The 60,948-nt window shown below is 39.6% G+C and overlaps 5 protein-coding genes across 9 annotated transcripts in view; 3 read left to right on the top strand and 2 right to left on the bottom strand.

Moving 5' to 3' along the window:
* Positions 1–4,378: 4,378 nt before the first annotated feature.
* On the top strand, positions 4,379–7,923 carry LOC115682073 (eukaryotic translation initiation factor 4E-2-like). The gene is made up of 5 exons (XM_030606218.2): positions 4,379–4,803; positions 6,981–7,146; positions 7,238–7,363; positions 7,484–7,549; positions 7,659–7,923. The coding sequence occupies exons 1-5, from the start codon at positions 4,478–4,480 to the stop codon at positions 7,707–7,709; spliced, it is 735 nt and encodes a 244-aa protein (XP_030462078.2). The 5' UTR covers positions 4,379–4,477; the 3' UTR covers positions 7,710–7,923.
* Positions 7,924–8,201: 278 nt separating this feature from the next.
* On the bottom strand, positions 8,202–13,736 carry LOC115682070 (transcription factor GTE12-like). 2 transcript variants are annotated; one of them, XM_030606212.2, is made up of 10 exons: positions 12,960–13,736; positions 12,752–12,812; positions 12,574–12,678; positions 12,430–12,473; positions 12,274–12,325; positions 12,105–12,188; positions 11,898–12,019; positions 11,746–11,812; positions 8,862–8,983; positions 8,202–8,774 (listed from the first exon to the last, which is right to left on the bottom strand). In XM_030606212.2, exons 1-10 carry the CDS (start codon positions 13,734–13,736, stop codon positions 8,523–8,525), a joined length of 1,686 nt encoding a protein of 561 aa, XP_030462072.1. In that variant the 3' UTR covers positions 8,202–8,522. The 2 variants fall into 2 exon arrangements, with proteins under 2 accessions (XP_030462072.1, XP_056175495.1); XM_056319520.1 differs by having other exon boundaries at positions 12,752–12,826; positions 12,977–13,736.
* A 4,945-nt stretch (positions 13,737–18,681) lies between these two features.
* Positions 18,682–20,596, bottom strand: LOC115682054 (bidirectional sugar transporter SWEET2a-like). The gene is made up of 6 exons (XM_030606191.2): positions 20,458–20,596; positions 19,957–19,993; positions 19,651–19,867; positions 19,261–19,419; positions 19,060–19,179; positions 18,682–18,947 (listed from the first exon to the last, which is right to left on the bottom strand). Exons 1-6 carry the CDS (start codon positions 20,516–20,518, stop codon positions 18,834–18,836), a joined length of 708 nt encoding a protein of 235 aa, XP_030462051.1. The 5' UTR covers positions 20,519–20,596; the 3' UTR covers positions 18,682–18,833.
* A 2,328-nt stretch (positions 20,597–22,924) lies between these two features.
* On the top strand, positions 22,925–30,461 carry LOC115682126 (exonuclease 1). Of its 3 annotated transcripts, none has more exons than XM_056319555.1 (14): positions 22,925–23,100; positions 23,687–23,806; positions 24,190–24,313; positions 24,399–24,536; positions 24,660–24,869; positions 24,940–25,117; positions 25,213–25,283; positions 26,308–26,428; positions 27,369–27,526; positions 27,670–27,724; positions 27,828–28,591; positions 28,679–28,730; positions 29,424–29,643; positions 29,722–30,461. In XM_056319555.1, exons 1-14 carry the CDS (start codon positions 22,940–22,942, stop codon positions 29,804–29,806), a joined length of 2,457 nt encoding a protein of 818 aa, XP_056175530.1. In that variant the 5' UTR covers positions 22,925–22,939; the 3' UTR covers positions 29,807–30,461. The 3 variants fall into 3 exon arrangements, with proteins under 3 accessions (XP_056175530.1, XP_056175529.1, XP_056175528.1); XM_056319554.1 differs by having other exon boundaries at positions 27,670–27,769; positions 29,725–30,461; XM_056319553.1 differs by having other exon boundaries at positions 27,670–27,769.
* A 29,620-nt stretch (positions 30,462–60,081) lies between these two features.
* Positions 60,082–60,948, top strand: part of LOC115663161 (uncharacterized) — a 4,993-nt gene continuing 4,126 nt past the window's right edge. The window contains exon 1 of one of the 2 annotated variants that reach the window (XM_030585192.2): positions 60,082–60,407. The gene's annotated coding sequence lies outside the window, so the exon portion shown is untranslated. Of the gene's footprint in view, positions 60,529–60,948 lie in introns of both variants that reach the window. The other variant, XM_056319521.1, reaches the window with a different exon arrangement.

The raw sequence follows: 60,948 nt of genomic DNA, 5'->3' as shown, positions 1-60,948 counted from the left end.
CGAATAAACGCCCTCGAAAAAATTAAGTCAACTCTCTCAATTTCTTGTGTGGTGCTAAGTTCAATTTAAGGTCTTAAATTGACTTTCAAAACATCAAATATTGCTAAAAATGACGATTAATGCAAGGTCCACAATACTCGGTATAATTTGATATCATCTCGTCCAGCTCCTTCCTTACATTTTTCGAGCCTTGATTGGTCGGGCTGCAGTTTGATCAAGGGGCAAGGGATCGGTCTCGATCACTCATCGAAAACCTTTGAAATTAGCAAGTAACACGCGCAACATGCCTGTGCAGGATGTACAATAAAGTGTGTAACGGTAGCAGTCCACAGCTTCAAGAACTCAAATGGTTTTATTGGTATGCATTAAATTGTCATACTTTTGCCATTCAATTTCCAACGGTAAAGATGCCGAGAATTATCAGCCAAGCAATTCGAGGAATCGACCATTTTACGGAAATGCTTTGTTGATTTAAACCCTTAGGAGCACGGAAGGACTTTTTCACAGAACAACTAAGAACATGCAGGCCAGATCCAAAGCTCCACATAATCATTTTTTACGGGCCATGGATGTTCGTCCGGCCAAACGGCAACATTTCCAGGTACCCGGCGGATATAGGAAATCACAACCTACAAAGCTCAAGAAGTCCTTGCCAAGATTTATAGGACGCTGTCATGCGATACCGTATAATACCCTTTGCATTGAGCTGACATCTGCTAAGGTCATTCTTCAATCCAATGAATCTCCATTCTGGAACCGCACACGAGATTTTCATCTCAACCCCTCCCCCCCCTCTTATGTGCATAATAACAAGAATAATTCATGAAATCAATAAAGATCGAAACATTCTCATTAATGACTACGCGGGGGCAAGTGTCTCTAGAAGAAATTTCCTAGGTCAATCTTCGTGCCAAAAGATCATTGTCGACATCAAATGATTCGTACGGTGCGGATCGGTACCTCGACAGACCGTAAAATCTCATCGGTCAAGCATCAAAAGAAGACAAAGCTGGGGAACAAACGAAAGGCTCATCTTATCTTCTCCCCTAAAGCCGAGTTGTCGGCGTCGTCGTCTCCCATCGATAGCACTAGCAGCAGCGTGGCCCACGAAACCACGTCCTTCATCAGCACGTTGAGAATTCGGTGGCAAAACGCCATGTCGTTTCCTCTCCTCCCCTCGCGAAGGACCAACCCCCCACTCGAGAAATCGCGTACGGAAACCCCGGCGACGTCACGGTGTGCGTCACTCTCGCTCCCTCCCTCCCCTGCGGCGATTAATGCGACGAGTGAATCGGGAGGACCGCGTGGGGGTCGCCGATCAGGAGAAAAGCTGGAAGGGACAGCGAAGGATGATGATGTTGAACTCGAACGTCATCGATGACCTCTTTACGTTAAGGTTTCTTCGATCTGAAGGATGGATGGATGGATGTTGGTAGGTTTGTTGCACTCTCTTAATGATGCTTTTTAACTTGCTACAAAGCACACCCACGTGAACGTGTTTAAAATTAAATTGGGATGATAGATTGAGCTAGATGAAAAATTACAAAAAAAATCATCTTGAAATTTGCAGTCATATATAAAACATCATTCTCGCTTTTCTAATTAACTTTCAATTTGCATCTCCTCAAAATTGAGAAGACCCATTATTGGGATGCGTAGAGAGAGAGATATTTCGACGCTGTCGTCGATGCCCCTCACCGTCGACATCACCCCCGCTTCCTTCACAGAGCTTGCGGCTCTAGGTCATGAGAGCTCGAGCCCCGTGACAAGGCTCACAGACAAGATCTGGTCCTGATTGGGTCGGGCGGCGATCATCTAAGGTTGGCAACAACTGCGGATGGCGGGGGTCTAGGCTCAGGGGTAGCGGCTGGACAACGATGGGATAAGAGAGAGATAGTGGATGAAACTAAAATGGAATAATGACACAAACAGTCCCTAAACTTTGGCATAATGTGTAATTTATCCCCTGAACTTTTAATTTGTTCAATGTAGTCCTTGAACTTTAACCCAATGTGCAATTTGGTCCCTGAACTTTTAATTTGTTCAATGTAGTCCCTAAACTTTAGCCTAATGTTTAACGTGGTCCGTGAACTTTTAATTTGTTCAATGTGGTCCCGAACTATTAGTACATGTTCAATTTAGTCCCTGAAATATATGAAAATGTACAATATAGTCCCTGAACTTGAATTAATGGAATGACCACATTGAACATTTTTATAAAGTTCAGGGACCATATTGAACATATACTAAAAGTCTATAGACCACATTGAACAAATTAAAAGTTCATGGACCATATTGAATATCGGGCTAAAGTTCATGATGAACTACATTAAGCAAATTAAAAGTTTAGAGATTAAATTGCACATTAAGTCAAAGTTAAATGACCCTTTGTGTCATTTCCTTAGTTAAGGTATCGGGGATTGTGCTCGGGGCAAGGTAATTCGAGAACGAAGAAGTCACGATTTCTGCAAATAAGTGGGAATGTCATGATGCAAAGTTAATATGAAAAGACCCAAAACATAAGATGCGCGGTGCAGCATTAAAAGCGACGGATAGTATTCGAAATGTAGATCTAAATACCGTGACCAATCCATCCTCCGCCACAACTTTACCACCGATCGAACACGTAGACTGCTGGCTGGCTTCACTCAAAAAGTCGTGTTGAGGTGTGAATGTGAAGGATGCTGTGGTGCGAACGAGCAATCTTTGATGACCCCAAAAAACGTCATCCGTGACCCTTTTGCGTAGGGTTGGCCCCCCCGATCTAGGTCGATGTCAGCTGGTCGGCATTCTCTTAAATTCTACTTTTGGCTAGCAGAAGAACGCCAAAAATGAAGGTGGTACGAGGGAAAATGTTTGCAGATACGAGGGAAAATGCTGGTCGGATTATTATTGTTGGATATTTGATATGTGAACGAATGCAATTGCACGGCTATCTTTGAGTAGATATATTTTATGTACTATGAGGGAAGGTCAACGGGAGCTATGTAAGCACTTTATTCACCTATTCATTCTTTATTTATTCATTCTTTAATCAATAAAGGAATCGAGATATCAAATAATTAAGTCTCAGCCATGCATCGAAGGCCTTGAACTTAGAGCTTAGGATGATGGATCGAGCATAATAAAAGCCATATTCTCCCTGTTCTTGTTTGAAAATTAGGGTAAGTTGCAAAAACCATCTTGAGATTTGTACCTAATTATTCAAAAACCATTTTTAACTTTAAAAGCTTCCGATTTGAATCTCTTCAAAACTGAATAGATCGATTGTTTATGATGTGTCGCGGCTCCCGACCGTGAGAGCTCGAGCTCCGTGACAAAGCTCGCGGACACGACCCGGTGCGAATGGGGTCGCTTGACCTCAATCTGGACCAGATTCTGAGGTCGGCAATGGTTGGGGACGCCGGGGGGGCTAGGCTTGGGGACGATGGTGGGTCGTTCTCGGGGCAAGGGTAATTTGGGAAGGGAAAAGTGACGATTTTTGTGAACAAGTGGGGATGTTCCTACGTAAGTTGATAAAAAATTGCGAAAACTTGGGATGCAAATCGTAAGTTTCAAAAGCGATGATGGCATTGATTGATATGTGGATGCAATTCTCAAGTGGCTTCTTTTAGCAATTACACTCTTTTACCACCTACCGAATAGTAGTATACTATAGAATTCGAAGGCTCACTCGAAAATTGAAGTAGCCATAAGTGATGAAATAGCTTATTAATAAGTAATAACATTTACATATCTCTACTCCTCAAGATACAGATTTTGTACTTCAACTCCACTAGCCAACCCCCCCACATAAGAAAAACTATAGTCTAAAACCACCCGCCGCCCTTGCCCGCCGCACCCATCGGCTCAAACCCCGCCGTGAACGCCGACTATAGCGCGTGGTCCCCCCGTGCCTCGGCCCCTCCAGCCCAACTCTCTTCTTCCCCGAGTCGAGCCTTCACCGACTGCGCGCCTCGAGGTCGATAAGCCATCGGCTCGAGCCCACGTTGCGCCGTATAGCTCAACCTAGTCGAGCAGCCATGGTCACGAGGAGCCCAAGGGCCAAAGCTAGGGCGGTTGTGGCGGCAAGCATGAGAGAGTTGGCGGCCATCACCGCCAGCTCGATGTCCGACGGCCATGGCTAAGAACTCGACGCTTGAGGCCACAACCGTAAGTATGCATTTTTCAAAAATATAAGTATATAAGTGGTATCAAGATAAAAACTCAAATATATCTTTTTTTAATAATTTTCCCTCATCATCAAACTTATTATATTATCCAAAATAAACAACAAAATAAGTATAAAATCCAAAAAAGAAAAAAGAAAATTAGTCAAACCCCTCTTTGCTCTCTCTCTTCGTAACGGAAAGTTTGACCCAGTACAAAAGTCGTTACTTGCCACTTCAACCGTTTGGCAAAAGAGCGCGAGAAACCGGAGGAAAAAAACTGTTCTTCTGCAGAGGAAAGCGAGAAACGGCGCGAGGGGAGTGGAAGAATGCCGATCGGAGAGGCCGCGACGACTCTGCCGGCGCACGAGGACTGCCCTCCTCCGAAGAGCGGCGCCGACCCCGGTCCTCGGCGGTTCTCGCGCGGCGGCCGCTCGGGACGAGCCAGGCGGGAGATGGCGCACGGAGGGAGGAACCCGTCACCGAAGCGAGGAGCGCTGCCGCCGGGTGAGGGGGCAGTGGCGAGCCGGCCCCATCCGCTCGAGCACTCGTGGACGTTCTGGTTCGATAGCCCCGGCACGAAGTCGAGTCAAGCTGCCTGGGGAAGCTCGATACGCCCGGTCTACACTTTCTCCACCATTGAAGAGTTCTGGAGGTAGAGCAGACTGGCTGTCTTTGATTTTCGCTTTCACCGGTCTCGTTTCGGGCTTATCTTGCTCGATGTTCTGTTTCAATCTGGTGAAATTCTGAGTTACGATATGATTTTGAAGTAGCTTTTGTCTTTCTTGGTTCGATTCTTCTGTGTTTTTCTTGGTTCTTTCTGTTCCGATCTCGTGCTGGTTTGTGTTTATGGATTTGAAGTAGCTTTTCGTCTTTCCAATCTGTGATCATACGCAGTAGGATGAACAGGAGGGTGTGAAATTTGGGTATATTTCTCTTGGGTTGAATTGAATCTTGAGAAGTAACCATGAAATTGAGAAATCCATGTGGTGGTGCCTTTTTGCTTTGCTAGCAACTGATGGTGTGTCATTTAACTTGGCTTTGTCGATTGTCGAAAGGGCAGCCGAGTTAAAGACTTAAGAGCGTCGTCCTGCACGGCTGAACTTGAACATCGAGTGTTTGTTCGGGGATTGGAACTTTTCGAGTTTAGTATTTGGTGTCAAGAAACTGACAATAGAGGACTGGATGATCTTGGATTCTGCATTTGCCATTTGGTGTTTCTACTCTGTTCTCTTGCAACATTGTGATCAATCAGCTATCGATATCGACATTTTTCCCCTCAATTTTATGTGAACGTAATGTAATATGTGATTGACTTTTTTAAGCCATATTTTCTTCTGAAGTCAATTAATGCTAAATTGTCAGGTACTGCATATACTTCATCAATATATTGTAATAGCTGATTCCCTCTTTGAATTGCATGCTCTGGTCTTGACAGTGTTGATATTGTCAGAGTCTAATAGAGGTTGTGACAATCAGATGGAAAACTGCAATTTGGCTGAGTCCATAATGGTGTTTCTAATTAGACCAACAGTATAGAGACTGCTGAACTGTATACGATGGAAAGTTATTTTGATTGCTATGGCACTCAGGCATATGACTTCTAGTGGATTCCTTAGGAAATGAAAGTTATTGCCAGATGCAGATCCTGCTTAGTGAGGTCAGATCTCTTCTGGGTAATATCTGTTGTTGTTTGTAGCATTGTACTCTGGCATCTGCTAAACTGGATGGAGTCACTTGCTAACTTCTATATACAGAATGGGGTTCTTTCTATGAAGAATCGCTCACACATTGGTCGATTCAATAAAATCTGCTCTTTTAGGTATGCATTGATACGAAAGAAGATTTGAATGGAAGACACTCAATCCACCATATTTTCGCTATTTGAAATTCCATAGAAAACAGCATTACAGCGACACACAAGAAGCTGATAATTTCACTGAGTGATTCGCAAATGAATAGTTAAGATCAGCAGTGAGGACGAAAGAAGTAGAAAAGAAGAAAGGGTGTTCAGTGCAATACCCTCAATATACTGATCAGAGAGCTGGGAGAATAGTTCCATTGCACATTGTGTTGCTTCTCAAGATGCCATGCCGATGCCATCTTGGGTGGATAAATGAAGGAGAGAACGAATTTTTTTTTTCCTTGTGATCCTGTTCTTTAGATTTTTTTTTCTGTCGTTACTTTTCTTCTTTTCCATAGTTGCTTCCTTGTGAAGCTCTTCGAGAGATTGTCGCAATCCTAATATTCCTTTTGTCAAGAACAAGTGTACAATAGCATTGAATGTGCACCTTTATTTCTCAAATGAGAAGCTTCAGTAGTGTCTTCCATCACTATGCTATCTCTGATTTTAGAAGAGAGATCTATCTCTTCCTCCATAAAATTGTAAAAGATTTTGAGCCTCCTGCTTTTTGCAGTTAACTCATCCTTTGCCCTCCCTCCTTTTTCTTTATTCTAGCTGAAGCCATTCACTTATTCCAGGTGCTGTTAATGGCAATTTCCGCTTTAGTTGTGTAAGAAAGGTACCATATTATCTATATAAGCACCTATATTGCCATGCTACTCGGAGGTCTTGCTATCATCCCTCCAGTGCAGTGCCAACTGCCAGCACCAAGGATATATCTAAAGGGGAATGCAGTGATGGATGTATGACCTGCAATCCTGATGCTTTGAATTCCTCAGTAGCCTAGCATGATGCTTGCATTCGGATTCTATGCCGAGTAATAGCTTGATGCCATGATGATAGAGTGAATTTCTTAATGTTCTATGAGAATTAAGGCTTGCTGTCCAGTTTTCCGAGATCTTTTGAATTCGTGATGTTTGGGATTTCAGCGTTTACAACAACCTGCATCAGCCAAGTAAGTTGGTGGTGGGAGCTGACCTCCACTGTTTCAAGAATAAAGTGGAGCCAAAGTGGGAGGACCCCGTCTGTGCAAACGGGGGGAAGTGGACTGTAACTTTCTCCAGAGGGAGGTCAGATACGTCCTGGCTGTACACGGTATGCCTTCTGCCCCCAGATGACTGAAGCTGTTTGAATTTTCTATAGGCGTGGGCTCGGCTTGACACATGCTTATGTTCCTGTGTAATAGTTACTAGCAATGGTTGGTGAACAGTTTGACCATGGAGAAGAGATTTGTGGAGCAGTCGTCAGTGTCAGAGCTAAGCAAGATAAGATAGCTTTATGGACTAGAAATGCTTCAGATGAGGCTGCCCAGGTAGTTTCTTCTTCAAGCCAGCTCTAGTTCCAGTCATTTAGTGGCAAGCAGCAAACTGGCGTGCGAATATCTTCGCCCCCTCCGCTCGGACATTACTTGCATTAGCCTGGCCTTTTGCAGATGAGCATTGGGAAGCAGTGGAAGGAGTTCCTCGACTGCAGCCAGAACGCGGGGTTCATCTTTCACGTGAGTTTCGACCGATTGGAGCAACTCGTGTCTTTTTTGCCTTTTAGAAGTCTTTAGTCCGGTCATGTCGTGCAATCTGTGCGACTGAATCTCCTGGATACTATCACAGGAGGATGCCAAGAAGCTTGACAGAGCCGCCAAGAATCGCTACACGGCATGAATAAAATGTCCGTATTGGATGCAGCTACAGGAAGTAAATGCCTTCGCTCCGTCGCCTTACCAATCATTTGTACAGTGCTGGTGATATGGGTTAGGTTGTTCCCAAGTTTATAACAATCTAGGCTGACTAACAAGTACATCTCTTAAAGGGACAATCCTGTTAATACGCTGGGGTATTACTGCAAAATTTCTCGGAAAATTTTCGATCCGCGAAAGATGTCAACACATCTCAAATCGAACACAAAGTAGAACAAACCCCCACTAGCAATTGAATCAGTAAGCGCTTTGACTCAAAATCCATCTCATCTACTTTTCAGCTCGTTCCATGTTCTCATCAGACTGCGTGATCTTAGCCTTCTAGAGGACAAATCTTCTTGCTTGGTCATAGTTCTAGGACTGAATCACCACAGCTCTTATATGCTCTGCAGGTAGATTACTACCTCTTTTCTATGGTTATACAAAAAAAAAATAGAGGACAGTCAGATGCTGATACTTATGAATGAAAATTATGAGTCACTTCATCGAAGGGCCAATACATCATTCGCGTTACCGTACGCCAAAGTTTCAATTTATACACCGCACGACACGCTTTTCTCAAATCAGTCACAACACAAGACATCCAACAAACAAGCTGTCCCTAACATGTAGCATTTTGCTAAATAAATAATCACCAAACCACTACTACCTCTGTATTTCCACCAGAAAAGGAATTGATTTACAGCAACATTTTAGCTCTATTGTTGCTCAAAGAGGTTATAGCAATTGAGAAAAAACACAAGATCAGCTGCAACCCCATTGGAACTACGAATGTCGGCTACGAAAGAATCTCACCCTCCTCCCCAATCAAAATTTTGTCATCGTCGTCGTCTTCCAAAAACTCGTCCTTTATAAACAAGCCTAAGCGCTCCAGCGGATTCCTATAGTGAGCCCCATCAAACACTCCTGATACCACTTCAGATCCATCATCAACATCAGCAAGACGAGGTGATGAACCGGAACACCCACTCAACATCTCCAGTTCCTTCAGAATCTTGAGATTTTCCTCAAAGTCGACAGTCTTTTCCATCTGGACGCAGTTCACACCCGTCAGCGTCGAACACAAATACTTTCTGAGTTTTGACCACACATGAAGAAACAAGTCGAAGAGTAAAACCTTTTGAAGTGCAATTCGAGCAGCTTCCCTGTCTCTCTCCCTTTGCTTTCTGGCTTCAGCCTCTGCTCTCATTCGCTCAGCAGCTTCTGCTGCTCTGATCTGAGCTTCAATCCTTGCTTTTTCTGCATTGAAAGATCACAAAAATGTTAATCACCACAATACGAGTTTTGGAACAGCAATTAAATTCCAATTAACTGTTCTAATTCCAATATCCGTAATGAACAAAAATAACTACGACATTAAATGCCAAAACCAAAAGCAACATATTTGGGGATTACATTATCTGAAGTCCATGGAAAATAGACTGACAAAGGTTTGCATGTTCTCTCTACGAAAATAAAGTTCAGACCTATCGTGGCAGCAGAATAGTCTTGTGGAAAGAATGTCTGTCAAGGAAAGAAGAGTTTTCTCAAGACCAGGGTATCATGGGAAATTGAGTTGTCCAGCTACCCACCGAGTTAGCTTAATCAACAAGAGGTCTCACATCATTATTTGACAGCCAAAAATTGATGACTCATTTGATCATTTGATCGATCAGGATTTCGCATCAGTATTATTACGCCAACAATTACTTGACCAACAAAAATTACCAATCATTGTATAAGAATGAAGTGATTGATGGAAGTGCCTAATGCTGCACTCATGAAGTATAAGCAGTCCCAACAATAGTTCTCATCGCTGCTTCTTCGTAAACTTCCCATTGTTCGTAATTTTTTACTTCCGTTGACACCTGTGCTGTGTCCCAATGCTATATCTTTTTTAACATCTTTTCATCTACTGACTGGCACATTAATCATAATAAATTGTTGGTAGTAATGAACTAAATTAGTACAGTATTATTGCTGTGAAAGCAATCCCATTGAAACACGTCACTAAATTTGTGTTAACTTTACATTACATTTCACCATTCATGATCACAGGCAAAACTAATGCCGAATACATTGTCTCAGGCCAACCAATGGCAGCAGAACATTCATTTTCTTTTTTTGCCCCAAGCGACACCGCAGTTATTGAGAAACAAATCTACAAGAGCCTTATCATGATTCTCCAACAAAACTTGTTCGCACAGCCAGAGGATCAGCATCCTTAAATCAACGAGCTATTATACATGCAACTGAGTTAGAAGAATCGTCTGATTCTCTAAACCTCCCCTGCAGGATGGTGATATGGAGGAGAGAGAAGACACACCTTATTCGATACAAGGTGAAAAGGAATAATTTGCTAAAATCTTGCTTTTCTTTCTGGTTAACAGGTCGATTTGTAGTAGTGATTGTACATAGCACATTAACAATCAAAATAAGGTCAGAAGAAACAAAATCTAAACCAGAACAGGGATATGCTGACAGTAAACACTAAAGAGAACCATTTGATCGACCTCATTCCTACAAAACTAAGCTCTCCAACAACAGTGTCCACAGATGAGGTCAATTTTCATGGAAAACGGGGAGACCTCAGCAAACGATGTGATCTGCCACTACAGAAGATGATGAGGAAATCAGCTCATCGTTTGCACTTCGCTATTGACTTCTTGAAAAAGAGACTGTCTATGAAAAGTACTGCCTTTGGTAAAATGGGTTTGCAGAGGAACCTAAATCTTTGGGTAATTGCAGCAAGCCAGCAGAAACCTAAACAACTTCAACTTTTCATTTCGAAGTTGGATAGATATTAAAGAGCTTAGAGGTCGAAATTTCTTTTGAAGGATAGATGGTTTCAAACTTTGAACTTTGAGTCTTCATTAGTAAACTACTTTTGTTTTCCTAGAACAATTATCTCGCCAGCGATTAATCACATATTCCTTATTTCCCCACAAAGAAGATTCTTTACCTCTCAAAGAAAGATTTGTATGATCATTAAGCTGAAACTATCCTCCATCTAGTGAAAGAAAAATACACTAACAAGAATTCGTCCATTTGACCTTGACAAAGAAAAATCCATGACTTCTAGTAGGACTAATGGAAAGCACCCCAGTAAAGTAGCTCCCTATCATTGGATAACTCTACCAACGCTCATGGAACCCATAATGACAATAGCCATAAAGCCTAATCTCAATTCAAGTGCATTAGAAGGTCCGTGAAGCCTTCAAGGTGCAAACCAGAGCAGTAGTAGACAGAGATATTGCCAATGATTTAGCCAAAAGTTAAGAGTGGAAATTTCATATTGATTAGAAAAATCTCTTCTTGAAGGAATTTCAGCATTGGACCAGACCTCCCTGGCTCAGTCACCAACTGCCAGACCCCACACAGGTTACTGATATCACTCAAGATCTAGCCAGCATTAATTCATCAATCCCATCATAATCCAAGGAGCAAGGCGAGAGATGCAATTACAAATTTAATACAGTATGCAGTCAGCTCCCTTGGGTCAAAACTTGATCAATACAAGGCTCCTACAATGCTTGCCAAATTGACTTCCATGGTAATGGCCACAAAGACAGACTTAACTGAATCCTTTTAAGGATCTATATATCCAGTTTTGAGTCTGAAGTTACCACACTCAATCTGAAAGGGGTAACATCGACCCAACTTCTATAAGCTCTTCAGCTGAAATTACTAAACCAACAACCACAGGCATGAACGATGCAAACAATAACCCAAGCTCTGCTGCTCGATAGAGAAAAGTGTTCACAAAACACAATAAAAAAACACAATGCTGCTCAAGAATTCAAATCGAACTAGCCAATTGCTTTTCTACTTTGTGACCTTACCATATATATCAAAATTAACTTGCTTGAACACAACAGAAATCATGAGAGAGGAATTCGGAGCAAATAGAGAGAAAAGTTTAAAGAGTAAATCTAGTTCCCCGCTCATGTGAGAGTATTTGCAAAAGATTTGCACATATGTCTTAGGGAAGAAATATAACAATAGGTTAACTTTTTTATCACCTTCGCGCTGCCTTCTCTCTAATCTTTCCTTCTCCTGTTGCATCTTCACAGGATCTGCCTTATCGCACTGTAATTACAAAAGGCATGTATGAAACAACTGTTATGATACACTTCATATAACATCATCTACTACCAACAAACAAAACACATACCTGATCCAGTAGTGTTTTCTGTTGCGCCTTTAAGATGGTGTCAGCAAAGCGACTCTTTAACATTGCAGCACGCAGGGCCTTTTTAGGTGACAGCGGTATGTCAAGGAGAGAAGCACTCCACCCTGATATAATGTCATTATGGATCATTCTCCTGCTTTCTTGAATGGTCAAAATATATCTCAACCGAACGATTCACGACATACTAACCTTCCCCACATGTGGCATCCGTAGATGGAATTGCAAGGTGGGAACTAGGACAGACATTTCCATCGTCCACAGTACTTACAGCTCCTTTTGAGTATTTCCAGAAGCAAATTGAATGAACGTTGTAACATCGAACAACTTCAAACATCACAAATCCGAAAGATGCACTTACCATCAGAATCTGGATCAGATTTACTGGCCTGCACCACAGACGAGCTCCTAGCCTAAAATTGCAAGTTCAGGTAGCAACTTTCAGCACTAAATCAAAAGGCATACGAACGGAACTGTTCAACTTATAAAAAAGAAATACTCTAAAATCTAGATATACCGATCTTGGAGCATCAATAGTAAATTCGTGATCTCGGTCCTTCTCTGAAGGTAAATCCAAAAGGCCAACAAACATAAAATCAGTACTCCGTAGATACCAAAATAAAAGTTCCTAAAATGGAGACAGCAAAAGAAGATTATTTACCCATTGAAGATGCAGAAGCTGGTCCAGCAACGCTGCATCGGCACGTTGTATTGCCACATGCATTACACTTGGAGCGGCAAGCATGTCCACTAGCACCATCAGTGCCTATATGACACACTGGCAATTAGCTCTAGAAGAGAGCTACAAAAGCAGAAATTATACTCTGCCACTTCATTACCTTTGTCGTTATTTCCTAATGACTTGGTTGTGCAACTCTGTGCAACTTTAGAAACCTTAATCTGCTCAAGAACCAGTTAACCACACATTAATATATTTATGGTAGAATAGATGCAAACCACAGTCGACAAATCTAAACAACAAATACAATCTGCCGGTACTGACTAATGTTTCCCAGTTGACTCAAATTTTGGAAAATAATGTCTCACCTTTAATAAAGTAGTAGCATCACAGTTCTTCTTTACCATATCTCCCGTTTGCATCCTATTTTGAGGCACACTGGTGCACTGAGGAGGTGTATTGGGACCGTTTTGTCCCACGGCACTGCTTTCTCTACTTTGTCTACTCAATGCGGATCCCTTCACTATTCTAGTTTCTCCATTGCTCCACTTTGCCTCAAGAGCTTTCCATCCCGTCTCAAAGATCTTATTCAACATATCTGCCATTATATGTACCTGATTGCCGGGTGGATTGTAGCACATGGCATTAGAAAAGGTCAACCTAATATCAGCCGCAAATTCTTCTGTTCCACGATACATATTTTTCTCGAGCTTAGATTTTATTGTCCCTAAATCCATTGGCTCTGATATGATTGAGAAATAATCCGGTATGTTTAGCTTTACTGGATCGACCGGTTGCTTGAAAGGCCAACCACATTGATGATTCATTAGTCTCCTTAAAATGGCAGAACATTGTTGCGTAACAGCCCGATCCATCCTTTGTCTCTTCTTTGCAACTTCAAACTCTACTTGAGGTCCACGCTTATTAGCACCAGAGACGGAACTTCCAAACTTCGCATCAGCCTCGCTTTCAGAAGGCAAATCGCCATTCTTCTCCTTACCATTCACAGCGCCAGAAGTCCAATCATCAATAAGCAGATTCTGCTGCCCATACCCACATGATCTGGATTGGGGTTCTGCTTCGACTCTTCTTCCGGAAAACTTAATCTTCACCTTCTTGACAACTACACTTTCCGTCGCAATCATCGTGAGGCACTAGAAAACCCCTTTAGAACGAATGATTGGCTCTTCTTCTTCTTCGGGACTACGACAATCAGCCTCCTCCTCAACAAGAAATCATGCTGTTCGACATACCGGGACCGGGACTGAGAGAATTGGAAAGCCAAACAAGGAAAGAGAAGAAGAAGTAAAATTAATGGCCCGCGAAAACAATTTCGAAACCCTAACCTAACACAAAAACAGAAATAGCAATCACCGAGTCAAAAAAAAAACGCTAAACTGAAGAACAAGAGGCCAAAACTGATTGATCCCGGAAAGAAAAAAATCGGCGGGCACGACACCCAAGAGTCCAACCACCAAAAAGAAGGGCCCGAACCCACGAGTAAGAGCATCGAAGTCGAGTTCACTCGCACCCACCACAAGAACTTCGCCCTAATTTCCTTCACCAGTAGGACGAAAACGCAGCCGAGAGACCAAAAAAAAAACAACACAACACCCACCCATCAAAATCCGCCCGCCGCGCTCGCTACGAACAACAACAGAAACTCCAGCGGTTACCAAATTCCAAAACCCACCATCCCCCTTTCCCCGCCAAAATTTCTCGCCGCCCTCCCTCCGTTAACCAAAAACCGGGACCGAGCGCCACTCAACAAAAAAGGGCGAAAGCAAGAAGCCGCAAAGGACCGAAAAGCGCGAGATCTAGGGAGGGGGGGGCTTTCGCGCGACGGGACGAAACTCACCGAATCGGCAACGAATCCGCGGGCCGCCGGGAGGGGGGGACCGGATCCGGTCACGGCATCGGGGGCTCCACCCACCCCCGCACCACCCAAGAGAGAGGGGGGGCGGCCGGCCGGCGAGCCTCCTCCGCCGGGGAGCCTCGTCGCGATGGGGGGGCCGGAGGGGGGGTTTAGGGCAGCGAGGGGTTTCAGTGGGAGAAGGAAGGGGGGGGGAGGGAGGAGAGAGAGAGAGAGCCAAGACAAAAAAACCGAGGTTTTGCCCCTCCTCTTTTTAGGGTTTCTTGGTCGCCCCCCGCTCTGTCCCTCTCTCTCTCTACATGCCCGTGACGATATTTCTGGCCGACGGCGCTGACGTCATATATTTTGCTCTCCCTCTCGCTCTCCTCCTTTTTCTCAATATATAATTTTGTTTTTCGCTCCCCCTTTTTTGTTGTTTTTGTTTCCCCGATTTGTTTTTTTTTGTTATTATCTATCGGGAGCTCCGCAAACGCGGAGTGGTCCGGCATGTGAAGTTACGCAAACGCCCCTCCGCGCCCGCGGTTCCTCCAGGGGCGGATGCGTAAATTCGGCTAGGCGGCGCCCCGGGTTGGGCGGCGGTGAGGAGTTTCACTCCAACACTCAAAGCTTCCGAGCTTATAAACAGGAGCTAAAGGAATAAAGAAGATATGTGCGTCGGTATTTGTTTTATAATTCATTGACTACTTTCAAGAGAATTTGAAATATGAATAAATATATATTGAATAAGATATAACTATAAAAAAAAATTTCAAAATATCGATTGTACAACAAATCACGATGCATGGACAATCGTGAAACTTTCCCTAGTGTTGATCTGCTTTGAAAGGAAAACCCGTTTAAGTGGAAAGACCGAGTTCGCATAACCGTAACGTAACGAGGGAAACGGGTTTCTGAAAAGGTCCGTATAATAAGATAACTGACGGGAAACTAGGAACTATAATAGGAAAAACGATATCTTTGCTGATCTGATAAACAAGGTGCTTCGTCGATGAGCATCGGCGGCGCGTTGATTCCCCTCGGGGAAGTAAAGCGCGAGAGCTCGGTCTCTCCCAAATCAAGTTCAGTAGTGACCTGCATTTGTTGATCGATTTTAGAATAATCCTCTCTTTTTTTTCCCCAAAAAAACCAATTTTTATAACTCATTATCTGTTAAAACTATATTGTGCTATTTTTTCCGGACAAAGATAGCATATAAAAATATATCGTACCTAGAGATCATACCTGTGTATTTTTCTAAAATATGATTTACCATTGAAATTGGAAGATTGGCGATTCTATATATATTTATAATATATTTGTACAGTGCATGTCGTGCAGTCCCTACTCTCACACTCTATTTTATTTTTTATTGTCTTTCCCCTTTTTTTTAAACTTTTTTGCTCCGCCAACTCTGACTTTTCATTCTCGTTTTCCAGTCCATCCCCCTTTTTGTTTTTTGGAAAAATGATGCCATAAACATTGGTCTAGTGTACATTGTGACATGAACTTTTAATTTATTCAATATAATTCATGAATTTCAGTCCAACATGTAATATGATCCATGAACTATTAATTTTTTTAATACAGTTCATGAAATTTTTGTACATATTCAATTTAGTCCACAAACTATATGAAAATATTTTCATATGGTTCGGGGACTCCACTGAATGGGCACAAGAGTTCGAGAGCACATTAAAAAATTAAAAGTTCAGAGACGACATTCAACATTAGACTAAAGTTCATGGACCACGTTGCACATTGGGCCAAAGTTTAAAGACCATTTTGTGTCGTTATCCCTTGTTTTTACGCTTATTTTTCCTGTATTTTTACCTTTTTCGCTATTCTATGTAATTATTTAGTCCATTCACTAATGCATAATTTATGTAGTTTTTAGATTCTTTTTTCTGTTTCTTTTCTTAATAATTATTTCTGATCGAACCTTCCTTATTAATTTGTTCATTCCAAAATGTTACATTTTTCCAATACATGTTGAGAACTCTTTTACGTGAATCCTATATAAGACTTGCACTTCATGTACCATACATCTTACACGATTAATCGAACCATGTCCATGTTTTGTTTGAATTTCTACTTTTACGAATCTTTCCTATTCCTGCTCTAACTTTATTTTTTTCTATTTTCTTTTATTTCCTCCTCTTCTTCTTTAATTGACTATTAGTAAATACCCTATGTACTATGTAGTATTTCTGCGAATACGTATATGTCTATTTTAATTAATATCCTACATAGCGTGTCCACGATTAGCATCTCCATGATTACATATGAATACCTAGTGTAATGCATCCGCTATGCGAAAAACATGGCTCGAACCCAATGCCGAATTTTCACATTTTGAATTTATCTTAATTATGTTCAAATTATAATTATGTAGAGCTCATCGCAATGTGGATTTGAATTATATCATTGGAAGTCAATCTTAATGAAATATAAAAATTAATAATATTTAAATTGGCTATTTATATCAATGGCTAATTCCAAAAAAAAAAAACACCAACTTTATCTTGAATTACAATTCTGGGATGAACTTTATTTTGTCTCGATAAAAAGCACCAATTTATACTCGAGTCCCAGACCTGGCTCCCATGATGTGAAATTTTCAAATTATTCGGACCAAATTTGAGATTTAAGTGAAAGTTAGTGATGTTTAATGAGGCAATAAAAATTCGAGCCATAATTATCACTCAAAGTCAAATTTGTGCCTTTAATTGAATATAAAATTGTGCTGGTTAGTTGGACATCATTAACAAAGATATCATCTTCAATTTTACATGCTTAACTCGAGTTTAGTATATTCACACAATGTAATTGTTGTAGCGCCGTACTAAAAGGAAATAATTACCAAAAAAGTGTCATAATTTATTGTACTGATGCCAATTCAATTTTAAATTTTTTAGTTTGATCAGTTTAGTACTAAATCGCTTAACGATTTGCCAATGTAGATTTTCCAGCCAATTTTGGCATGATATCTTTGGCGTGGACAATTTTTGCACTTTTTAAAAAGATTATGATTTTTTTATTTTTTTATTTTTAGAAAAAAGGAAAATTGCAAAAAATTATAAAAATTGTCCACGTTAGCGCCGATCGTGCCACGTAAGACTGCCAACATCCACTCTAGCGATTTCGAGCCAAAATTAGCCAAAATAATTACATTGGCAAATCACCAAAAAATTTAAGACTAATTTGGTCAAATTAAAAAGTTTAGGACTGAATCGTCAAAAGATTTAAGATCAAATTGGTCAAAATTGACCAGAAGAATTTCCGCGAGTACGTATATGCCTTTTTTTTTTTTGTAATCATCCCTACTAAAAGTCGATATTTTTTTAACAAAAAAAAGTTTTGCAGAAGAATTAAAAAAAAGTCAAATTAGAAAACTGGAACAACAAAGAAAGAGACTCCGGAGAAAAGGAGAGAGAGAGAGAGAGAGAGCACAACGTGGGTGGGGAATCCCACATCCTCGGAGCGGGTGAAGGCTGTCTGGGGAGTGTCGGCCACCGTATCCAGGTGTTATGGAAATTGACCAAAATTCATTAAAAGAATAATAATCATGACTTGATTGCACAAATTTAAATATTTAGGATTCGATTGCACGTTATGCCACGCGTTTATAAGTTTTGTTATTCGGTTTACCAAATCATCGATGTGGCAAAACTTCGAGAGGGTGATTGCCAAAATCTACGCCTATAATCAATCTAGGTCTCTTAATCAATCGAGCACATAATAGCAGTGAGGATATGAAAGTTGAGCTAGAGAAAGGTGTCGGGTTCATGTTGTGCGCGCTCTCGAGAGAGAGAGAGAGGATGCGCTCGCTCTCAGTTTCATTCATTGATTGAAGATTCTACGCAACTTGCAGCTGCAATATGCACGGGCCTTTCTGCTTAGTATACATGAGGAATTGGCTCTGCTACGTTAGTCCGTCTTTCATCTATGTATTTTTTTTTTTTTTGGTAACCCGGGAACCCCCCGCACGGCCGACAGCCGAGGAGGTAATTAAACCCGGGGTGACGCTAGCGCAGGACCCACCACCACGGCGTCACGCTTAAGAATCCCTAACGCCAGCGCTGGGATTCGAACTCCTACCCTTTGTGGGGGGAGGGGAGCCCGAAGCCAGCGCAGCCGCTGAGGGCGGTGGTCTTTCATCTATGTATTATTCATCAGCTTCTCCCGAAAATCCGGTTTTTAAGGCGTTGGTTCTATGCTTGGATCGGACCAAAAACGTCTCAAAATGCTTCCCGAAAATACTATCGAGCATCGACAGAACGTCGAACACCACGAGATAGATCGATACAGATTTCGAATTTGGACAACTTCAGCCACACAAGAGAACCGAAACCGATACAAAGATCGGTCCCTGGCTGCGCATGTGATCTTCTCAGGCGCTCGAGTTCATCAGGGGCTCTCTCAGCTGCTCTGTGGATGCACTCTTGTAGGAGAAGTACAATGCCAGCTGACTTATTCCCAGGATCGTCCCGATTCCGTTCGGAAACTGTACATAATACCGGAAATGTCAGATCCTTTCCCCGATCGCAGCGGCTGAATATGCAGGATATCGCGAAAACAGCAGGAAGTGAATTGGTATGACGGAGATGGGAACTCACGTAAATGAATGGATCGGCTTTGAGCAATCCGTAAGCGAGGAAAGAGAGGCTCGTCAGAGAGGTCGAGAAAGAGAGATAGAAAGGCATGTACTCGACGCTCCTCGTCCTGATCACCAACTTCTGCAAAAGAAAAGCCGATCGTGGGGAATTAGGAATCGTGCCGTTTGATGTCGGTTCGCACGACTACTTCGATGGACTTACGATGATGAAGAGGGGCGACACGAACATGGAAATAATGGAAGCGACACTTAGGTACCCGACGAAAATCTGCCGCGAGCGCAAATCGGGGAACTGCAAGCTTACGAACACCACGGCTAGGAAGAGCATAAGTACTGATATGCTTAGTCCCAACATCTTCAGCTGTAGCAGTCACCAAGAAATCGGTAAGAGTCACGCAGAAGCAGCAGAACATATATCGACCGAGCAATGCCCAGACGAAAATCTTTTCGATAGATCAGCACGTAACGGATGCAACAGGCTCGATCGATCATAAACCCGACAACATTTAAACAGGTTTTTCCGAGGTGTGATTGGTCGGATCTATTAGACTTAATTTGGGGGATTAATCTCTCGTGGGGGCGAGCAATTTACCTTCTTGGCTTTACTGGCATACGCGATGAAGACGATTAAGTAGGACGCCTGGAAAACAACCCCGATCGCATTGACGGTCGCGATCATTATAACGCCGGGCGACACGAGTGGCAAGCCGTACCACAGACATATCAAGCAATTCAAGAGCGTGTATAGGTAAGGCGATCCCGAGAACTGCTCGGTGGACCGGTTACGAACAATCCTTCGAAATGTCGGTCTGCAGGTCATCACAACCAATGTTTGCAGTGAATCGAAATTATCGGAATCATATCCATAACTGAAGTGCTTATTATGTTAACAGCTTACATTGGGGACATGAACAGTACGAGGGCGAAGACGTTTCCTGCGATTCACGCCGAGAGAAATTAGAGACAACGAATTCACAATTCATATTAGTCTCGATCGAAATGGCATCTCGGAGGGGGGCAATTGTTTCCAGTACAAATGATTCGGTTGCAGATGCACGGAGTGCCCACAAATTAGCAGAAGAGCAATTTGCTTTCCAATTCAAACTACTTAAAACAAGTAGGAACCCGAGATTTCTCTAGTGTTCATCATGGAAGCAGAATGAACCAACAGATCTAATCTAGGATGACCCGCCAGAACTCTCGGAGATCACATTCGCATCGATCGATTCATGAAGAGAGGAACAATCTAAAGCCGAAACCCTCTTTGTAATTCAATTTTACACAATGCGATTTCCCCACATCATTTCAGTTCTATCAGCCTTTTGATCAACTCCCTACCAGTAGTAGCAAAAGAAGGTTTTATAGAGTAATAGATGAAGTGAACCTCGTGCATATGTACCTGCAACTCCTGCTGCATCGCTGCATATGGAATTTGCAGAGAGACCCGAATTGGACAGCATCTACGCAAATATCCACCTCTCTCTCTCTCTCTCTCTCTCTCTCTCTCTCTCTCTCTCTCTCTCTCTCGTGTGTGTGTTTGTACATAAATTGCACAAGGAAAAAGCATTTATACACAAAAGTTCTCATGTTTCCTCAGGCGACAAGAGTGACGAGAACGTTTCTCTTGGATGTTTGTGGGCACTTCTTATTATTATGGCTGTGGATGAGCAATCGCTCAGTGCGGACGTGGGACAACTGCTCCGTGACATATGCACCACAAATTAAAAGCTACACTACCAGAAAAAAAGCATCTTTAACATGAATCCTGAAGCCAATAATTCCTTTTTCTCGTGTGTGTTGCACGTTGTTGGACTATAAGTAGTGCTTTAAATGAGTGGATCAGACTCGACAACCAGGAGCAAGTTGCTTAGAAACCATTCGATATAATCGTGGCCGAACTAAGATTGCGATGCACAGTAATTGTGATGCGAAGTCTCGGGACTTATATGTTTGGTAATATATGTTTGGTAAGCTGCAATACCTTCGAACTAGATGAAGTAGCTTCTTAAGAATCGTTATAAACCATCGCTGTTTTGGCAAACACCCGGTAAAAGCCGCAATACCCATTTTCACGGCAAGAACTGGTTTGGGTTGGTTGTACCGAATTACATCTTAGTAAGCCATCTTAGTAAATTCATTCTTCTATGGAAGATTATGTCATTTTTGGTGAAAGCCATTGAGGGGATAACTTCAAATTGAGCCACTTCGGATTGGCACAAGCTCAAGGGGCAAGTCACCCACCACAAAACTAGTGCTTCAATAGCCATTAATATCCATGATTCCCACATCAATTAAGCCATTTATTTCACGTGCTTCTCCGTAAATGGCTTCCTCATTTCTCAACCACTTGAATGATTGGCCCCATGCATCATGGATATTAATGGCTAATTGAAGCACGATGCGACAACACAGTAAGTTTTGAAGATGATGAAGAGGAGGAGGACCGACGACGGGCATTGTCGACCTAAGGACCACATAAGCAAACATTGTTTTTTTTTTTTCCGAATAATTATTCATTAAACAGAAAATATAGTATAGGTATTATAATTGCCAACCAATTGAATGAACGTTGAACTTTACATCCTGCGTATTTGATAACTATATTCATCTGTGGATGATAAGTAGTGCAATTATAATAATTACATCCGTTCCGTTTCGAGTTCTCAAAGTATAATTTTTCTTCCTTTCTTAATCACGAATATATCAATCCCCTATGAGATTCGAACTTGCCGTTCGTTTTGTGGACGACGTTTCCCAATCATTTTATCCATTACCCTTTTGGGTTACTGTTATCAGCTTTGGTGTTGCGTTTTGACGATAATGAATTGTGAATTTTTTTACGTGGTTTCGAGTATATCCGGAGCTAGCTTTTTATTGACAATGAGTGTTCAGGCCTCTTGCCTCCTATTTTCCTCTAATTTTAGTAAATAAAATTGTATTTTGGGACACTGTTGTGATCTTAATGAAATGAATTCTCGATCGTTTGCTGACAAAGGACAAAATACGTGTTGTGATGAAAAATACGTGTTGTGATTGCAATGAAATCACTCAAACCTTTTTGTGAGATATCTTAATATATACTAGAAATACGTTTTACAACACTTTACCCTTTGAATTTAATGGAAAAAAAGGCTTTTAACTCTCACAAAACGTTGCAAAATACAATTTCTTTTTAATCTCCAAGTGAAAATGCCGTAAATACTAAAATTTTCCTTTTCTGGGGTTTTAAAACGTTATGCAGAAATCGATTAGTTAATAATAAATATAACAAAATGGGTATTTATTTAATCTCACGACATCAATATATTAGAAATGGTTAATAATTATTTCACCCACCCATCGGTGGCCGCGTTGGTTTGCGCTCAGTTCCTTTCACGAGAGGTCTTAGGTTCAAACTTGCCCATCGGTGATTTAAGTGGGGGGTCGTGGCGGTGGGATGCTGCGCTAGCCCCCCTCGAGGACTAGTCGGGCATCACCGCCGATTTGAGCCCTAGCTCGCCGGTCGCGCGGACACCTCGGTTATAAAAATAAAATAAAATATATATATATATATATATATATATATATATATATATATATATATATTAGAAAAAAATAATCAAGCACAAAAACCCATTTCGAAGGAAAAAAAGAAAAAAGAAAAAAAAAAGACCAAAGAAATTAGAAAAAAAAAAATCCCTTTTTACCAACACGATTTCGCACTACCGCCAAAAGCTCAAAAGTTTCCCGCCTTCCTTCCTTCCTTCGCCGTCGCGGCAACGCTGCACCCGCCATAGATTGGAGCGTTAGAGCTCTCTCTCTATCTCTCTCTCTCTCTCTCTCTCTCTCTCAAAACTCTGATAGGGGAGGAAGAAAGAAAGCTTCGGGAGAGAACAAGAGATATGGGGATACAGGGTCTCTTGCCGCTGTTGAAGTCGATCATGGCGCCGGTCCACGTGAGGGAGCTGGAGGGCTGCTCGGTCGCCGTCGACACCTATTCCTGGCTCCACAAGGGCGCTCTCTCTTGCAGCAGGGAGCTCTGTAACGGGTTGCCCACCACCAGGTCAGTCTCGCATTCCCCCTGAATTTATCACGTTTCTTGTCCGTGATCGGAAATGGGATGATGGGTCGTCTTTTCCCCGGTTTGATATGCACTACACATCACGAACGGAAGAAACCCTTTTCTTCTCAATCGGTTTGGAGTTCATGTGGGTTCTTGTGAAATTCGAGGGGAGAGGAAATGAAGGAAATTTGATGATTGCCCTTTTGATCTGAGTGATTAGTTCGATTGGTCTTAGCTATCTATACAGAAAGCGGTATAAGTTGGCTCAATTTGAAGGTGACTTGTCTCATCTACTTTTTCTGCCTCGTGAGTTTGGTGGCCAGAAGTGCTATGGTTGGTAATTGGGTGTCGTAAGAAAGTGAAGTTCTTGAATCTGAAATTGAAAGATGGCCAATCGGCGACTTTTCCCGTTTCGACTTTATGCTTGAGCAAGAATGTTCAGTGCGTCATGAAATTAGCTGTGAGAGATATGCAGCCGGAAAATTTTTGTATTTAGTATTGCTCGCAATAAACACATCAAGTGCCATGGTTTAGTTAGTTCTAGATGTCCTACTTTATTCACGCTTCAGTGGTGTTTGATTCTCAGGCACATTGAGTACTGCATGCGCAGAGTGAATTTGCTCCGGCATTATGGAGTAAAACCAGTTCTTGTTTTCGATGGAGGTCTCCTACCGATGAAGATTGAACAGGAGAACAAGCGTGGAAGGTATGTTTTTTTAGCTCTTCAGCAGAATCATTTACATTTAAATTCAAATCCAAAATTTTCAATTGTTTTTTCGAATCTTTAGTGTGTTCACTTGTCTACTTATGTTATTGGTTTAGAGCAAATCTTAAACAATAAATAGTGTTTCCTTTGTACAAGATAGGAGCCTCTCCTCCCTCAAACGTTAGAGCCTATCTAAATAGAATTAAACTTCTGTTTGTCTAGGCATCCCCTCTTCACTTTTTTATGTGACCCAAGTTCCTAAATATCCAAATTGGAAGGGCTCGGTCAATGACTTCTGTTATTTTAGGGAAGGTCCAGATGTTTCCAAGTTTTGTAATCATGTGTAGAGTCACTAAAGAACTAGAACTACTTTGCTTACGTAGGTCCAGGAAGGAAAATCTTGCTCGTGCTATTGAGCATGAGTCAAATGGAAATCATGCTGCTGCTTATGAGTGCTATCAAAAAGCAGTAGACATCACCCCTTCCATGGCACACGAGCTAATCCAGGTATGAAGAATACAATGTGTGGTTAAAGTAAAGTTCATTGCTGAGGAATTTATCACGTCTTGATTGGCATGGTTGCTTGCGGAAGGTCTTAAAGCAGGAGAGCATTTCTTATGTTGTTGCCCCTTACGAGGCGGATGCTCAGATGACTTTCTTGGCAGTCAGTAAACAGGTCGGTGCTGTGATCACAGAGGATTCAGATCTTATACCATTTGGCTGTCCCAGAGTAAGTTATCCAGTAGCTGCTTCTTGCTATATCTTAGGCATTACAACACGCAACCACTAAGCAAATTATAACATTTTTGACCCACTTAGTGTTTTCTGTGGTTGTATATATTTAATTTTTCAGATAATCTTCAAAATGGACAAGTTTGGCGAAGGTGTTGAGTTCCAGTACTCCAAGCTACATCAGAACAGGGAGCTCAGTTTTGTTGGATTTACTAAGCAGATGGTTCTTGAGATGTGCATATTGAGCGGGTGTGACTACTTGCAATCACTCCCTGGCATGGGTTTGAAAACAGCGCATGCACACATCAAAAAATTCAAAACTTATGATAAAGTGAGCATTCATTTTGTTATATGTTTTTCTATCACTTTCTTTGTAACTCTCCAACATGCATTGGATACAGGTGATTAAGCACTTGAAATATACCGGTGTTTCAGTTCCTCCAAGTTATGAAGAATTATTCCAAAAGGCCATTTTGACTTTCCAGCATCAACGGGTCTATGATCCGATTAATGAAGCCATTGTATATCTATATGATATATCGAATGTTGCTGATGATGAGTTGGAGTTTCTAGGACCATATCCTTTTTATGGAACTAATTTGGATATTTAGTTTATTATATTAGCTTGTTATGGATAATATGCAATTTAAACAAAACCTTAACTGGAAATACATCAATACCGCAAGATGTGGCCAGAGGTATTGCAGAAGGGGATCTCGATCCATTTACCAAAGTTCCATTTCAGGTATAATATTTATTCATTATGTTTGTTTTGCACTTCTCTTCTCCTCTTCAGATTTCTTCTGAAGTGCCTAAAACTACTGGATTCCTGTACATTTAAGGAATATAATGCCATAAATACCATTCCCCTATATTCAGAAAGCCAGCTGATTGAGGAAATAGTTCAATTTAGAAAGAAGTTCCCTGAGCAGATACAGCATTTAAAGTGATCTTCCGAAAGCTGACTGAGGTTGAAGCTTGACTGGGAGATATTTGATAAGTTAGATAATTCAAGGAGACATCTTCCCAATGAAACGTAGAACAATAGGAAGATTTACATAAAGATTTTCTGAACATCTTTTCAGCCTTCGTGACTTGAAAGTAATCCTTTGTTTACTTCACATTCTTTTTTCTTTTTTTGAATGCTTAAGGCTGTATAACTAAAAGCATTGGGGCTAGAAACTTTTGTTTTACTGAGGTAAAAGTCCTTTTCTTGACACTATTTACCATGATCTTTTGGCTGCAAGACTGTTATTTTCTAGACACATCACATCTGAAGTTCATAGGAATTCAAAGGTTCTCATGTAATGTGAATAATTCAATGTATGAAGTTTTATTAACTTGAAGGATAGTGACGATGAGGACCTTTGGTTCTGGAGCAAAATTTCATAGTGAGAATTTGAAAGAATGGTTTCGTAACACAAGATAGTAAGGTTTGGTAGTCTTCTGCAATTACATGCACTATCTTAATTCCATACACAACAGTATAAAGTTGACTATGGTGAAATACGAAAAGTACGTGTTCAAGAAATTAAGTGGGGGAACTTGTTATTACTATGTTGTCAATAAAGTTTGGATTGGCTGGTAGAATTATCTCATAACTAGATTAAGATAACCACGTAAAATAGTTGATGGACATCCCCTGCATATTTCAATGCGTTGACTAATACATTTAAGCTTAGTTTTGATTTTTGATACCATAAGTAAGAGGTCAATGGTGCGTACTCGATAATGCTTGAATTACTTCACATTGTTCCAAGTTTTGACAGGGCAGGGATGTTAGCGCCATGGTGATTGAGAAAGCACAATATTTGAAACTTTTCAAGCCCAAAGGTGAAAAGAAGAAGCTAGACTTACCTGCACAGAAGAATGTCCTGACAAAATATTTTTGTATCCTCTTAAAACCCCAATTTTTGTGATTACCTTTTCTTTCTTACATGCATTTATTTTCTATAAGTATAATTTGATGCTTTGCCTTATTACAAATGCTTTGTGCAGTTAGATAGTGCCTGACAATATTTTCTCTGAACTGAAGTCGCAGAAAAATTAAAATGACTGTTGGAAGCGAGTGAGCTTAGCAAAGTTTAATGACAAGCCAATTATGTGCCCTATCACTTAGACTGATTGCCACTTTGACTTGCCTTTCATTTACTTGACATGGATTGCCAATCTCCTAGTCCATGAGGAAAGGAAATATGTTCCCTCTTTTCTCCAACCAATCAATCCTGTTGTGCCAACAAATATAGGAAGCTATCAGAGATCAGGAGACTTTCTCAGCTGCTAAGAACTTAAGACCAGTCATAAACTACTCTTCCCACAATTGGGGCCTCTTACAAACTTGCGTGGCCCTAAACTATTCACAATATTATTGTTGAGATAATGCTAGGATCAACCCCCCTGCACCTACAATTAAAGGATAAGATACATGGCCCACTGATCGCAGTGGCTTCTGAGTCTATATATTGCTTGATGTTCTGGGCTCTAACATGACTGAATGAGATGCAAGTAGCTTAGAGATTGCATATCTTTGAGAGAAACTGTTGAAACTTCTTTTAGTAATTGTATGCATGACCTGCATCATGTGTGACAAATGTCTCATAAAGAGGTACTTCGAATTAGAAGCGGGAATCTCTATTGATCGAATCTATGTTAGGTTTGCAATTATAACTGAATCACAGCATCAGGAAAATGAGTCAGGCTTAAAGATATCTTTCTTTTGTTCTTCCACGCTTTGAAAATTGACACGGACCCCTTTAGATGGTTTTGCGCAAGATCTTTAAAGGTCATCCTCATTTGGCTATGGTACAAAAGTATTCCTTAATTTATTAAGGCTTCGCATCTCTTGAAACAAAGAGGGATTTCAAGGCTCCTAGAGCTACCTCTAACCAGTCAAGTCCAGTGGATAACCTTTCTCAGAGTTTCAGTGAACACAATTCTGAGGAGGCTCTGGCTGATACGAGCCATTGTCAACCGTCTGAGCTCCATGAAGTAAGCAGATGATTTGTCCTTGGAACTACACCTTTTTTGCCTGAATGATACACCACAAATATTGTGAATAGTTGTGAATGCATACTTAGTCTAAAACAAACATGTTTGAAGATAGTTGATTTCCTCAAACTTTGTTCAATTAGGAAGAAGATGGTTTCCCACGAGAAGTTCCAGAGGCAACAGGATTAATGGAAAGTGGTAAGCCCAAAGCCGATCGTGGCCATACGATTCTGATATGTGCAGGTATGTTGTCATGAATTGGCTTCCATTGTCTACATTGTCAGTAATTAAAAAATTGCAGGTACATTGGACGAGGTTGGAAGACCAGGGCTCTCATTACTACAACAATCCAGGCTTCCGATTCATAAACCTTGTATATCATCGAAGGAGCATCAACCCAAAAGCCCTATAGACAGAGTTGATGAAAAAACATGGAAAGAGCACAAAAACCCTATTGTAAGGAGTTCCTACTTTGAGCATCAGTTTGTAAATGAAACTAATAGAGACAAGGAACGAGAAGATACCCTGGTTGGAAGTGATCCCACAAGTGTCGGAGGGACTGTTTGTGTGAAAGGAATGATAATAAAAAAGAAGACCAACCCTGATGACACGGCTGAAAATGTAGGTGTAAACAGCATCGAGGATAAAACAAGAAAAGACGACAGAGAGGTCATCGTAAGGAGCTCTTATTTCAAGCATCATGCTGCGAAGGAAACTAATAGAGATGATGGGAAAGAAAATATTCTGGTTAAGAGTGATCATCCAATCAGTCTAGGTGAGACTGACTTTACGAAGCGAGTGATCATGAAGGGGAAAACCTCCCTTGATGATATATCGCAAAAAGTAGGTGTAAACGGAATCGAGGAAAAAGCCAGAAGAGAGAACAGAAAGGTTATTATAAGGAGCTCCTATTTCAAGCATCAGTCTGCAAATGATACCGATAAAGATGACGAAAAAGAAAATATCCCAGTTGAAAGTGATCAACCCATCAATCCAGGCGAGACTGACTTTTTGAAAGGAAGGATCATCAAGAGGAAGACCTCCCTTGATGGCACAGTGGAAAAAGTAGGTGCAGTCTGCTTTCTACAAAACTTCTAGCAACGCAGCAAGATAGCTTTCTTAACTGCTGTGTCCTGTTTTTCCTTGTCTCAGGAGAGCTCCCAGCAAAAGCGTATGCATGTGGATGATTCTGTTGTCGATGATGGTACGTTGTCAACTGAAAATGCGTTATTAATATGAGAACTTGTTTAGCAATTTTCTTGGTTCTTAATCTTAACATACTATCATGTTTGGCATAAATATAGATTGATGTTGGTAGATATTGTACAAGATACTGATTTCACAGAATTAAGGATGAAATTGGGAATGCCATTTATTATCTAATGGATGAAGATGCATGCGTTAACATGACAAAGCCAAACTGCATTTCCTTTGTAGGGCTAAGCTGAGCTTCTAATTGGTTTGCAACATTCAAGCCTTTGGGTGTACATGAAATAAAGTCGATATCACCGGGAAGCTTGCAAAATCTTTGGGTTATGCCACGTATCAAGAGGAACCATAATATTGACTCTACAAGTTGCAATGCATTTTAGCTCTGAAAAAAGGCCTCCTGGTTTAGCAGTGAGCTACAGTCCATTCTTAGGCTCATACTCTGGTTAATTGAATTCTAAATCCATGACTCATCTGCATGTACTTTGATTTTGAAAGTGAAGGCTCTTCATCAGAGGGTTATCATTATTTGGTAGTCCACCTTTATTTTGAAAGTAGATGCTTACCATTATTTGGTAGTCCACCTTTCTTTTGGTTCTGTGGTGGCCTCTTTGGCATTTTGGAGACTACATGTTTTAAAAGTTCCCTCAGGATGATGTTAGAAATTTGATGCATCTCTTGGCTTCAGGTAATCATGCCCCTGCCCCTGGATCAGAGAAGTCATTCACTGGTTCTGAAGAAAAATTTGGAGCTGACGTCTCTCATTTGGGCCGCTATTCTGACATAGCAGAAGAATCATTAGAGAGATTCGTCTCGGTAATATCGTCGTTTAGATTCACTGGTTCTGGTTCTCGTGCCAGTGGTCTCCGTGCCCCTCTGAAGGATGTGCACAACACATGTACAAATAGGTGAGAGGATGACAGCATAGAGATTCTCTACTTTTCCGAGCTCTTAGTTGGTTATCCCTCATTGATTTCGTTCAATAGTAGGTCCACTACTGCCCCAGATTTCAGTCAGTTTGCATATGTGGCGAAGAACAGGAAGCCCATGATTCCAACCCGCAGGAGCTGATTGTGGGCAGTATATTGCGATGTAGATAGTTGCATCTGCTGAACTCCTAGTCAATACGATAGTTGCAGCTGTTATATTGCCCAGGCATGGCCAATCAAAGTGAACATCCGCTTGTGTTTTATAATAATGTGTGAACTATGCTTGTTCTAATCCTTTGCCATCCAACTGTTATGAGCAGGGTCGATCCAGTAACGTGTTTTGCACGAGTCAAAATCATCAGCGACGTTGCTATTCTTGCATCATGTCCATCATCTTCGATGCTGTAAATCAAGATGTTACTCCCTCATTTCGAGGCGGTGGAGGGACGGCCTCGAGGTTGATTTTTTGTTTTTTCCCGATATGTTGGTTGATCGTTTTTGTGGGAGGAGATCCATTTCATCAGGTCAAACTAGCATTCTAAAATTGCTAGACACCTTTTGTTCATATTTTGATTTCCGGATCACTTTGATTGGGATCATCTTTCGGATTTCATTCCAGAAAAGGCTCGAATATCTTGAGCCACAAAGTTCTGATGGACTGGGTTACGTGATCAGTTTTGCTTTCCTGATTGCAAGTGGCAATGTGGGATTCACAATCACAGAGGGTTATCTACAATTTTTGCAGGGAATTTTATTGTGGAACATGTCAATTAGCCACACGGCAAGAATTGGCTATTCATTCTCTTTTCCACTTTATCTAAAAGCCTTGAGTTATTTTTTTTTAGCCAACAACACTTCATAGTCATTTTAGTAAGAAAAAAAATGTAATTGAGTTTTAAAATTTTCAAAGAGCGCAATTAACTGAAGGATTTGATTAGATCAATTTGATAAGTTTTAGGATTTGATTGCACTTTCTGAAAGTTTTAGGATTCGATTATACTTTCATGATAAATTTTAAGATTTCCAATTCACTTTTGCCAAAAGATAATAAACAAATATAAACTAGAAAATTCTAACTAATTGGTAACTATTGCATTGGATATAATCAACAAGATTCTACTACGTATAAAGAAATAACATCAACATCCTATATTCACAATCTAATTCAAAAACCAACTATTTTTCTAATAAATCAGCAACAAATCTCGACATCTTAATGGCTTCGACGTCGTACACCGTCACTAGGAAAAAACTTGACCTCGAGTTTTAAAATGTTGGATTGTTCCATCACACAAACATCTGTCAATCTACATAGGCTTTGGATCAACATCTTCAAAGGCAGCAACTTTCCATTGCTTTAGAAAATATTCCACCGAAACTCAACAAGTGAATACGCAACTCAATCTTCATATTCTTTTAGGGAAAAATACCAAATAAGGGTCTCAAGTGGACCTTGTCTCAAACGAGAGCATGAAGTGAACATTATCTCAAATAAGAGTATAAGGTGGCTTATTAGTCTCAAATAAGGGCCTCACCTTGCTGGCTAAAGGGTATTTTCATCATTTATCTTTTTTTCTCTTTTTCCTTTTTCTGTTTTATGCCTTTCCTTTTCCTTTTCTTTTCTTTTTTCTTTTCCCCCTTTCCTCTGCTAGTTGCCGGCGGAGATCGCCGGCAAGGGCAACACTTGTCCGACGTCGGTGAGGGTCGCCCAGGCCAGCCTAGGCATGGGCGGCGCTCGCCCGCCCAGGCAAGGGTGACCCTTGCTTGATGCCGGCGAGGGCAACCCTCGCCCTCGCCTAGGCTGGCGAGGCTAGCCGTTGCCCAATGCCGCCAAGGGAGGCCCTTGCCTGAGGTCGGCGGAGGTCGCCGACAATGACCACAAGAGGGAAGAGAGAAAAAGAAAAAAAAAAGAAAAAAGAAAGGAAAAAAAAGAAAAAAAAGGAAAAGGAAAAGAAAAAAATATATTTAAATTTTTTGATTAAAATGCCCATTCTCTAACGTCGGAATAGTCACCGGCCGGCCAAAAGTCCTTATTTAAGACGGTTTGCCCACTTTAGGCCTTTATTTGAGACTAATAAGCCACTTCAGGCTCTTATTTGAAGCAATGTTTACTTTAGGCCTTTATTTGAGAAAATGAGAGTACTTTAGACCCTTATTTGATTATTAGGTTATTGACTGTTACGATGAAATGAATAATCCCTACACAAAATATGGTCTCCTTATGCATATTCTCCCAAAGCCATAAGTGGAGACCTTTTCGTCTTTGTTCCTACGAACTCTCCCGCCGGTTCAAGGCACCACCCTTTAACCCAATACACCACCCATTTCACCCTTCCAATCTCGAGAACCTCCATGTACACGAAAAATCTAGGGATGAGCATTGGGTCCAATTCGATCCTGGCACCTGCCTGGTCAGTTTGATCCCAAGCCGATTATGGGGAGAACTGAACAAGGATTGATTTGATTCCCATACTAAGGCCCGAACAGCCGGTTCCAGAAATCGGTTTTAAACCTGTTAATACTTTTGCAACTATCAAGATCTGAACCATGATTTCAGTTCGATCAAATAACCACAAAACCAAGGATGTTCTCATAATGAAATGATGCAGCTTTTATTTTTTATTTACAAAAGTTTGGATTTTTACCCAAAAAATAGGAATAAGTTGGTTTCCGGGGTACCCAAGAACCGGCATGGAACCCAGTCCTTCCCGATTTTTGGACATGATGGCCACTGGTTCAGGAACTGACACACCTAGAAAAATCAAATCACTTCAGATCCACGAAGTCTACAATATTTAGCTTCGATAGAAGTTCGGAATGTCCACTTTCAAATTGAACTCCTCCCGTCTCCGATGGTCATGGTCATCGCCACCACTCTTAGAATATTTAAATACTAAAGTGTGCATTCATTTGAGAGTTTAAATTTTTTAAAAATTGACTGTGGTCCCATAAAATCTCACAGGTGTTAGGTGGTTTTGGGCTTCTCTTACCGCAAAAACTAGCTCAAAAGATGAAACTTTTCCTCACTACATTGGGCCCCGAGTCAGAGCTGCGATAATCCATCTCTCTCGTGTGACTTTTGAATCTAGAGTTGTTGGTAACCTGCGCTCTGATATTATGTGAGATTTTGTGGGACTATCGCCAACTATTCTATTAGAGCTGGAGATCTTGAATTCAAATCTTTCCAGGCTTTATTTATCTCTCCAATTAAATATTTCCACGCTTAGTACTTGTCAAAAAGATCGGACTAAGCATGAGGGGAGATGTTAGAATATTTAAATAATAAATTATACATTTATCTAACAGTTTAAGTTTTTAGAATAGTTGGCAATGGTATCACCCAAATCTCACAACCACTATTCCTTCGATCATCATCAAAATCGTAATGACAATCCCATCAAGATGATCCCACTACTTGTCATGTTTGTCATAACCAAAATCTTCCACCTTCGCGATTCCACCGACCGCCTTTCCCACCATGATGATCTCTTCCTCGTTGTGCACCATAGACATTCTGATCGAGGGCTTCACCACAATACTCATCTCCGTCTCATCCAAAGCCGTGACTTTTCCTAAGGGTCACTGATGCAGCTTTTACTTTTGTAAGCGATACAATCAATTATTGTTAGGAAAATATTTTTGAAGTTATCAATTTACGCAAAATAAATACACCCAAAAAGATCATGTACTTGGTCTAAGGTGATTTATGGTTACGATGAGATTGGCTAACTGGGGAGTATATCCCCTTCCCACAGTGAATGAAGGAATCTCTTGGCCAGATGGCCTAATGTCACCTCGTAGGTTTATTACTTATATGGACATCAGTGTCTTGTGGTGGGTCTAAATTCTTAGGCCTTTTTGACTAGCGAGAATTTGACCTGACCAGTCCGAAATTCGATGGTTTTGATGCGCTTGATCTCTTGAGCTCATCCAAGGAATAATTTTATTTGGGGGAGGATTGATAGTCAAGGGCAGAGACTTGAACAAGATGCGACTCTCGCAAGACTTTTAAGATGGCGAAGTAGCATACATGTATTGTTTCACATTGGAGAGAGTGTAGATAGTCCAACCACAAGTGGACCTAACGTGCAAGACGTATTTTCTGTAGAATGAATTCTTATCAAAACCCCAACATTAAGCATGCTCAAATAACATGAGTTTAGACGTGTCACTAATTTATCGATTATGTTAAAATGATCACACAATCACCTTTCATGTGAAGAAATAACCCCGTGGGTCACATGATGTCACAGTTCGGGCCAATTGGCCTTAATCACCGTGTGGCGCCTAACCAGGCTTCCTTTCTAAGGATCGTTCCCATGGGCCTCATTATGATTGACCATTCCATCTCTCACATCAACTTGGGTATCTTATCGTCCCGAGCGAAGTATGTGTCTCGATTCAACATGACAACTGGTTTCGCCCTGTTGTAGCCATTATTTAGAGAGTGACATTATCTCTCCACCAGTTTGTGCATGAGTGGTCAACCTTGCCTTTAGACATCTTTCATATAATATTTCTTTTATTGGTAGATTCCTAGCACAAACTCTCTTATACCACTCCCACGATCCAATTGAATTGTTCATATTGCATCTCTCATGCTTATCCTAATATCATGAAGTTTAGCTCCATGCGTTCATGGAATTAGGAAATGTCAGTCCATGACATTCTCCCCCACTTGATTGCGTCGTGGCTATTCTTTTGCTTCCTTGCAATCCCTAATCGTCACCGTCTCTCCCCCAGATCCTATATGAATGGCCAATGCTTGCCCATGTGATATTCCTTTTTTAAGTAGATTCCTAACATAAATTTTCTAACACCACTCTAACAATTTAGTTGCACCTTTCATTTCGCATCTCTCGTGCTTCTCCCAATGTCATTGAGTTATATTCCATACCTTCGTGAGATTGGGAAATGTCGGACCGAGGCACACAATATTGCGTTAGTGCTCCATGTAAAACGTGTTAGCTCACCTTTTTTTTTTTAAATTTATAAATTTGGTCTTGCTTTTTCTTTGTCGGGTCAATTTTATTAAAGATCAAGATTTTCCACACGGACAGATTTATGTGGCTGTAAAAAAAAGGCATCGGATTGATTAGATTCCTTAACTGGGTCCCCTTATAAGCGTGTTAGCTTACCATTTTTTAACAAATTGGTCTTGCTTTTTCGATGTCGGGTCAACTTAAAGAAGCTTTCTGACATACAAGACAACGTCGATTTATGTGGCTGTAAATAAAGGGCATTGGATTGATTGGATTCCTTATTTAGGTCCCATCATATCAAACTTTCTTCTTCAAATAGAAACATTAATCGTTTGTCTGTTTATAAAGTTACCATGTGTGTTATTTTACTCATTCATTTCCATTCACCGTCGTTCATTTTCACCTACCCCTTCATGAAAATAAGCTAACATGACAGTTCATTTCATAATTTGATATCTATTCCTCTTCTTCCATTCTACCAAACATGATCAATTAAAGGAATGATGACTTTATTCTCACTAGATAAATGCTAGATTTACAATGACTAAAAAATTGATTTAAAAATAATGTGTCATACTGCTATTGCTTGTTGTTTAAGGCCCACTTATCTAAAGAGTGGCTTACAAGGCCGAAATTGTACTCTATAGGTTATCACAGGCGACGTACTTTTGTTTCACTTGTAACTACTATCCATCGACATTATTCAAACACATTTAACCGGGAAAGGTATGCTGACATAACTTATGATGGAGGATGGATAGAGGTCTCAGGTTTTTGGTCCGATATGATGGTTGTGTTGGAATTCATTAAAAGAGAGTACATTTTGTGTTTAAGGAAATATATGGCTTTCGATTGTAGCTTTTGAAATTTTACAAAATATACAAATGAGTCCTTGAATTATTTTTTTTTTCTCTTAATCGTATCCTTGATTCATAAATTTGTATGCTTAAATTAGTCATTTCGTTAAATATATTAATGAAAATCGCAAATCATGTCGAAACAAAATTTATTGGACGAACGTTCACATCAGCGCCACATTAATAAACTTTCCCAACTAATTTATGATGTAGAATAAAGAGTAAAAAAATAAAAACCAATAAAAAAACCCAAAATCAAAGAGAGTGTGTTCACGAGCGAGAACGGTTGCGGCAAGGCCATGGCGATGGCACTACCCAACCACGACGAGGGTTGATGGACGCTTGTCTGTTCTACGCTTACAATAGCCGCTCTTTCTCTGACAACACACACACAGACACAGAGATAGAGAGGTTAAAACCTTGGTTGTCGCCTACACAGCTAGATATGCCATCACCATGTTAATAGCAAGGGCCAAGACCGCCACCAATCTATCAAGGGTCACGACCCTTCAGATCATGTGAGGATTGGGTACTAGATGTAGGATTTGTTGAATAGTTTGTTATTTTGAAAAGATGTGATTGTTCAATTTGAAAAGAAATGGTTGTTGACATGAAGAGAAGTGATGGTTGATCATAAAAAGTGGTTACGGTTGATCATGAAAAGTGTTGATGGTGCAGATAAGGTACATATTCTCAAGAGATGTGTTGATTATTTGTCTGTAAATATGACCATGTCATACATTGTTCATCACAATTGTTTATAACAAGAACAACTCTTTATTCTTCACAACATTCTCTTGTCTTCTCTTTTCACACACAAGTTTCACAACACATTTAAGATGAAAATCCAAGAAACAAATTGAGTAATTGTTAAACTCGTTTCTCTGCGGCTTTGGAGTATATCTTGGAGTTACATTTGTTTTAAACCCGATAGCAATAATAGTGGGGGCAAATAATATGTTAAGGATAGTAATCCTCATCACGCATCAAAGTATCAAAGATTCATAACCACTATTCTATCTTCATCAGCAATCAAATCTTCCAACCAATCTCAAGGCATTATTTTCATGGATATGGAGACAGCAGCTGCATCAAGTGCTCACAATCTTGACATAAGTATTATTGAAACTTTTGTTTCCGTTTATATGTTTGAGTCATCTTCTTTGTGGCATAATAGATTATCTCATGTTGGCTATAGTACTTTGAAATTTATGAATAAAAATGGTATGACATGTGATAATCTTGATAAGAAAAGGATGGTGAAAGGAGGTGTCGAGGAAGAATTCTCAATGCTTTGTCAGATCGTCTATGTGAAATTTTTCTATCTTACACAAATCCTAGAGACACTTGGAATCCCTTGGAGACCAAATACAATACTGACAGATTTACTGCTTTAAAATATTTGAGTTTATCATGATTAATGAAAAATCTGTCTCTAAAAAAGTGGAGGAATTTTAAATATATGTTGCCAAACTCAAAGACCTTATGCTTGAAGTTTCTAAACCTCTTTAAGTTGCTGCAATTATTTCAAAATTGCTTTCAACTTAGAATAATTATTGAAATAAACTTCTCCACACTATTGAGGACTTTTTTGTGGATAATTTGATAAAACATATTTGAATTGAGGAAGGTTCTTGGGATCGTGAGAATAATTATGTGAAAGAAATTGTAAATAAGGTGCATTTTGTTGAGAATGGCAACATGAGCGGAGACAAAGAAAGCACCAAAACAATGGCATGAGAAAATTTGATTCGGTGGTATTATTATATGGATTTAAGCATTACGAAGCCGATAAGTGCATTTATTTAAAGTTTATCAAAGAGTATGGAGTTATAATATGCTTATATGTCGATGATATGCTTATTGTTGGTACAAATATACATGGCATAGGTAAAACTAAAATGTATCTATCTTCTCAGTTTAAAATGGAAGATTTGGGAGAAGTAGATACAATTTTAGGTATCAAAGTGATCAAACACAGTGGGGTTATGCTTCAAGTCAAGAGCACTATGTGGAGAAAATTCATAAAAAATTATCAGCATTTAGGATTTACAGAGTCAAACGTACTATATAATGTATCAATTAAATTGATGGAAAATACTGGACAATCTTTAGCACAATTAAAATATGCTAGTGCAATTGGAAGTCTGATGTAAGCTAGGCATTCATTAGACTGGATATAGCTTTTATTGTGAATTGCCCAAATTTACTAGTGAACTTGGTACTGTGCATTATAAGGCAATAAGTAGAATTCTTGGTTACTTAAAGAAAACAATATATAATGGTCTATTTAATGGAAGACAACTAGCAATATTAGAAGGATATTGAGAAGCTAGTTGGATAATTAGCACAATAGATAACAAGTTGACATTTCGATGGGCTTTTAAGCTTGCAAATGGTGTAGTCTCCTGGGCATCAAAGAAGCAAATATGTCTAACTCATTTAACAAGGGAATATAAATTTATAGCACTATCGGGGGCTAATGAAGAGGCTGAATGGCTATGGAATTTGCTATTGGATAAAAAGTTGTGGCTACAACCAATGGCAACCATATCTTTACATTGGGGTAGTGGGGCAACAATGTATAAGACACATGGATTATATGCAATGAAAATTCTAGACATTGGCTTGCGACATGACTATGTTCGACAATTAATTACTGATGGAGTTATTCTAGTAATTTATATTGTGATAGATAATTACTTGGCTGATCCATTCACTATGAGACTCTCGAGAGGTTTAATCAACAATACTACCAACGGAATGGATTTTAGACCAATCAATAATTGTCAAGCATAGTGGAAACACAACTTTATAATTTCTAATGAAATTGTCAAAGTTCAATGGGTAACAACAAGCTATTGTATCTTTGATAGTGATCGAGTACTGGGCATAAGGTTAGTACTCATGAAAAGTTAGGAGGATGAGTGTAAGAAAATACTCTTAATGAAGTTCAAGGTTTTAGCAAGGGAAGGCTATGGTAATAAATTGGAAACTTCACCTATATGAACATAAGAAGTGGTGCCGCTAGTAACAAAAATCGGATGAACTTTTGTAAATATTCATGAATGCAGAAGGAAGCACAAGGTCATAAAAGTGCTAAAGTATAGGAAATATCTAATCGAATGTGTGTAAATTTATACGTGCGATAATTAGATCAACAAATGGAATTATGGTTGAAAGTTTGATCTATAACTGACTTTGTAAATGGAACTGTTTATGCTAATTGAAGGTTCAAATCTTAACAGATACCTTCATGTATGTATGAATTTATTTAGATTAATATAGATAATAAACTAAGTGGGGGATTGTTGAAATAGTTTATTATCATGAAAACATGTGATTGTTGGATATGAAAAGAAATGATTGTTGAAATGAAGAGAAGTGATGGCTTATGTGACATTCCGAATTTCGGCCCATTTTTGGGATTTATAAAACGTGTAATTTGTCAGTGTACTTATAGTAAAATCTCGCCCGAGAACTGATCACTCTCGGTTATTATTTTTAAATTAGAGATTTCGCTAGAATCGCACTCGATCGAATTTGACCGTTATTTAGACCCGAACTTGGCGATCGATTTTCGGAAGTTTCGGGACGACGAAATAAATTGGACGGTGTCGATATTGTTGTGGCCGGCGTTGAGATTGTCGGGAATGATGGAAAAAAGGGAGTTTTTGACCACGTGCGAATTTGGACTAGTAGACCTCCTCGTTATAGTTTGGTTCAATTAATTTGGCCTTTGTCCCTTTTTATGTGCGAGGTTTATTTTGGACCGGTAGATCGTTTCGGTTTTGAATTTGGGCCATCGAGATCGCATTTAATATTTGAATGAAGTTTATTTTCTCTTATTTCTCTCTCTCTCTCCTCCGCGCGCACGTTTCCCTCCTTCGACCACGCACGTTCCCTCTCTCTCCTTTCTCTTCTTTTCTTTCGACCGCACGCAACCCCCCTCGACACTCTCTCTCCTCTCTGTCTTCTTTCTCTTTCTTCTTCTTCTTCTTCTTCTTCTTCTTCTTCCCTCTCCCCAGACCCTCGGCTGCTTCGCCTCTGCCCAGCTCACCGACCACCGCTCGAACGCCCTCATGCCTCCGCCCGACGCCGCGTGCCGCGCAGTCGCCAGCCAGCTCACTCGCCATTGCCGCGAGTCGGCGGCCTTCAGCCAGCCAAGCCGTTGTGGCCGTTCCCCGGCCAGCGAGCTTGCGACGCGCCCGCAGCTCGCCGGCTGGCCCCACGTCGCTGTCGCCACCTCCGGTGCTGCCGGTCGCCGCCATGTCCCACCCCAAGCAGCCGGCAAGCCCCTTTTCTCCATTTCTCTCTCTCTCTCTCTCTCTCTCTCTCTCTCTCTCTCTCTCTGTTTGGCGTGAGAGGCCTTGAAAGCTGGAGGAGCTCCGCCGCCGTCAGCTTTCGGCGCGGATCAGTCGCCTCGCCCGGCCGTCCAGTAGTTCCATTTCTCTCTCATCTCGGCCGTGCCCCTCTCTCCCCTCTCTAGGCCGTGGATTAGCTTAGACCGTCTCTCCGCTCGCGCCGTTCGCCGGAGCCGCCGCCGCCGTTGCATTTCCGGCGAGGACCGCATGCCCAGCCCCTTTTCGTCGCGTGTTCGGCCCGTTTCAAGCTTAGGACATCCGGTGAGTTTGACCCTAAGCCCTAATTAGGACAATTTGCATTTCTAGACGGGTTTTAGGGGTTAATTAGGGTAATTAGGGGCTAAATGATGGCTGCTGTTAAGGGCTGATTTTGTGGTGTTTTGGTGACCAAGGATGATTATTTGGTCGAGGTTTAGTGGCTGGTATGGTGCTGTGATGTGGCGAAGCGTAGGTGTCGGGATTTGGACAAAATGGTGGATTTGGGGAAATGAAATTTATAGACCGAGTGGTGGCTGTTTTTGGTGGTTGTTCTACGGGCTTAATGCGATAAATTAATGGAGGTTTAGTGGCCCGAGAGGTGCTGTGCATTGGCTAGACAGAATTGGATCGGAATGGCCCAAGTTCGGGCCTTGAATGTGAATTTGGCGGGTGCAAATTGAGGACCGAGTGGAGGTTACTAGGGGCTGAAATTGTGGCACATTTGGTGACCGAGAGTGATGATTTAATCGAGGTTTAGTGGTCTATAGAGTGCTGTGATGTGGCGAAGCATAGATGCCTTGATTTGGGCGAAATTGTGGACTTGGCGGATGAAATTTGTGGACCGTATGGTGGCTGATTTTGTGGCTATTTTACAGGCTTAGTGTGACAATTTAATTGAGGATTAGTGACCCGTAATGTGCTATGCGATGGCTGGAAGTATTGGATTGAATTGGCCCGAGTTCGGTTAAGTTCGGGTTCAATTGTGGATTATAGTGCGCGCCTAGTTTGGTCCTCATGGTGGCTGATTCGGGTGATGCTTTGGGGAGTCTAATAGAGTATTTTGAGGGTATTTATTGGCCTAGAATGACCTGCTTGGTGGCTGTCCATACCGGGATTTAATTGGACAAGGCGCGATCAATTTGAGGCTTGATTGTGTGATTACCGGGAATGGTCGAATTAACTGATGGATTGGCTGAATTGTCTTTGGTTGTGATCAATTTGCGATGCCTTGTTGAGTACTTATATGGCCGAGAAAGGGTAGACTTGGTGGGCCTTAGACTTGTGCGAGTTTAATGGCTCAATCGCGTGATTTTCGTGTGCCGATGATGTACCATGGCCGATTTGAATTAATTGATTGATTGGGCTTGTGATTCATTGAATTGAGCATATTGTGTTGTGAATTGAATAAGTGGCGTTGTGCAATTGAATGCTCATTGTGAAATTTGTGAGTGCCCAAGTGTGAATTTCATGGCCATGGGTGTGCATATCAAACATTGGCATGGCATGTGCATATATGAGTGTGCACGAATGACATGAGCATGTGATCACCTAAAATGCCCTGATGCGTTTTAGGCGGGGTTCAGATAATAATTGGTGATTGTGAATGTGTGATCACATAAAGCCCTGATGCGTTTTACGCGGGGTAGTGAACCCTTCCTGAGGCGTGTTACGCGGGACGATGCCCGGATTACCGGAAGATGACCAACCTGATGCGTTTACGCGGGTTATGTGTCATGAGCCTGATGCGTTTTACGCGGGTCGGACCTGATGCGTTTAACGCGGGTCGGAGGAGAAATTGATAAATGGCAAGTGTGCTAGAGTGCAAGCGTGCGAAAATGTATTGATGAGGCGTGAGCACGCATATGAGCACGAGCATAAGCATGACATGCGTTGTGACCAAGTGATGTGTGCATGTGCTGTGATTGGGTCCTATGTTTTATGCTTGAACTGTAAGTGCCTAACACCGGGGCAAGGTGAGTGTTGGATTTGGGCCCGAGGGCCTAAGTCAATTATGATTTGCTTGGTGTGTTGATTTAGTACTCGTCGGGAGGTGCACTTTAGCCTAATTTAGGTTTAGGGAATTACTCGTGAGATTTATTCTCCTTGTTGTTGAAACCCAATTTTTCGGACCCCAGCCCTGAGGATGGCAGGCGTATTGAAACGTTTTGGGAGGAGCCCCGGCTAGATATAGTGTTTGATCGCCGAGCCACGTACCCGCTTTTGATTTTTGAGTGTGGGCTGTATATGAATATTGTATATGTTTCCCGATGTCAAAACAAGTGTATATTTATCCGTGCTGGTTGTTGTGTGGCTATCCTTGATTATGTGTATTTTATTGTACGGGTGGTTTTAATTACTTCCGCATGTGCTTTAAATCTCTGTGTTGGGTGTTGGGTCGGCGACGAGTCCTGGGACGTCGCACACGAATCGACCTTTGCGAGGGATGTGGCGCGCCGAGGAGTGCGGGGCGTGACAGTTTATCAAGAAAGGTGGTTATGATTGATCATGAAAAGTGGTGATGGTGGGGATAAGGTACCTATTTAGTGTTGATTGGTTGTTTATAAATAGGACTAAATCATACATTATTCATCACAAATGTTCATAAAAATAAGGGTTAATACCACGAAAAACCCCAAACTGGTACACCTATGATAAATTTACCCCAAATTATTATTTTGACCACAAAAAATCCCAAATTGGTACACCTGTGACAATTTTACCCCAAATTATTTTTTTGACCTCCAAATACCCTACACTGGTACACTTGTGATAATTTTACCCCCGAACTAAATTTTTGACCACAAAAAATCCCAAACTGGTACACCTGTGACAAATTTACCCTCCATTAATTTTCGTTAAATTTTACTATCAAATTGCTAAGTTTAATGACACGGGGTAATTGACAGGTGTACCGGTTTTGGGTTTTACCTCTCTGTTTATCACAAGTTTACCAATTTGTGATTTTTCGTGATATTAATCCAATTTAACGGACACTAACGGAGGGTAAATTTGTCAAAAATATAATAGTTTGGGATTTTTAGTGGTAAAAAAATTAGTTCGGGGTAAAATTATCACAGGTGTACCAGTTTGGGGTTTTTGGTGGTCAAAAAATTAGTTTGGGATAAAATTGTCATAAGTGTACCAATTTGAGGTTTTTGGTGATAAAAAAAATAGTTCAGGATAAATTTGTCACAAGTGTATCGGTTTTGGATTTTTTGTGGTTAAAAAAATAATTCAGGATAAATTTGTCACAGGTGTACCAGTTTGGGATTTTTTGTGGTATTAACCTTAAAAATAAAAACTCTCTTCTTCATAGCATTATCTTTTCTTCTCTTTCACACACAAGTTTCACAACGCATTCAAGGCGAAATTCCAAGAGAGAAATTGAGCAATTGTTGAACTTGTTTCTTTGTGACTTTGTTGTATATCCTAGATGTATATTTGTTTTAAATAATGCATCAATAATAGTGGGGGCAAATGATACCTTAAGGACAGTGATCCTCATCACGCATCAAAGTATCAAAGATCCACAAGTATTGCTTTATATTCATTGGCAATCAAATTTCCACAACATGATTTATGCAAGGGCCACCATGACTACTGATTAATGGTGGCGAAGGTTGTGCCCTTCTTGTAGATTTGAGCGAGGCCACCCTCACTACAGTCAATGGTGAGGGTCAACCAAATCTGTAGTGAAGGAAGAGGGCCATGCTGTGGAATTGATGAGGGCCACTACCCTTGCCGACAAGTGGTGAGGCTGCCGCTTGCTTGCAGCCTGGCCTATCACAACTCACTAACCGCCCAAATACTATTTGGTTTTTGTGCGTGTATTTGTGTTCGCGTGCGCATGTTCGTGCTTAACGACAGAGATGGAAGCAGCTTGTCGTGGAAGCCATTTCTGTAATGTCCTTACCTTGGGGTTATTAGTGTGACGTCCTGCTCATTATTATCTTTGACTAAGCACAAGCGGAAGTAATTCATTCGGGACAATCATAATCAGAACAAACAACAGGGTTATGACAAGTATCATGAGCAAACCTTGTATTAATATGTAACATCCTTATCTTACCTTCGGAAACCAAGGAAAGCATAAGAGGCAAAACACACTATTGCCATTTTACTTAAACATATTTTACAAGCCCTTTTCTATGGCCCGTTCCACGTACAAATCATATCACACGTACAAACCATATCACAAGCGAAGGCCGAGGTTAATCCTAGCTCCTCTATGTCATCCTTCATCTTACGGACCTGAAAAGGGAAAACAACAGGGGATGAGTCGAGGAGACTTAATGAGTAAATTCACTAATACTCGTGCAGGATGATGCCTCGCCGTTGTACTAATGCATACAAATATTTTTCCCACCTTATGTCGATGGCAAATCAATAGCAAAGGCTTTGTCCTTGCCCTTGCTATGTTTACATGGAAGCTCGCATTTATCCAGTCACATAAAAATGTACAAGAAAATTTATACGTGAAGCATCCTCCAGAATCCTTCGGCTTATCAATAAACACACATGCCAACATACATATAAGATTCATTTATCATCATTCTGGTTCAACCAGGGCATCCAGCTTCATGCTAGGCATCCTGGCTCAATCAGGGCATCCCGGCTCAACCGAGGCATCCCGGGGCTAGCTCACCCGAGGCACCCTAACTCAACTAGGGCATCCCGGCACTAGTTTACCGAGGCATCCGGGTTCAATCCCGGCGCTAGTTTACCGAGGCATCGCCGCCAATGCTATGTAACGACTGTCTTCTTCTTTTATTTAGTGATTACACATCATGGGTCACACAAGTCAGTTTATTATCTTGATTTCATTAGTCCATGCAATCAAGCTCAAAGACGTGATGTGCTTGTGTAATCATGATCTCTAGAACATTCGCCTAACATGCAGGTCGCGGTCGAGGGCATGTGGTTCGGTCTGCCATGCCGAGCGTCGTCTCGGAGCTGAACTTGGCCTAGATCTACACACCTCAATGTAAACCCGTACCAAGCCGAACTCGTCCCGTGACGCCACAACATGAGTACGAGATGATACGACACCCTGTTTCGTGACTCGTACGTGTCTTGACTTACGATCATGAAGTAAAACAAGAAGCATTCATGCAAACATCGAGTATCACAGACACGGCCACTACTCGAGCCAAATTCGTAACACCACGTCCTATCCTTTTATAAATCAACAAGTATGGATAAGAACATTAAGCATGGTAACAAGTGATGTGTGCAACATCGAGACAAACAACAACACGCAAGTCTCAACAAAGGCTCGGGTGAGAACTCCAGCCAACAACGCATCATATTTTCCTATCCCGAGATTAGGGAATCCACTTACATGCCGCGTTCTAACCACGTAACACACCGCCCTATCCAAGTGTTAGGGAATTCATGTTAGTGGTCTGCCCTAGGAATCAATCAAGGTTGATACTCTAATATTAGTTATGGATTAGGTTGTGTCGAAAAATCGATCTTCACTATACTTAGGTAGTCATAATGTCTTGCTAGAGACCGTTTATGACTTGTGGGCCAAAAAGGGTTTTGAACACACTGCTAATGTTTAGTGAACCTACAGGGTCGCACACAAAAGCGAACTGAGTTAATATTTTCTGTGCGCCGGGATCTACTTAAAATAAGAAGTAGATTTTAATTTATTCTCCTATTCAACTTATCTACACGGTCGTACGCGTTATGAGATAACGATTAAATGTATGATTGAAGGTGGACGGTTTGGCGGGCCCAAATCGCCTGGCCCACTTCTTTTAATTCCGCTGGATAATGAGGCTGTATAAATAGATAGAGAATCATTCTCTGTCTAGGGTTTTTCGATAGAGTATCGAAAATCAAAAGGCATTGAAGAAAAGGAACTTCAAGATCTTTAGCTAGCACTTGGATCGTTGGAGACTTCTGTTTGCGTGTGTGGATACCGGTAGAGGCGCAACATTTGTGGTGCTAATCCAGACACAATCAATTGTCAATTTACGTTCGATTTGCAAAAGGTACGTATCGAACTTCTGTCTCGATTTCAATATACACATGGATCCTGTCTAGGGTTCTAGGGTTTCGGTTTACAAATATATTCCGCTGCGTTTTAACAACTGTGGAACCCTACGTCGAACCCTACAATTCACTCACCTATAATCACAAGAAAACGTCTATGGCGGTCGGCGGCAGCAAATGGCGAGAGAGAGAGAAGTGTTTGGTGTGAGGGTGAGAGATGAGAGAGAGGCGAGGAAATGGTGTGACAAGGGGGGGGAACTAAGCCTATTTATAGGCAAGCTAGCTTGTTCCCCAAACTTAATCATGAAGAAAAGACAAATGACATAATGAAATAGCCCCTACAATCAAGTGCCATCATGACTATGATCTAGAAAATCTTGGTTATTAATAAAGAAGAGCCAAAAGACCATAATGAAATGGCCTTGAAAGTATTAGCCATTAATTTGGCTTCTTGAACAAGATTTAATTCTAGCCACATAATCTAAGCTTGGGCTCTAAGTTTCAATCTAGAGTTCATGATGACCTATAAGAGCAATTAAGATCCTAAAACTTGGTCCTCAAGTTGCAACTTCATAATTAAGCTTATTGTGCAATCTTTTAATTTGAGGCCATTCATTTCTAACTTGGCCTCCAAGTTTCTACCTTAGGGTCATTATGCCCTATTCATTCAAGGCCTAAATAAATTAGGATGATCTCTCTTTCTCTATCTCTTTGGCCGTGAGCCATCTTGCTAGGTGTGAATGATGATCTTGGTCCTCAAGACTCAATTATAGAAGCCTTCTAAAAGAACACGTGTCAGCTTCTGCCGCCACATATAAAGCCTCATTCCGTCCTTCATACGACCTCCAATAAAAGTGTAACATATCTCATTTGAAATATCAGAATGTGCATATTAAATCACCAGAAGACGTCAAGTCGAGATTCCAACGTTCTTGTATAGAAAATGATGAATCTTTGAAATCTGACAAAACCGACAGTTTTTGCACTATTCTTAAAATCGGGCCTAAAAACATAGTAATTGAACTCAGAAAATGCCCAAATTTGAATATGTCATACAAAAGACCTTAATAAACATTTTCCATGAAGAATATAAAATCTAAATATTTTTATAAACATAGATGTTTGTAATTCAAAGAAAGACTAAAATCGGTTCGCTGGAACATAATCTTTGCTTTTAAAGGTAAGCTCTGTCCAGAATCCAAATCATCTCCAAAAATTTCCAAATTTATATATGTTCTATATAAATAAGTTCTCAACAACTTTTGTGAGAGAAGTTTGTTCAAATTCAGCCCAGAAAAGTTTGTATAAAATCGAGAAAGTGTAAACAACACCGAAATACCCATTCTGGACAGTTTTACACGGTCCGAAAATTAGGCTATCGTACTACTCATATTAAGTCCAAAAATTCTGAAATTAAAGTATGTAAAACTTCAAGATGTTTGGAGAAACTTTTAAGAAGGAAGTGTTTAGAAAATCGAATCACAAAAGTTTCCACAAAAATAACAAAACGAAAGGGGTACAAAGGATCCGAATCTGGATTTTCCAGAACAAGAGTAAAATTGACTCCGATTGGAAAACCACCAAACGTAAACCATAGCCATTTCCCAAGGACTGAAATTGAGGATGTTACAATTTCTCCTTGTCTTCTCTTGTTTGTTTTATGATTAGTGTAGAAGTGTAAACAAATGAAACCATTCGAGCAAAAAATAAATTGCAGAAATTACAGCTGAATAAAGGCGATATATGTAGTTCACCAACGTGCCTACTCCATGGAGAGAGATCGACGAGATGGTTCCATTATAATCAATATGAAAAATACTATAATCGCTTCAATGTTCCCACTTAAATCTTTCCCAAACCAACAAGATATGAGTTTTCCGGCCATAGGTGAGGGCGTCGCGGCCCTTGCCTAATGAGTTTTTCGGCCATAGGTGAGGGCGTCGCGGCCCTTGCCTAGGAAGAAAGAAAAAAAAAGAAAAAAAGAAAAAAAAAGAGATAAAAAAGGGAAACAATTAAGAAAACTTAATAAAATTGCAAAAAATTCCATGTTAGCGTCGGCTGTGCCTCGTAAGATAGCCGGTGATGATTGGACCACCATATTTTGGTCGAAAGGATTACATTGAAAAATCATCAAACCATTGTACAATAGGTTTAAAACTTTTTGGACAATTTTTTCAATGAAATTCCAAGAACAATCAATCAACAATAGCCAAAGGCTCTAATACAATTTATTATGACTAGCGAAAGAAAGAAATTGTAGATTTCAAACCAGAATAATGTCGATTTTCATAGTTTGACGGCGTGCCTAATCCGTGCGGAAAGATTGACGAGATGGTTTCACTATAATCGAGACGAACAAGATTACAACCGCTTGAACACTCACGCTCAAATGCTTCCCAATTATAGATACATCCAAACCCATACGAATCAACCAACAAGAAATAAGTTTTCTCTTTGTCTCAATTCTATTGAATGACTACTCTCAAAAGTTCTCTAGGGCTTTTACAAGTTGTGTGCAAAATAAACATCTACATTGGGTTATAATAAGTGTAGAATCAAGGCCACGTCGATCAAGATAGGTAGATTCAACAGTGTGTTTATTTTCTTTTCTTTCCTTTTCAAAAGCCATTTTGCAGTGAAGACCAAAGTCAAGGTAGATGAGAGAGGTAGATTCGACACCCGTTATCTGGTCTAGAAATTGTAGACGAAATCTCTTTTCCTTACACTTAAATCTCTTTTTGCAAACTCCATGATAGTCTGTCTGATCTAATGATAAGTTAGGAAAATGAGGCATCGGGCGTAACTGTCACTTCGACGCAGGATGCCGCTTGGCATGCCAGCATGGCACTTAACAGCATATTTAGAGAATGGCAGGATCAATATGAACAAAAAAGTATATAGTCCAAGAATTCAGGAAAAAAGGCATCAGAAGTGCTATAACTTTCATAAGATGCTCAAATTTTTTTGGTTGAATTAAGATGCTCACTTTAGTGCCAAAACATTTTCCTTGAATCACTTTAGTGCCGCATTAGTGAAAAAATGGTTACTTAAGTAGTACGACGACAAAATATGACAAAAAATATTACATGACTTTATTAATTAAATGTTAAATATTATGTGACTCTTTTTTTTAAAAAAAAAAGAAAGAATAGCGAGAAAGATGAGAAGAAAGAGGTGAGAACTTTGCACAACATGAAAAATTTTGCCTAAATCTCGCTTGATCACCTCTGTTGCTCGACCTAAACATTTTGCATCTTGTTGAAACGAACTTGAGCCGCTTCTCCGACTCTTACTCGTCATTGCAAGATTTAGCTCTTAATTTTGCCCCAAATTGCATGATCCAAATTAGGGCTTGAAGAAGAGGGGAAATGGCTTGTTTTGTCCGAATTAGGGGCAAACATGTTGAGCAACGTCGTTTAGGGCTATTAATAGTGACTGAAGCGTCGATGAGCCACGTCAATCGGAAAAAAATGATCAAATATTACCATGCCGGATTTTTGGCGTTTCAAATTGGAGATGTCACTTAAGTGATCTTTGTTTATTTATTTTTTTTTTTGTAAAAGTGGCACTGAAATGATCCGACAAAAAGTTTTGACAATAAAATGAGTGCCATACGAAAGTTATATACTTTTAATGTCCTTTTCTCAAGTATCCAATTGGACAAAAAAGAAACTTAAGAAGGTTGCAGTTTTGCAAAAGTTTAGAGAGTAATGTTCTTTTATCACTTTCTTTTACTTCGATAGCTCCATTTGCTGGTGCAATCGCATAAATGAAATATTTTCCAAGGTATTCATTTTGGAAATAAATCATTTTGGGTCATGTTTTCCTCCATCACTAGACCTTTGATTGATGAGTTATAAATATGGGAGTCTCTTACATTATTTTTTAGTTAAGTTTACACATAAATGATATCCATGTTTATATAACCTATAAGTCAGTTTGTAAAGACTGACTGATAGGTTTTTACAGACTGACTAATAGGTTATATAAACATGGACCAAAAACAAAAAACCTATCAGTCAAAGGTGTGGTTTGTGGACAAGGAGAATAATGGACATCACAATCAGTCCCATATTCAAAATATGGCCCATTCTTTTTTGGTATTTCAAGAATTATCACAATCAATCCCAATTTTCGTATAGGCGCTTTAAAAATAAACAAAATTAGGGCATACTTAATCCTAGTTTTCAGAGTTTTAAATTCCCATTCTCTTACAAACTATCAAATCAAGGATGGATAGAAAAAAATTGTGTACTGCAGTGTTCTATAGTTACTCTCAAATTAATTAATGCTCGTGATTGATTAGCTAAAGTAATTTACTTCAGGAGTTCCTAATTCTCGGCGCTCGGCCAGACCCGCATCAGTTAAAAGGGACCTTAGAGCATAATCGATGTGGCTTCATCAACGCGTCCGTGTCGTTAGAAGAAGGTCAGAAAATAGAAAAGAAAGAAGAACTTATTGGCGAAAAAAGAAGAAAACGGAGATGGCAGGGCTTTTTCACTCGATCGAGCAGAACCTGTGGGAGCACTGCACGGGTTACCAAGATGCTTCCCAAGATATAGGGACCCGATTGTTAAAAAATGAGGCACTGCTGGTCATCGCTCCTGCAATCTTAGTCTTTCTTGGGATCTCCGGGTCGTTCAGGCGACACTGCGGAAACCGCGCATTCGCAAAAGTAATCAACTTTTGGAATTTCATTTTTGTCCGTTTGGATCTCTGGACTATATACTTTTGCACCAGTACTCCTCAAACTTTTGCAAAAGTAATCAACTTTTGGAATTTCTTTTTCGTCCACTTACTTTTTCATTCAAAACAATCATTGTTTCGTCTCACTTACTTATTTGGGTCCAACTTGAAACATATAACTTTCAACAGCTGTAATAATGCTATCATGTTTCCTCTTTAATCATTCACCTTAGATGTCAAATCATAGGTTCATGTTATCTCTTCAGTTATTGATCCTAAATGTCATTTTAGTCCTCCCTCAATTTTTTTTAACATTATCAAAAGGGAAAATACCACAAAAAATTTCAAATTATGTCACTTATGACAAATTTACCCTAAATTTTTTTTTGTGACACGAAAAATCTCAAACTATGCCACTTGTGATAAATTTACCCTGAACTTTTTTTTGTGACACGAAAAATCCTAAATTATGCCACTTGTGACAAATTTACCCTGAACTTTTTTTTGTGACACGAAAAATCCTAAACTATGCCACTTGTGATACATTTACCCCACAATACTTTGGCCCGTGGGCATTTTCGTCTTTTTCATTTTTCTATTTTTTTTTTCCTTTTTTTTGTTTTCTTCTCTCTTCCCTTCGCCGGCCATGGCATAGGGAAGCCGGCGAGGGCTACCTTCGCCGGCGTCGGGGGACCCTCGCCTGGGCGGGCGAGGGTAGCCTCGCCCGACGTTGGCGAGGGTCGCCCTCGCCAGATCCGGCGAGGGTCTCGCCTGAGTCGGGTGAAGTCGCCCTCGCCAGATCCAGCGTCGGGCAAGGGCGACTTCGCCCGACTCCGGCGAGGGCGACTTCGCCCGACTCCGGCAAGGGCTGCCCTTGCCGGCTTCCCTCCGCCATGGCCGAGTGTTATTCATAGGGGTGACAAAAAAATGGTTCGAACCTTCAAACCATATTGAATTAAGCTATCTTTGGCGGTACGGTCCGGGTCATGAGTACTTCTTTGGAGAAAAAAGGGTTCACAAATAGAACCATTTTTTTGCGGTTTTTGTTTCAACTTTTCTTAAACCAAATTGAACAGTGAATTGGTATTATACAGCCTATAAATTTTTTTATTTATGAAGGAGCCTACTTTGAAGCAGGTTTGATTTTTATTTTGTATGAATTTATGAATTGCCATGAGTATGAGTGTAAACTCTGATATTTTCATATAATAATGAGTGCTACTATAGTGAGTTTATGCTCGTGAAATTAGAAAAAGCGAAGCCAAAAAAAAAATGAAAAAGGAAAGAATCGTTTGGTTCAATTCGCAAAAATGGTTTGGTTTGGATTGATTCCCAATTATGATATCTTTGGTCTGGTTTTACTTTTTTTCAAACAGTATTTATATAGTCTGATTTGATCTGATGTCAAAGTTGCACCAATCACACCCATGCTCACCCTAATTGTACGTACTCCTTCGTACATGAAAATTCCATGCGGAGATTAGACAAGTGGCATACTTAGAGATTTATTAGGATTATAAATTTGCTAAAGTGATCATCAAAAGCAGCTCACCGGGTAATCTTGCACGAGATTGAGTCACGTTACGCTCTCAATTGATATTGGTGGATTCATTTATAGCAAGCAACTAACAACTCATTTCAATAGTCAATAATGTATATTTATTATTCGGCATATTCAAAAGTATGCTAATGATTTGATGACAGATAATTTTATCCATTTACTAATAGTTTTTGAGGCCACTTATATATTGATGTTTGGCTTAAGCAAATGGAGTTTCGGATTGAACAAGTATTTTGACACCTTTTTGATAATGTTAAAAAAAATTGAGGGAGGACTAAAATGACATTTTGACATTTAGGATCAATAATTGAAGAGATAATGTGAATCTATGATTTGACGTCTAAGGTGAATGATTAAAGAGGAAACATGATAGCATTATTACAGCTATCGAAAGTTATATGTTTCATGTTGGACCCAAATAAATAAGTGGGACGAATAATGGTCGAGATTCATTCAACTCAGATAAATCGAATCTTCATGTACAAGAATTTGTCCCTAGCTCCCATGTCCTAATCAACATAAAAAAATGCCATTAACATGAAAATCAGTTTTGGGTCCCGTTAAGGATCGTTCATGTCATTGAGTTATGTTCCATACAATCGTGAGATTGGGAAATGTCGGACCGAGGCACACAGGATAGCGTTAGTGCTCCATGTAAATGTGTTAGCTCACTTTTTCTTTTTAAATTTGGTCTTGCTTTTTCTTTGTCAGGTCAACTTCATTAGAGATGAAGATTTTCGACACACAGGACATATTTATGTGGCTGTTAGTAAAAGCCATTGGATCGATTAGATTCCTCAACTAGGTCCCCTTGTACACTTGCTACACCCCGTTCAATGTGTTGTCTCCATCTAAAACGTGCTAGCTTACCTTTTTTTGGATACTTGGTCATGCTTTTCATATGTCAGGCCAACTTCTTAAAGAAGCTTTTTGAACTGCTGGGGGTTGTCTCAGTGGCCACCCTTCCCACTTAGGAAAGAGGAGATGGATAGTTCGATTTCCCACCTTCTCGGGAGGCTAGAGTAGAGACGCGTGAGTGAAGGAATAGAGTTTCGAAATCTGCGCACAGCACATAACACACAGTAGCTAGGATAGGATAGAACCAGACAAAGAAAAGAAAGCTTTCTGACATAAAGGACAGCGACAAGTTTTATATGGCTGTAAATAAAGGGCATCGGATTGATTGGATTCCTTATTTAGGTCCCCTTGTATACTGGTTACACCCTCTTCAACATGTTACTAATAATTCATGCTAATTCACCGTTTTAGAAATTTATTAGGAGCCGTATCTTAGTAAGGCTTGATGCTTTGATGATTAATCTCTGTCCACGTCGAAAGTACGAGTCATTACTGACGCAATTTAATTAATATATGACCAAAAAAAAATTAATATATGTGCGAACTACGAGCGCAGTATACTAGTTCTTGATATCCTAGAATACCTAGTATGAAAAATTTCAAACCGTTTAATTATAGGAATGGCACAATAAGAACAATAAAAAAATCTGAACAAAAAATTAAGGAAAGGGATAATGACTTTATTCTCATTAGAAAAAATGCTAGATTTACTATAACTGAAAAATTGATTTATTAAATACTGTGTCACACTGTTTGTTTGTTGTTTGAGGCCCATTTGTTTAAAGGGTCACTTATAATCCTACTCATTCTTTAGTAAATTAATTTTAGAGATAAGTGCAATGGAAGTTCTAAAACTTGTCACGAAAGTGCAATTGAATACTAAAACTTTCAAAAAGTGAAATCAAGTTCTAAAACTTGTAACGAAAGTGCAATTGAGTCCTAAAACTTTCAAAAAGTATAGCTAACAGAAGGATATAATTGAACCATTAACAAGTTTTAGGACTCAATTGCACTTTCGTGATAGGTTTTAGGACTCAATTGTATTTTTGTGATAAGTTTTAAGACTTCCAATGCACTTATCCCTTAATTTTATAAAATAGTTTAAATAAATCTAGCATTCTCTTTCCATTAAAACTCAGTCATAGTTCGGGATACCAAACAAGGCTTAAATTGTTCTCTGTGAGTTGTCATAGGCCTACTTCTTAAACTTTCAACGATGGCTCTCAAAAACTCTCTAGGGTTCTGATAAGTTATGTACAAAGTAGACATCAAAATGAGGTGTTAATAAATGCCAGCTGAGTTGCCTAGTTTGTCCAAGCGCTAGGCGAGCCATCTTCTTGCATTCTCCGATAGTCAGTCTCCGTCTCCGAGGCTCGCAAACACTTGGAACATCGCTATAATCATAAACTTCTGCCTATATCAATTTCAACGGGAAACTTCGAGCAATAATTAACAGTTTGTTTATTTGCATTTTCTTTTTCCTTCTCAAAAGCCATTCTGCTGTGAAGACCAAAGTCAAGTCAGACAGGAGAGGTGGATTCGACACTCGTGGTTTGGTTTAGACAACCGAGGGGAAGATGCCCTTATAGAAAAATTTCTAATTAGAATTTTTTTTCCTTTCACTTAAAGTGCATTGGAGGACAGAAGCTCTCTGTTTGCAAACTCTCTCCCATTGTTTTTCTTCCTAGGAGAGAAGAAATACGGAAAAAACCTACAGGAAGATCCCTCTACTTTACCGGAAAGTTTCTTCCCCTGTCTCTCTTTGAGCCTTTTAACGACCTGCTCAGGTTTGAATCTAGTGATAAGTTAAGTTAGGAAAATGAGGCATCGCGGCATTTAACAGCAATTATTTTTCTAACAGCATGATCAATTTGAATGAAAAAGTAAGTGGACAGAAAAGAAATTCCAAAAGTTGATTACTCTTGCAAAAGTTTGAGGAGTACTGGTGCAAAAGTATATAGTCCAGAGATCCAAACGGACAAAAATGAAATTCCAAAAGTTGACTGCTTTTGCAATAGTTTGAGGAGTACTGATGCCTTCATCACCTTTTTTTTTTACTTCGATAGCTCCATTTGCCGGTGCAACCTAATAAACGTAAAAATTTTTCAAGGTATTCACTTGGAAATGTTTGTGAGTTATACATATGGAAATCTCTTATATTATGTTTTACTTAAATTTTGCATGTGGGTGATGTTCATGTTAACGTAACCTATGAATCAAATGTTTGGTTTGAGGACAAGGAAAATACAGCCCATTCTTTTTGGGTATTTCGAGAATTATCACAATAATCAATCCCAATTATCGTGTCAGTGCTTTAAAATTAAGCAAAAATTAGGGATATGTCGCTAATGTAAAAATAACTTCAAACGAGCGATTTCAACCTCTCTTACTAACCATCAAATCAAGAATTGACAAGACTATTTTTAGAAAAAAATTATTTATATTGGTAATGTATTGTATGAAATTAATAATTAATTAATGATTCTGATTGCTTTGCTAAAATAATTTACTTCAGGAGTTCCTAGTTCTCTACACTCGGCCAAAGCTGCATTAGTAAAAAGGGACCTTAGAGCATCGCCTGTGTTGTTACGGCGCACATTCATCCGCTCTTCACAATATACGAAGTATAGGAGATCCTTCTTCATCATTGGCATTAGTGCACCATTTTCTCCGCTCTCTTGAGAAAGGGTTGATGATCATGTACGAATCCGTGTTCTATGGTGGCTCCGAAACTGATAGTGCTAAGGAATTTATGAAATTTGTAGAAGAATGTTCTCAAACTGCTGATAAATCACTTGCTGGTACATTAATGAGCACTTTGACCAACATGAAATAAGATGGTTCACATACCATGAATAAGCACGTACTTGAGACGACGAACTTAGTAGGAAAAGAACTTTGGGAATGAACGTGGATGAGTATCAGTTCATACTTAATTCCTTACCTCATGAACAATATGGGCCATTTCAAATGAATTATAACACTATAAAGGATAAGTGGGCTACAAAAGAATTGGCCAGTATGCTTGTTCATGGGGAAACAAGGATAAAGAATCAAAATGCTCATTTTGTTCATTTCTAAAGTTATTAAGAAGCTGAGAAGAGTTCCAAAAGAAAAAGGAGGAAAGAGCAAAAAGAAAGGATTACACAACCTGAATGACTCTTCTAAGTCTTCTTAAATCCACAAGAAGGAACACAATCATATTAAGTATCACTTTTGTAATAAAATTGGACACTTGAAAAAAGATAGCCTCAAACGTAAATCTTGATTTGAAAAGAAAGGTAAGCCTTATGATTTAGTATGTTTTGAATTAAACTTTACTAAAGTTCCCCTTTATACTTGGTGGATTGATTCTGGTGCCACCACTCATGTTTCAAATACAATGCAGGGATTTCTTATGATCTAAACCATAAAGCCAAATGAGAAATATGTGTTTACATGGAATAGAAAGAAAGCTCCAGTTAAAGGCATTGACACTTATTATTTAATCTTAGTTACTGAGTATTATTTGGATTTTTTTTAATCCTTTATATACCTACATTTTCTTGCAATTTAGTTTTTTTACCAAATTTTGATGTAGTGGTATTTTCTTTAAAGTTTGGTTCTAGATCTTTCAGTTTATTTAAAAATAATAATCTTATTGTAACTTGAATTTTTTGTGATGGTTCATACAAATTTAAACTTCATAATGCATTTGTTGAAACTCTAATGACCTTGTATCATAATGTTGGAACCAAATGCAGTTTAGTTGATGAGAATTCTACTTACTTGTGGCAAAAACATTTGGGTGACACATTCAAAGAAAGAATACAAAGATCAGTAAAGAATGAAATTCTTCCAAATTTAGATTTTATTAATCTTGGAGTGTGTATTGATTGAAAAAGGTAAACAAACAAAACATACTAAGAAAAGTGCCACAAGAAGCATAGAGCTTCTTGAAATTATACACAGTCATATATATGGTACTTTTGATCTTCCATCAAATTTGTTAGAATTATCTAGTGTAAGCAAATCCCCATATCCATGAAATCTCTAATTCGCAGAAGTAAATGTTCTCCAACATTTTACTTGGGTTTCTAATTGGCTTATAATGGATTAGTCGCGATTCCTAAATAAATTGATTTGCATGTTTAATTGAGTAAATTAAAACTCCTAAGTTGTGATTGGTATGGGCTTGGGAGAGTTAGCGCTAAGTGTTTACTTAGCAATCCATTAGCTTTCCCTTGGTTTACAGGCTTGAAAAAAGAAAGTTGGGCTTAATCATGTGGTGATCAATTCTAATTTATCCTAATATAGCAGATATAAAAATTAGAATATGATAAAGTAGTGAATATACTTTCTTTAATTTATCATTTTTCCAAGATTAATTCAATTAGATATACATATTCATATGCTCTATTATTATCTATTTTCTGAAATTTAAGTCCAATAAGAGATATAAACTGGACAATGACATATTGTTAAGCTAAAAACTTATTTGTTGACTATGGGTCAAGTGGCAAAACTATATCATGTGGCAAAACTATATCGAGTCAGTTTTGGAAGGGTTGAAAATGGGCCTGATTCAAATTGACCCATTTAACCCATATTACTTTTCTTATATAATATAATTTTAATGATTCACATTCAACCTGACACACACACAACTCAAATTCAACCCAACCCAGATTCTAGTTCTTAGCAATTTTCCCCCTTAAATATGAAAAATAGCATATTTAAAAAAAATCTAACCAATTAAAAAAATATGAAAATAGTTAGCAAATAAGAAATTACTAAAATATTTGAAGAGTCAAGTTACTAGAGCACATCACTTATTATTTCTCCGAGTACTAAAAATTTGATCTAATTTAGCATAAGAGACCATGCTTGAAAATATATATAATATAAATTTCGATTTTCGTAAGCATTAGAAGATCTGAAAATACGTAAAGATTTAAAAATCCTTAGCTCCTTCAAGATTCGCAACATTAAGACCGAGTCCAATTCCAAAAACTTAGGTAAATGAAGGGAACTTTCACTTGAGCTATTTGCTTTACAGTCGTATTCACCAATGATGATATATATCTAATCGCGCTTGACTTTATTATAGTGTCTTCAGCAAGCATATCCGATGCTAATTGAAATTATTATAACATGAAGTGATTATTTCAGTATTTTAACCTTTTCTAAATCATACTTGGAGATCATCAAGACCGTTTCAACAACCTGTCCTACTAAAATGGCATCTCTTTTCACAGAATGTGTTGGCCCTTTACATGAGTTTTGCAAAATACAGGAGTTTCAAGGAAATTTTACATGGATACTTTTTCCTATAAACTACCGAGACCTCGATCAACTTCATAAGTAGTTCCAGAACACAACTCCACATAAATCACCCCATTGATTTGGATCAGTATGTGGAGAATTTGAGCAACTACAGTAATTTGGATTAAAGAAACTTGCAGATTCATCCTTCAACAATGTACAAGATGATTACAATCATATAGACTGACTGCACCTGGAAGAGATTACGGGAGAAACTCTCCTGACCAGAATGAATTGAATCAGAACCACCATTGCTTCCTAACTAGAAAGATCTTGATTTAATTTAAAAATGGGTCTAAGTCGAACCCATTTTTAGTTCAGTCTTTGTTTCTCACGGTTCATTTTAACCCGTCCATAAATTTGGATTAACCCATTTTGAACCCAGTTCAGCAAATATGAGTGAAAAAATGGGCTACTGACCCATTTTGCTACCTCTAATCAAGTGTCATGCCATATAGCAATCACAAAGACAAAGGGAAGTGTTACGTGGTGGGCAAAATAGCATATACTCTCTCAACTCCGGCTTTAATTATATGTAATAGATTAATTAGTTAATTCTCTATCACGGTTACCTAAGTGTTTGAACAATTAAATTTCGTGTTGAATAACTACATATAGATAATTGATATCTATTGTAATAATCTTTTTTAGGGTTAATACCACGAAAAACTCCAAACTGGTATATCTGTGATAAATTTACCTCAAATTATTTTTTTTATCACAAAAAACCCCGAACTGGTACACCTGTGACAATTTTACCCCGAACTATTTTTTTGACCACCAAAAACCATACACTGGTACATCTGTGACAATTTTACCTCCGAACTAATTTTTTGACCATAAAAAATCCCAAAATGGTACACTTATGACAAATTTACTCTCCGTTAATTTTCGTTAAATTTTACTGTCAAATTGCTAAGTTTAATGACACGTGGTAATTGACAGGTGTACCGATTTTGGGTTTTACCTATCTGTTTATCACAAATTTACCAATTTGTGATTTTTCGTGATATTGATCCAATTGAACGGATACTAATGGAGGGTAAATTTATCACAAATGTACCAGTTTGGAGTTTTTAGTGGTTAAAAAATTAGTTCGGAGGTAAAATCATCACAGGTGTACTAGTGTGGGGTTTTTGGTAGTCAAAAAAATAGTTCAGGGTAAAATTGTCACAAGTGTACTAGTTTGGGATTTTTAGTAGTAAAAAAAATAGTTCGGGATAAATTTGTTACAGGTATACCAGTTTGAAGTTTTTAGTGGTCAAAAAAATAATTCGGATTAAAATTTTCACAAGTGTATCAGTTTGAGGTTTTTCGTGATATTAATCCTATTTTTTAATTGAATTTTTAGAGTTAATTGGCATATATATAAATCCATCAATGAGAAATTGTGAATGGAGTCGACAAGAATTAATTCTGCTGTCGCTTTCAAAATGTCACCCCAACTTCAGTAATTTCTATTTTTTCCCTCTTTTTATTTCGGTTGAAGAGTTTTAGCACAAACTCAAAATTTTCTTTACAAATTGTTAGACATCTAAATTTTGACTATCTATAAGGGTGATAAATTGCATAGAAAATTAAGGATTAAATTTTAGCCCCCTAAACAAAAATGATTCTCATTAAATTGTATAGCATATAGACTCGGCGCATTTGCATTAATAGAATTTAGTAGAATATATTTTCTTTTTATTTTATTTTTTAAAAAATTATTACAAAAATTTAAGAAAAATAAGAAAAATAAAAGAGAGAAGACAAAAGGGAGCTCTTCCCCATGAACATGAACAGGCCCGCGCTCCCTGGTCTCCATGCACACTTTCATAAAAGAAGCAAAAGGAAGAAATGATAGAAGAAGTGACAAGTAAAAGAAAAGCTGACAAGAAGAGATGAAATAGGGAAGAGCTCTCTTCTTTGTCTCGGCCAATTCACGTGCAGAACCAAGTTAAAAAAGTGGGAGGGAACAAAGAAATGGGGATGGAGAGATAGGGGGAGAAGAGGGAGTGGTGAGTTTTTGAGAAGAGAGTCCGAGAGTGAGAAGCCGGAGCCGAGAACGAACGAGGCATCCTCCCGTGACCACCATGCCCGGACCTTGGCCGACGACCTCTCCCGGCCAACGTCCCCAACAGCCCACTCCCCGACGTCCGTATTTCCGGTGAGTCCCTTTTCTTGGTTCCGAGCCCCCTTACCCGAGGATCTCGGCTTGGAGGCGTCGAGGTGGTTGGCCATGGCACGATTTTGTCGAGCGCACTTTGTAACCGCCGTCTCCAAGCCGGGTAGGGACCCCGCGGGCAAATGCTCGTTCCACAAATATTTTGTCTCCTTGTCCTGTTTTGGCGTGATCCTGTGTATCTCTATTCTACGTGTTATGTGGCTATGGCTAGGTAGTGGGTCAAGAATCGGATCGAAAACTGAACTGAAACCAAAATCAAATCGAATAGAATCGAAAATTCATGCATTTTTCAGTTTAGTTCGGTTTCAGTTCAGATAATAAGTAAAAAAATTTAGTTAGTCAATGGTTCAGTTTGATTCAATTTGATTCTGTTAGGATCGGATTTCGATTTCTTTTTTTTTTTTTCCCTCTGCGTACATGCTCTGTCCTCGCTCTCGCTGTCATTAGCCGTCCACTTCATCACCTTTCTCTCTCGCTCTGCCTTTTCTCTCTCTTCCTCTATCTTCGCAGCTCTCCTCTCGCT

Source organism: Syzygium oleosum, unplaced genomic scaffold (assembly GCF_021117445.2).
Source record: "Syzygium oleosum isolate NSW1041296 unplaced genomic scaffold, Sole_v2.1 Sole_v2.18, whole genome shotgun sequence".
NCBI classification, from domain to species: domain Eukaryota; kingdom Viridiplantae; phylum Streptophyta; class Magnoliopsida; order Myrtales; family Myrtaceae; genus Syzygium; species Syzygium oleosum.
Note: the sequence above shows the minus strand (reverse complement) of the source record. Positions and strands in the feature narration are given on the sequence as shown.

Excerpts from the sequence above, each read along its gene's own strand:
- LOC115682073 (XM_030606218.2), top strand. The coding sequence starts at position 4,478 with ATGCCGATCGGAGAGGCCGCGACGACTCTGCCGGCGCACGAGGACTGC. Across the intron at positions 7,364-7,483 it reads CTTCAGATGAGGCTGCCCAG|ATGAGCATTGGGAAGCAGTG; the intron begins GTAGTTTCTTCT and ends GGCCTTTTGCAG. Across the intron at positions 7,550-7,658 it reads ACGCGGGGTTCATCTTTCAC|GAGGATGCCAAGAAGCTTGA; the intron begins GTGAGTTTCGAC and ends ATACTATCACAG.
- LOC115682070 (XM_030606212.2), bottom strand. The coding sequence starts at position 13,736 with ATGATTGCGACGGAAAGTGTAGTTGTCAAGAAGGTGAAGATTAAGTTT. Across the intron at positions 12,020-12,104 it reads GGATGCCACATGTGGGGAAG|GGTGGAGTGCTTCTCTCCTT; the intron begins GTTAGTATGTCG and ends ACATTATATCAG. Across the intron at positions 8,775-8,861 it reads CTCGAATTGCACTTCAAAAG|ATGGAAAAGACTGTCGACTT; the intron begins GTTTTACTCTTC and ends AACTGCGTCCAG.
- LOC115682054 (XM_030606191.2), bottom strand. The coding sequence starts at position 20,518 with ATGCTGTCCAATTCGGGTCTCTCTGCAAATTCCATATGCAGCGATGCA. Across the intron at positions 19,180-19,260 it reads TGTCGCCCCTCTTCATCATC|AAGTTGGTGATCAGGACGAG; the intron begins GTAAGTCCATCG and ends TTTCTTTTGCAG. Across the intron at positions 18,948-19,059 it reads AAGCCGATCCATTCATTTAC|TTTCCGAACGGAATCGGGAC; the intron begins GTGAGTTCCCAT and ends TATTATGTACAG.
- LOC115682126 (XM_056319553.1), top strand. The coding sequence starts at position 22,940 with ATGGGGATACAGGGTCTCTTGCCGCTGTTGAAGTCGATCATGGCGCCG. Across the intron at positions 23,101-23,686 it reads AACGGGTTGCCCACCACCAG|GCACATTGAGTACTGCATGC; the intron begins GTCAGTCTCGCA and ends TTTGATTCTCAG. Across the intron at positions 25,284-26,307 it reads TTACCAAAGTTCCATTTCAG|GGCAGGGATGTTAGCGCCAT; the intron begins GTATAATATTTA and ends AAGTTTTGACAG.